The sequence below is a fragment of the Chiloscyllium punctatum genome, chromosome 18 (assembly GCF_047496795.1).
Source record: "Chiloscyllium punctatum isolate Juve2018m chromosome 18, sChiPun1.3, whole genome shotgun sequence".
Taxonomy (NCBI): Eukaryota; Metazoa; Chordata; class Chondrichthyes; order Orectolobiformes; family Hemiscylliidae; genus Chiloscyllium; species Chiloscyllium punctatum.
In genome coordinates this window covers 31,557,881-31,629,969 of record NC_092756.1, presented here as the reverse complement: position 1 = coordinate 31,629,969, position 72,089 = coordinate 31,557,881, and positions in this window count along the sequence as shown.

The following is a 72,089-nucleotide window of genomic DNA, read 5'->3' as shown; positions in this document are numbered from 1 at the left end:
CAGTGATATACACACACAGTGGGGTCAATCTGCTCTCCCCAGAAGCCATGATACTCGCACATTGGGATCACTCTGCTCTCCCCGGAGGCAATAATACACGAACAGTGGGGTCAGTCTGCGCATCCCGGGATTAGTGATACACACACAGTGTGTCAGTCTGCCATCCTCGGAGTCAGTGATACACACGGAGTGGGGTCAGGCTGCTCTTCCAGAGTTAGTGATGCAGACACAATTGTCAGTGTGCTCACCCCAGGGCCAGTGTCACAAGCACAGTGCAGTCAGTCTGCTCTCCCTGGGGACAGTGACACAAACAGTGTGTCAGTCTGCTCTCCCCGGGATTAGTGATACACACAGCGTGGTGTCAGTTTGCTCTCTTAAGAAGGGCTTATGTTCGAAACGTCGATTCTCCTTCTCCTTGGATGCTGCCTGACCTGCTGCGCTTTTCCAGCAACACATTTTTAAGCAGTCATCTGATCCTGCCATTATCTGTGATTCACACACAATGATGTCCCTTTGCTTTGCCCTGCGCCATTGATAGAAAAAGCAGCGTCAGTTGGACAGAGACAGTGGGTTCAGTCTGCTCTCCCAGGTTTCTGTGATTTACACACATTGTTCTCTGTCTGCTGTCCCCGTGCTGAGTCGTGCACACGCAGTGAGGTCAGTCTACTCACCCCGCGGTCTGTGACAGAGATGAGGTGGCCTTAGTCTGCTCTACCTGGCTACTTTGATACACACACAGTAGGGACAGTCTGCTCTTTCCGGGGAGAGTATAACACTTAGAGTGGATTCCTTCTGTTCTCACCAGGCTCTCTGATACACGCACAGATGGGTCAGTCTGCTCACCTAGAGTCAGTGATATAGACGCGGTGAGGTCAGTCTGCTCACCCCGACGTTCATTGATACAAAATGCGATCAGTCTGCTCTCCCCAGGGACAGTGCTACAAATACAGTGGGGTCAGTCTGATCTCCCAGCGGTCAGTGATGTACACACAATTAGGTCAGCCTGCTCTCCCCGGTGTCAGTAATACACACACAGTGAGGTCAGTTGCCTCTTCTCTGGGTCAGTGATACACAATCTGTGGACCAATCTGGTCTCCCCGGGGTTAGTTATGCAAACACATTGGCGTCAGTCTGTTCTCCCCGCGGTCAGTGATAGCTACAACGTATGGGTCAGTCTGTTCGCCCCGAGGTCAGTGAGACGGACGCAGTGGGGTCAGTCTGCTCTCCATAGATCAGTGATACACACAGCAGAAGTCAGTCTGCTCTCTTCTCAGTCATTGACAGTGACCAAGTGGGATCAGCCCAGTCTCTCTTCTGTTAGTAACCGAGACACAGTTGGCTCACTCTGCTCTCCCAAGGTCATTAACAGAAACACTGTGGTTTCAGTCTGCTCTCCCCGGTGTCATTGAGACACACACAGTGTAGACCGTCTACTCATTGCAGTGTCAGTGATGCACAAACCGTGGGGTTGGTCTGCTTTCCCCTCGGTGATTGATACGCAAACAGTGGGATCATTCTGCTATCTCCGAGGACAGTGTTATGAACACAGAGGGGACAGTCTGCTCTCCCCGGGGACAGTGGCACAGACGCACAGTCTGTTCTCCAGGATGTAGGTGACAGAGATATCAGTCAGTTCACCCGTGGTCAGTGATAGAGATGCAGTGGGGTCAGTCTGCTCGACCGGTTTCAATGATACACACACAATGAGGTCAGACTGCTCTCCCTCGTGTCAGTGATACACAAACAGTGGGGTCAGTCTGCTCTCCCAGGAGTCAGTCATACAACACCAGTGCCGTCAGTCTGAACTTCCCGATTTCTGTAATTCACACACAGTTCTCTAAGTCTGATGTTCTCTTGATCAGTGCCAGAAACACAGTGGGATCAGTCTGCTTTCCCCTTGGTCAGTAACAGAAACACAGTGGGGCAAGGTTGCTCTCCATTGGATCAGTGATACACACGCAGTGGGGACAATCTTTTCACTCCAGTGTCATTCTTACACAAACTCTTGCGTCAGTCTGTTCTCCCCAGGATTAGTGATACACACAGCGTAGGGTCAGTCTGCTGTACCCGAAGGCAATGATACACAAACAGTGGGGTCATTCTGCGCTCCCTTGAGTCAGTGATACACACACAGTGGGGTCAGTCGTCTCTCCCCGGGTGTGTGACAGAAACACAATGAGATCAGTTTACTCTCTGCTTGTTCAGTACAAAGACACAATGGAGTGTGTCTGCCCTGCCCAAATTCAGTGACAGAGACATAGTGGATTCAGTCTGCTCCATCCGGGGTCAGTGACAGAGACACACTGATTTCGGTCTGCACGATCGGTTTCAGTGATGCACATACAATGGTGTCTGTCTGCTCTCCCCAGAGTCACTTATCCAGGCACAGTGAGTCCATGTGATTCACCCAGTTTCAGTGATTCAGACACAATGGTTTCAGTCTTCTGGCACCTGGGTCAGTGAGAAAAATGCACTGGGTCAGTTTGCTCTCCCCTGGGTCAGTAACAGAGGCAGAGTTGTGTCAGTCTGCTCTTCCTCTGGTCAGTGATGCACACACTGTGGGTGCACTCTGTTCTCTCCATCTGTGATACACACACAGTTGGATCAGTCTGCGCCCCCTGGGTCAGTGACAGAGATACAGCGAGTTTCGTCAAATTTCTTCTGTGTCAGTTATGGTGATACAGTGCATTCAGCCTGCTCTCCAGGCCTGTTCGTGACAGAGACTCAGTGAGGTCAGTCTGCTCACCTGCAATTAGTGATAGAGACACAGTGGTGTCAGTCTGCTCCATCACGGTTGAACGTCACACACACAGTGGTGTCAGTCTGCTCTCCCCGGAATCAGTGATAAAATCGCAATGGGTCAGACTGCTCCTCCCGGATCAGTGACATATAAACAGCGTGGTCAGGCTGCTCTCTTGGTTTCTGTGATTCACACACAGTTGTGTCAGTCTGCTATCGCAGGGGTCAGTGATAGACAAACAGTAGGGTCAGTCCATTCTTCCCGTGGTCAGTGACAGAGTCTCATTGCTCTCCCCTGTTTCAATAATAGACATATGGTGCGTTCAATCTCCTCTCCGATGGTTCAGTGATACACTCACATTAGTGTAAGTCTGCTCTCGCCGAGATCACTGATAGACACACAGTGGGCAAATCTGTTCTCTCTGGAGACAGTGATACTCACACAGTGTGTTTTTCTTCTTTTACGGGGTAAATGATGCAGACACAGTGGGGTCAGTCTGCTCTCCCTGGGGTTAGTGACAGACACAATGTGCGGTCAGTCTGCTCTTCCAAGGGTCAGTGATACACACACAGTTTGTCAGTCTGCTCTCCCAAGGTTAGTGATGCAGACAAAGTGGGGTCAGTCTGCTCTCCCTGGGTTCAGCAATGGAGACACAGTGTTGTCAGTCTGCTCTCCCCAGTGTGAGTGATATACATACAGAGTGGTCACTCTACTGACACTGGGGTCATAGATGTACACGCAGGGGAGTCCGTCCATTCTCCCCGCAGTCTGTAACAGAGACACAATAGGCTTTGTCTACTATCGCCGGGTTCAGTAACGCACACACAGCGCGGTCATTCTGCTCTCCCCGGGATCAATGATGCACACACACAGATGTGATAGTCTGGTCTCCCGGGGGACAGTGTTAATAACACAGTGCAGTAAGTTCACTCTCACAAGAGTTCTGTGATGCATCCACAGTGGGGTCAGTCCGCACACCCGGGTTCAGTGATACACACAGAGCGTTCAATCGCTCTCCCGGCTCAGTGATGCACACATAGTGGGGTCAGTCTTTTCTCCCGGACTCAGTGATCGACAGAGGGTGAGGTCTGTCTGCTCTCTCCTGGGTCAGGGACTGAGACCAATTGGGATCAGTCCGGTCTCGCCTCTGTAAGTGACAAAAAGACAGTGGGGTCAGTCTGCTCTCTCTGGGGTCATTGGTAGACTCGTAGTAGGTTCAGTCGGCTCTCCCTGGTGTCATTGACACACAAGCAGTGTGGACAGTCTGCTATTCCCGGTGTCAGTGATACACAAACTGTGGGGTCATTTTGCGATCCCCTGGGTCAGTGATACACGCACACCGTCTAGTCAGTCTGCTCTCTGTAGGGTAAATGGGGTCGACACAGTGGGGTCAGTCTGCTCTCCCCGCTGTCAGTGATACACAGACAGGGCGTCATTCTGCTCTCCCCGTGGTCATTGATTCACACACAGTGGACTCAGTTTGCTGTTCCCGCGGTCAGTGATAAACAAACAATGGTATCAGTCTGCTCACCCCTGGGTCAGTGAGAGAGACCCAGTGAGATGAGTCTACTCTCTGCTGCGTCAGTGACAGAGATGCAGTGGGGTCAGTCTGCTCGACCTGTTTCAGTGATACAGACAACGTGGGATCAGTCTGCTCTCCCCGGTTTAAGTGATACACAAACAATGGAGTGAGTCTGCTCTCCCCCGAGTCAGTCATACGGACACAAAGGGGTCAGTCTGATCTTCTCTGTTTCTGTGATTGATACACGGCGGTGCCTGTCTGTGGTCCCCTGGGTAAGTGAGAGACTCACAGTGGAATCATTCTGCTCTCCCTGTAGTCAGTCATGCAGACATAGTGGGTTCAGTCTACATCCCCATTTTCTGTGATTCTCACACAGTGGGGTCAGTCTGTTGTCCCTATTCTTAGACATACGCACACAATGGGGTCAATCTGCTCTTCCTGGAGTCAGTTACACAGACAAAGTGGGGCCATTTGATCCTCCCGGTTTCTCTAATTCAGACACAATTGTGTCAGTCATCTGGCCCTTGGGTAAGTAACAGGAACACACTGGTTCATTTTGCTCTCCCCTGGGTCAGTGACAGAGACACAGTGGTGTGAATTTGCTCTCCCCCGGGTCCGTGGCACCAGCACAATGCGTCAGTCTGCTCTCCACAGGGTCAGTGATGCACACATAATGGGCGCACTTTGTTCTCTCCTGTGTCAGTGATACACACAAAGTGAGTCAGTCTGCTCTCCCAGGGGTCAGTGATACACACACAGATGTAACAGTCTTCTCTCCCCGGGGAAAGTGTAGAAAAAAAAGTGCAGTTAATCGACTCTCACCAGAGATTAGTGACAGATCCACAATAGGGTGAGTCGCTCAATTGGGGTCCGTGATACACGCAGAGTGAGGTCAATCCGCTCTCTCCGAGTCAGTGATGCACACACAGTGGGGATAGTCTGCACTCCCCGGGGTCAAAAATACAGACACAGTGGCGTCAGTCTGCTGTCTCTGGGTAAGGGATACACACAGCGTATGCCACTCTGTTCTCTTCTGGGTTAGTGAAAGAGACCAAGTGGGATCAGCCCGGTCTCTCTTGGGTCAGTTACAGAGACACAGTTGGCTCAGTCTGCTCTCCCCAGTGTCAGTGACCGAAACACAGTGGGTTCAGACTGCTCTGCCCGGGGTCAGTCACACACACACACACACACACACACACACACACACACACACACACACACACACACACACACACACACACACACACACACACAGAGTTGGTTCGTCTGCTCTCCCCGAGTTAGATATGCCGACACTGTCTGCTCTCCAGGATATCAGTGACATTGAGAGAGATGTCAATCTGTTCACCCGTGGTCAGTGATAGAGATGCAGTGGGGTCAGTCTGCCCGACCGTTTTCAGTGATACACAAACAATGGGGTCAGACTGCTCTCCCTCGGATCAGTGATACACCAACAGGTGGGTCAGTCGGATCTTCCCGGTTTCTGTAATTCACAGACAGTTCTGTAAGTCTGATGTTCCCTTGATCAGTGACAGAAACTCAGTGGGATCAGTCTACTCTCCCCTTGGTGAGTGACAGAGACACAGTGGGGCAAGTGACAAACGCACACATTGAGGTCAGTCTGCTCTCCCCGGGGTCAATGATCCATACTCAATGGGTGCAGTCTCTTCGCCCCTGTCAGTGATACACACCTTGTGGGGATGGTGTTCTCTCAAGAGAGTCAGGGATACACACAGATTGGGTTAGTCTGCTCTCCCCGGGGTCATGGTGCAGATGCAATTGGATCAGTGTGCTCTCGACGGAGTCAGTGCTACAGATAGATTGCAGTCAGTCTCTTCTCCCTGGAGTCAGTGACACACACACACAGTGTTGTCATTCTGCTCTGCCCAGTATCAGTGATAGACACACAGGGGATCAGTCTGCTCTCCACGGGGTTAGTGATGCAGATGCAGTGGGGACATTCTGCTCTTCTCGGGATTAGTGACACACACAGCGTGGGTCGCTTTGCACTCTCTCTGGGCAGCGACGGAGACCAAGTCCTGTCTCTACTGTGTCAGTGTCAAATAACACACTGGGGTCAGAGTACGCTCCCCGCGATCAGTGACAGATCTCAATGGGTTCAGAAGGCTCTCCAGGTGTCATTGATACATACATAGCGGGGACAGTCTGTTCATCCTGGTGTCATTCAGATGCAAAATGTGGCCTCAGTGTGCTGTCGACGGAGTCAGTGCTACAGATAGATAGCGGTCAGTCTCTTTTCCCCGGAGTCAGCGACACACACACAGTGTTGTCATTCTGCTCTGCCCAGGATCAGTGATACACACACAGGGGATCAGTCTGCTCTCCACGGAGTTAGTGATGGCAGATGCAGTGGGGTCATTCTGCTCTTCCCGGGATTAGTGATACACACAGAGTGGGTCGGTCTGCACGCTCTCCATGCAGTGACGGAGACCAAGTCCTGTCTCTACTGTCTCAGTGACAAAGACACAGTGGGGATATAGTACACTCCCCGGGATCAGTGACAGATCAAAATAGGTTCAGAAAGCTCTCCTGGTGTCATTGACACACATGTAGCAGGGACAGTCTGTTCATCCCGGTGTCATTCATATGCAAAATATGGCGTCAGTCTGCTGTCCCAGGATTCGTGATACACAGAGCGTAGGGTCAGTCCACTCTACCCGAAGACAGTGATACACAAACAGTGGGGTCATTCTGCTCTCTCCGGGTCAGTGATACACACAGAGTAGTGTCAGTCGGCTCTTTACTGCGTCAGTTACAGAAACGGGGCTGAAAGAAACAGTTCAGTTAGTCCACTCTCACCAGAGGTTAGTCATACATCCACAGTGGGGTCAGTCTGCTCAGCCGGGGTCAGTGACACACACAGTGATATCAATCGCTCTCCTGAGCTCAGCGTTGCATACACAGTGGGGATAGTCTGCTCTCCCCGGAGTCAGTGATAAAGGTACATTGGTGCCAGTCTGCTCTTCCATGACTCAGTGGTACCGACACAGTGGGGTCAGTCTGCTCTCCCTGGAGTCAGTGATGCATACATGTTGGGTCAGTCGGCTCACATTGAGATTAGTGATGCAGACACGATGTGGTCATTATGTTCTCCCGCAGTCAGTGATAGACACAGCGTGAGGTCAGTCCGGTCTCTCCTGGGTCAGTGACAAAAACAAAGTGGGGTCAGTCTGCTGTCCCCAGGGTCAATGACGTAGACAATGGGGCCACTCTGCTCTCCCCAATGCAATCTCACTGGGGTCAGTCTGTTCTTCTCGTGGATTGTACGACAAACAAAGTGCGGACTGGCCGCTCTCCCTTGGGTCAGTGATGGACACACAGTGACGTCAATTCGCTCTCTGTGTCAAAAACAGAGACAGAGAGAGATCAGTATACTCCCTGCGCAATGTCAGTGACAGAGACGTAGTGTGGTCGATCTGCTCTCCCCGGAGTCACTTCTACAGGCACATTTTGTCCATGTTATTCTCACAGTTTCTGAGATTCAGACACGATGGTGTCTGTCTGCTGGCCCCTGTGTCAGTGACAGAAACGTACTGGGTCAGCCTGCTCTCCCCTGGGTCAGTAACAGAGACACAGTGGTGTAAGTCTGCTCTCCCCGGTTAAGTGACAGACACACACACACTCGCACCACACACAAACAAACCCACACCCACACACACACATTGGCAGGTGTACAAACAGTGTGGTCAATCTGCTCTCCAATAGGTGAGTCATACACACACAGTGTGGATAGTCTGCTCTCCCCGAGGTCAGTAACAGAGACACGGTGAGATCAGGTTACTCTCTGCAAGGTCAGTATTGAGACACAATGGAGTCAGTCTGCTCTCCCCGGGTCAGTGATGCACACGCAGTGTGTGCATTTGTTCTCTCCTGTGTCAGTGATACTTGCACAGTGGGGTCGGTCTGCGTCCCCTGGATCAATGACAGAGATAGAGTGAGGTCAATCCATTCTCTGCTGTGTCAGTTACAGCGATTGTGTAGATTCAGCCTGCTCTCCAGGCCTGTCAGTGATAGAGAAACAGTGAGGACAGCCTTCTCTCTGTGATTTAGTCACAGTGGGGTCAGTCTGATGGACCACGGTTGAACGTCACACACACAGTGGTGTCAGTCTGCTCTCCCCGATAGCAGTGATACAATCTCAGTGGATCAGACTGCGATTCCCGGGTCAGTGATACATGAACAGCATGGTCAGTCTGCTCTCCTCGTTTCTGTGATTCACACACAGTCGTGTGAGTCTGCTGTCGCTGGGGTCAGTGATATACACACAGTGAGGTCAGTCCATTCTCCCCGGGATCAGTGACAGAGACGTACTGGGGATAGTTTCGTCTTCCTCGTGTCATGGATACTCACTCAGTGGGATAAGTCTACTCTCCTGGGGTCTTTGATAGACACACAGTCGGTTCAGTCTGCTCTCTCCAGTGTCATTAATACAATCACAGTCGGGACAGTCTTCTCATCCCGGTATCAGGAGTGTACAAACTGTGTGGTCAATCTGCTCTCCAATAGGTGAGTCATACACACACAGTGTGCTCAGTCTGTTCTCCTCGAGGTCTGTAACAGAGACACGGTGAGATCAGGTTACTCTCTACAAGGTCAGTATTGAGACACAATGGAGTCAGTCTGCTCTCCCCTGGTCAGTAATACACACACAGTGGGTTCGGTCTGTTCTCCCTGGGATCAGTGACAGACACAGACAGTGATGTCAATCCGCTCTCACCTGTGTCAGTGACGCATGCATAATTGATAAAGTCTGCTACCTCAGCGATCAGTGATACATACATATTTGTGACATTCTGCTCTGCCCGGCATTAGTGTCTGAGACACAGTGGGATCTGTCTGCTCTCACCGTGTCAGTGATCTAGGCACACTGGTGTCATCCTGTTTTCCCTGTGTCGGTGACACAGACGCAGTGGAATCAGTCTGCTCTCCCTTCGTTCAGTTATAGAGACAGTGTTTTCAGTTTTCTCTCCCCTGGTTCAGTGAAGCAAACGTATGGGGGTAAAACTGCATTCAGCGGAAGAAGTAATACAGAAACAGTGGTGTCAGACTGACACACAAACAATGGGTTCATTCTGCTCTCCCCGGATCAGTGAAACATACACTGTTGGTTCAATCTGCTGTTACTGGAATCAGTGATGCAGATACAGTGGCGTTAGTCTTTTTTCCCCTGGGTCAGGGATTCCGACACACTGGGGTCAGTCTGCTCTTCCTGGGGTGAGTGAGACAGAGACAGTGGGGTCAGTCTGCTCTCCCCGGAGTCAGTGATATACATACAGTGTGGTCAGACTACTCTCCTCAGTGTCGGTAATGATGACACATTGAGGGCGGTCTGCTCTCCCCTTGGTCAGTAATATACACAACGTGGTGCCAGTCCGCTCTTTACAGGGTCAGTGGGACAGACACATTGGTTCAGTGTGCTCCATCCGCTGTCAGTGAGACAGATACAGTGGGTTCAGTCTGCTCACCACGGAGTCAGTTATACAGACACAGTGAGGGCAGTCTGTTCTCCCTATATTCAGTGATAAAGACACAGTGGGGCCAGTCTGCTCTTCACGTTGTCAGTGATACACACATTTTAAGGTCAGTCTGCTCTGCTCGAGGCGAGAAATACGCAAACATTGATGTCAGTCTGCTCTCGCCGTGTCAGTGATAGAGACACTATGTGGTCAGTCTGCAATCTCTGTGATCAGTGAGGCAGACACATTTTGTCAGTTTACTCTCGCTGGGGTCAGTGATACAGTCACAGTGGGTTTAGTCTGCTCTCCCCTGTGCCATTGATATCGACACAGTAACGTCAGTCTTCTCTATCCACGTTCAGTGTCAGCGACACAGTGGTGTTACTCTGCTCTCTACGGTTTAGTCATACACATGCAGTGTGGACGGTCTGTTCTCCACAGGATACGTGAATACACACATACTGTTGGCTAGCGGTCTGCTGTTCCCTGCGTCAGATACACAAAATCAGTGGCGTCAGTCTGCTCTCTCCTGAGGACAGTGATACAATCAAAGTGAGGTCAGTCCGCTCTCCTGGGGACTGTTGTACAGATGCAGTGGGGTCTGTCTGCTCTCCTGGGGTCAGTGGTATAGAAACATTGGCTTCAGTTTGCTCTCCTGGGGTCAGTTACACAGATGCAGTGGGGACTATCTGCTCTCCCTAAGGTCTGTGTCAGAGAGACCCTGGGTTCAGTCTGTTCTCCCCGGAGTCAGTAAGACACACTGTGGGGACAGCCTGCTCTTCCCAAATTCAGTGACAGTCCGGACAGACTACTTTCCTTGGGGTCAGTGATACCGACAGAATGGGGTCAGTCTGCACTCACTGATGTCAGTGAGACAGATACTGTTGGGTCAGTCTGCTCTCCCCAGGGTAAGTGAATCCAAATACTGTGGTGGGTCTGCTGTGCTCGGAGTTAGAAATACTGAAACAGTGGTGTCAGTCTGCTCTCCCCGGAGTTAAAAATCACACAACACGAGGTTATAATCCAACAGGTTTAATTGGAAGCACACTAGCTTGCAGAGCGACGCTCCTTCATCAGGTAATGAAGAAGCGTCGCTCGAAAATCTAGTGTGCTTCCAATTAAACCTGTAGAACTATAAACCTGGTGTTGTGTGATTTTTAACTTTGTACACCCCGGTCCAACACCGGCATCTTCGAATCATGACTGGTCTCCCCGGAGTCAGTGATACAATCACTGTGAGGTCAGTCTGCTCTCCCCTTGGAAAGTGAATAGACACACTTGCGTCAGATTCATCTCCCGGACGCCAGTGAGACAGACACAATGGGTTCAGTCTGCTGTCCCCGTGGTCGGTAATGCAGACACAGCTGGTACAGCCTCCTCCCTCCTGGGTCAGTGACAGAGACAAAATTGGACCAGTCTGGTCTATCCTGGTTCATTGACGGAGATACAGTGTGGTCAGACTGCTGCCCCGGAGTCAATTATACAGAAACATTGTAGTGAGTCTGCTCTCCTGGGGTTCAGTTTTACAGCGCATTGATGTCAGTCTACTCAACCAAGGGTTCAGTGAAGCAGACACAGTGGGTTCAGTCTGCTCTCCAGGAGTTAGTGATACAGACGCAGTCCGGTCAGTCTGCTCCCCACGATATCAGTGCGCCCACAGGGTAGATACAGACTGCTACCTCTGTGATCACTGATACACACATTTTGGGATCTGTCTGTTCTCCACGGGCTTAGTGTCAGCGACACAGTACGGTCAGTCTGCTCTCCCCTTGTTCAGTGACAGAGACACAGTGCTTTCAGTTTTTTCTCCGCTGAGTCAGTAACAGAGACACAAATGCGTCAATCTGCTGTTCTCGGAGTCAATGATACAGACACATTGGGGTAAGTCTGCTTTCACTGGAGTCAGTGATACAGAAACGGGGGATCAGCCTGCTCTCTGCTGGGTGAGTACTGCACAAATAAGGGGTTCATTCTGCTCTCCCTGTTTCAGTGATTCTCACACAGTTGGGTCAGTCTGCTCTCCCTGGGGTCAGTGGTACAGACACACTGGTGTAGTCTGGCCCCACCCGGCGTCAGTTATACAGACACAGTGTGGTCAGTCTGCTCTCCCCGGAGTCAGTGCCAGAGGTACAACTGGGGTCAATCTGCTCTCCCCGGAGTCAGTGATACAGTCACAGTGGGTTCAGTCCGCTCTTCCTGTGGTCAGTGATAGAGGCAGAGTGTGGTAAGGAGAAGTCAGATAATTTTCGACCTGTGAGCCTTTTGTCTGCATCGAGGGCGCTGACCGATATGGAAAAGAGTAAAATCAGAGAAATCTTCCTGATCACAATCTCTGGTTTATTATCTACTTTTCTCTGACTCCTTACACACCTTAATTGTCCCCCAAATCTGTCTGACAGTCAGAATGTTGATACCGAGAATAAAAGTGAAGGGCAACATGGGTGCTAAAAAATCTCTCAAAATATTTAAAGCTTATTCACCGAGGTTTATATTAATAACCAGAGCTGACACAACAGTAGGATCGAACATTGTTGTTAATCCTTCCAGGTATATATTCAAAAATTTGGAAATGTTTGTTAAAGAAAAAAAAAATGAAGCACTTTGTTGCTGGAACCTTTATTGCAGATTTACCTGTGCAATATTTAGTTTTCATCTCAGGTAACAAATGGCGACAAATTGATCAAATGAAAAAGCAATGGTGAACCACAAAGAGCAATGAATTGTCAAGTGTCTCTGGCCCAGATAACACAACAAGCAGGATGCCCACGAGACAAGTGTACAATTAGATTAATATGGAAATCGGGAAAGAATTATATGATAAACAATGAACAGTCGACCGAACGGTTCTTGGCCATCAGGTAACGAGTGCGGTATGCAAAAATCTCCATATTTGCCCCGAGCTAAGATTGCCATCACCAATAGACTAACTTTAAATTAAAAGAAAAACGAGATATGAAGTTTAAACCATAATTTCTCTGTGCTGGAGTCGTGGCTGTAAATAATGACACAACAGTCATTATTGTAAATCTTATGTGAAGATGTACAAATCTGAACCACAACAACCAACTCTCCGTAAATAAATAATTTAGACAATTAAAGGACACAAGGAAGAATTTAAGCAGCACAGAAAGATGGTCATGCAAACAATATTTACTTTTGGACGGCAGCAGTCTATTACATCTGCTTGATATGGTACACCGACTGGCTTACATTTCCCATAAAAACACAGCATCCGCACAAATACACCTAGGATCAGTAAAACAAAGAATAGGAGACACCTAATATGGACATTGATCGCAAAACTTCTGTACTTCGGTTTGGGGTCTCCACAGTTCACTTTGCAATCGGAATTCTATGACCACGCTGTATGGAGTATAGAGCAGGGATCACTCCACAGCACCCAATAATGAATGGACTTCACGATATGGATGGACAAATGATAAAGCATTGAGTCCCTCCCTTCTGCACATAATTCAACATCCCGAAAAAAGGAACCATGAAGGTTTTCAGTAATGAATCCACACACCATGTCCACGGTTGACTCCACACCTCAATCAGAAAAACTTCAACATTTGATACGACTCCCCTTAGTTGGGTAAGATGGTACAACATAGCCCTTACGCAAATAAACTGTAAATCCATGCAACATTGGTCATTGTAACCGTTCTGAAGAAGTATCCAGAAGGACACTTCGATACCCTGGGTGCTCGAATGCTGTTGTGCCTTTTCCAGCTCCACATTTCATCAACTATGTTTTTTTCCAGCATCAACAGCACTCCATCGTCTCCTAATTCCTAATTTGTATTAGGTCCCCCAGTTGGAGGGAGTGGCCTGTGCAAGATCCACCAACAAAGTCCCTTTACTTCAAGGAATGGGAAACACGAGGTGTCACCAAGACGTGAGTTGTCACAAAACCCATCTGACTAATAGCAGTATTTAAACTACCACAGAGAGAGAGAGTAGTCTGGCTAAACACTTTCTAGACCACCCAGGGCGGGTACTTAGTCAAACGACATTAAAGTGGCCTCAGTGTAAACGCATTCTACCAAGTTTAGACAAACGGACATTGCAGCACGTTACTGAGGAACTCCAAAACTGTGAATAAAACTATTCACTTTAAACTCATTAAGTGAGATTACACTTGGCGAACATCAGGATATTCGAGAAGAAAGTGAGGACTGCAGATGCTGGAGATCAAAGCAGAAAATGTGTTGCTGGAAAAGCGCAGCAGGTCAGGCAGCATCCAAGGAACAGGAGAAACGACGTTTTGGTCATAAGCTCTTCTTCAGAAATCAGGAATCCTGAAGAAGGGCATATGCCCGAAACGTTGATTCTAGAACATAGAACATAGAAACATAGAACATAGAAAAATACAGCGCAGTACAGGCCCTTCGGCCCTCGATGCTGCGCCGACCGAAGCCTACCTAACCGACACTAGCCCAATAACCTCCATATGCTTGTCCAATGCCCGCTTAAATGACCATAAAGAGGGAGAGTCCACCACTGCTACGGGCAGGGCATTCCATGAACTCACAACCCGCTGAGTAAAAAATCTACCCCTACCATCTGTCCTATATCTACCACCCCTTAATTTAAAGCTGTGTCCCCTAGTAACAGATGACTCCATACACAGAAACAGGTTCGCACTGTCAACCCTATCTAAACCCCTAATCATCTTGTACACCTCTGTCAAATCTCCCCTAAACCTTCTTTTCTCCCATGAGAAAAGTCCCAAGTGCCTCAGCCTTTCCTCATACGATCTCCCTACCATGCCAGGCAACATCCTGGTAAACCTCCTCTGCACTCGTTCCAATGCCTCCACATCCTTTCCATAATATGGCGACCAAAACTGCACACAATACTCCAGATGAGGCCGCACTAGAGTCTTATACAACTGCAACATGACCTCAGGACTCCGGAACTCAATTCCTCTACCAATAAAGCCCAGTACACCATATGCCTTCTTCACAGCACTATTTACCTGGGTGGCAACATTCAAAGATCTATGTACATGGACACCAAGATCCCTCTGCTCATCCACACTACCAAGTAGTCTACCATTAGCCCAGTAATCCATCTTCTTGTTATTCCTACCAAAGTGAATGACTTCATACTTAGCTACATTGAATTCCAATTGCCACCTTACTGCCCAGCTCCGCAACTTATCTATATCGCGCTGTAACCTGCCACATCCTTCTTCGCTGTCCACAACTCCACCAACTTTCGTGTCATCCGCAAACTTGCTCACCCAGCCTTCAAGCCCCTCCTCCAGGTCATTTATTAAAATGACAAACAGCAATGGTCCCAAAACAGATTCTTGAGGAACACCGCTAGTACCTGCGCGCCAAGATGAACCTATACCATCAACTACGACCCTCTGTCTCCTTCCAGCCAGCCAATTCCTAATCCAAACCTCTAATGCACCCTCAATGCCATACCTCCGTAGTTTTTGCATTAGCCTGCTATGGGGTACATTATCGAACGCCTTGCTAAAATCCATATACACCACCTCTTCTGCTTTATTCTCGTCCACGTCCTTGGTCACCTTCTCAAAGAATTCAATAAGGTTTTTGAGGCACGACCTGCCCTTCACAAAACCATGCTGACTATCCTTGATCACATTATTCCTATCCAGATGTTCATAAATCCTATCGCTTACAATTCTCTAAGACTTTGCCCACAACAGAAGTGAGACTCACTGGCCTATAGTTACTCGGGCTATCCCTGCTCCCCTTCTTGAACAAGGGGACCACATTCGCTATCCTCCCGTCTTCTGGCACTATTCCCGTAGACATCGACGACATAAAAATCAAGGCCAATGGCTCCGCTCTCACCTCCCTAGCTTCCCAGAGGATCCTAGGATAAATGCCATCAGGCCCAGGGGACTTATCTATTTTCATCCTTTCCAGTATTCCCCAGACCTCTTCCCTACGTACCTCAAGGCCATCCATTCTAATCACTTGTGACTCAATATTCACATCAGCAACAGTGTCCTGTTCCTGAGTGAATACTGATAAAAATTATTGATTTAGTGTCTCACCAATCTCCTCCACCTCCACACACAACTTCCCACTACTATCCTTGACTGGACCGATACCTACCCTAGTCATCCTTTTATTCCTGACATACCTATAGAAAGCCTTTGGTTTTTCCTTAATCCTACCAACTAAGGACTTTTCATGTCCCCTTATCGCTGCTCTGAGCTCTCTCTTTAGATCGTTCCTGGCTACCTTAAAACTCTCAATCGCCCCAACTGAACCTTCACACCTCATCTTTACATAGTCCGCCCTCTTCCCTTTTACAATTCCTTATTAAACCACGGCTCCCTCACAAGACCCTTCACTCCCTGCCTGACTGGTACATACTTATCAAGGACACCCATTAGCTGTTCCTTGAACAATCTCCACATATCATTTGTGTTCTTCCCTTATCGCCTATTTTTCCAATCCACGCATCCTAAGTCATGCTTCACCGCATCATAATTTCCCTGCCCCCAGCTATAACTGTTGCCCTGCAGTGCACACTTATCCCTCTCCATCACTAGAGTAAAAGTCACCGAGTTGTGGTCACTGCCCCCGAAGTGCTCACCTACCTCCAAGTCTAACACCTGGCCTGGTTCATTACCTAGAACCAAATCCAGTATAGCCTCACCTCTTGTTGGCCTGTCTACATATTGTGTCAGGAAACCCTCCTGCACACATTGGACAAACACCGACCCATCTAACGAACTCGAGCTATAGCTTTCCCAGTCAATATCTGGGAAGTTAAAATCCCCCATAACAACCACCCTGCTACTTTCACTCTTCTCCTGAATCATCTTCTCAATACTTTCCTCTACTTGTCTCGGACTATTAGGAGGCCTGTAGAAAACTCCTAACAGGGTGACCTCACCTTTCCTACTTCTAACCTCCGCCCTAACTACCTCAGAAGGCAAGTCTTCCTCCATCACCCTTTCTACTGCTGTAATACTATCCTTGACAAGCAATGACACACCTCCCCTCTTTTACCCCCATCTCTGACCCTACTAAAACATTTAAACCCTGGAACCTGCAACAGCCATTCCTGTCCCTTCTCTACCCACGTCTCTGCAATGGCCACAACATCGATGTCCCAGGTCCCAACCCATACTGCAAGCCCACCTACCTTATTTCTTATACTTCTGGCATTGAAGTATACACACTTCAAGCCACCTTCCTGTTTAAAAGCACCCTCCTTCGAGATCGATGACATGTTCCTAATCTCCCGACACTCAAGGTCCTGTACCCTAAAGCTACAGTCCAGGATCCCATGCTCCTGCAGAGTTAGCTTAAACCCACCCAAAGAGCACTAGCAAACCTCCCCTCAAGGATACCGGTGCCCCTCAGGTTCAGGTGTAGACCATCCTGTTTGTAGAGGTCCCACCTTCCCCAGAAAGAACCCCAGTTGTCCAGAAACCGGCATCCCTCCCTCCTGCACCATCCCTGTAGCCACGCATTTAACTCTTCTCTCCCTATTCCTCGACTCTCTATCACGTGGCACAGGTAACAAACCAGACAACGACTCTTTTCGTTCTAGCTCTGAGCTTCCAACCTAGCTCCCTGAAAGCCTGTCGAACATCCTCACCCCTCTTCCTACTTATTACGTTGGTGCCAACGTGGACCACGATCTGGGGCTGCTCCCCCTCCCCCTTGAGGACCCGGAAAACACGATCAGAGACATCACGTACCCTTGCACCTGGGAGGCAACATACCAATTGTGAGTCTCTGTCGGCCCCGCAAAACCGCCTATCTGTGCACCTCACTATTGAGTCCCCAATAACTATCGCTCTACCTTTCTCCACCATTCCCTTCTGAGCAACAGGGACAGGCTCCGTGCCAGAGGTCTTTACCTCGTTGCTTACCCCTGGTAAGTCATCCCCCCACAAGTATCCAAAACGGTATACTTGTTCTTGAGGGGAATGGCCGCAGGGGGTCCCTGCACTGGCTGCTTCCTCCCACTCCCCCTCACTGTCACCAATCTCTCTATAACCTTTGGAGTAACTACTTCACTAAAGCTCTGATCTATGACCACCTCTGCCTCCCGAAAGATCCGCAGTTCATCCAACCTCAGCTCCAGTTCCCTAACACGGTCTTGGAGGAGCTGGAGATGGGTACACTTCTTACAAGTGTAATCAGGAGGGACGTTAATGGCTTCCTTCCCTCACCTCATACATGTTGCAAGAGGAACATTGCACTGCCTTCGCTGCCATCCCTCTAAAAGAGAAACTTTAAAAACTAGATCTCAAGAAACAAACAAGCAAAGTGCAGCACTTACCTGCTTGTCACAATGGGTCTTATTATTAGGTTAGAGGAGGAGGGCGGGTGGGAGGCTCTACCCCTGTAGTGCCTCGGGTTTCTCGCCTGCGCACTTTTATAAGAAAAAATCCTCCCCAGTTAAGCTAGCGCGACACCAGCTTCCGGGTCCGCTAGGCGTGTAAAAAAAGCTTTAAATTTTAGCTATTAAAAAAAACAATAACTGGACTATACCGTGACTTACAAAAAACACCATCAGACAGCCGTTACCTGCTCCGCTGAGAGAGTGACGCCTAAGGCTTGGAGCTGCGCGCTTTTATAAGAAAAAATCCTCCCCAGGGAAGCTCGCGCGACACCAGCTTCCCTGTCCGCTAGGCGCTTAAAAAAAAACTTTAAATTTTAGCCGTTAAAAAAACAATAACTCAACTATACCGTGACTTACAAAAAACACCATCAGACAGCCGTTACATGCTCCGCTGAGAGAGTTACCTGCTCCGCTGAGATTCTCCTGTTCCTTTGTGCTGCCTGACCTGCTGCGGTTTTCCAGCAACACACTTTCAGCTCAGAACGTCAGGATTTGCCTAGCTGAATGGAAACTTGATAAATATCACTTGTCATCAGTAATAGAGATGGTTCAACGCAGAAGTGCATGCATGTTAAATTGTTACAAGACTTACCATTAACACCAACGACAAGAATACTCTCGTAGACGTTATCGAACCTTTCCCTGAGAAGCTGCATTTTGCTGTTTGTGACACAATGTTTCCATTCATGCTTTTGTCAATATGTAGGAATTGGAGAATTCTCACGGAGTTAGAGCTGGCACAATTCCAGAGACTTCATTTTAATCACTGGGAAACAGTGATTCCATCTTCAGTTTTTTATACCATTTTAGAACATAGAACATAGGACATAGAAGAATACAGCGCAGTACAGGCCCTTCAGCCCTCGATGTTGTGCCGATCAAAGCCCACCTAACCTACACTAACCCACTATCCTCCATATACCTATCCAATGCCCGCTTAAATACCCATAAAGAGGGAGAGTCCACTACTGCTACTGGCAGGGCATTCCATGAACTTACGACTCGCTGAGTGAAGAACCTACCCCTAACATCAGTCCTATATCTACCCCCCCTTAATTTAAAGCTATGCCCCCTTGTAATAGCTGACTCCATACGTGGAAAAAGGTTCTCACTGTCAACCCTATCTAACCCCCTAATCATCTTGTACACCTCTATCAAATCACCCCTAAACCTTCTTTTCTCCAATGAAAACAACCCCAAGTGCCTCAGCCTTTCCTCATAGGATTTTCCTACCATACCAGGCAACATCCTGGTAAACTTCCTCTGCACCCGTTCCAGTGCCTCCACATCCTTCCTATAGTATGGCGACCAAAACTGCACACAATATTCCAGATGCGGCCGCACCAGAGTCTTATACAACTTCAGCATGACCTCAGGACTCCGGAACTCAAATCCTCTACCAATAAAAGCCAGTACACCATATGCCTTCTTCACTGCACTATTTACCTGGGTGGCAACTTTCAGAGATCTGTGTACATGGACACCAAGATCCCTCTGCTCTTCCACACTACCAAGTAGTCTACCATTAGCCCAGTAATCCATCTTTTTATTACTATTACCACAGTGAATCACTTCACACTTAGCTACATTGAACTCCATTTGCCACCTTTCTGCCCAGCTCTGCAGCTTCTCTATATCCCGCTGTAACCTGCCATATCCTTCCTCACTGTCTACAACTCCTCCGACTTTCGTATCATCCGCAAACTTGCTCACCCAACCTTCTAACCCTTCCTCCAGGTCATTTATAAAAATGACAAACAGCAATGGTCCCAAAACAGATCCTTGCAGAACACCGCTAGTGACGGCACTCCAAGATGAACCTTTGCCATCAACTACTACCCTCTGTCTTCTTCCAGAGAGCCAATTCCTAATCCAAACCTCCAACTCACCCTCTATGCCATATCTCTGTATTTTCTGCAGTAGCCTACCATGGGCGACCTTATCAAACGCCTTACTAAAATCCATATATACCACATCTACCGCTTTCCCCTCATCTACCTCCTTAGTCACCTTCTCAAAGAATTCAATAAGGTTTGTGAGGCACGACCTGCCCTTCACAAAACCATGCTGACTATCCTTGATCACATCATTCTTATCCAGATGTGCATAAATCCTATCCCTTACAATTCTCTCTAAGACTTTGCCCACAACAGAAGTGAGTCTCACTGGCCTATAGTTACTAGGATTATCCCTACTCCCCTTCTTGAACAAGGGAACCACGTTTGCTAGCCTCCAGTCCTCTGGCACTACTCCTGTCGACAAAGAGGACACAAAAATCAAGGCCAATGGCTCTGCAATCTCCTCCCTTGCTTCCCAGAGAAATATTGGATAAATGCCATCAGGCCCAGGGGACATATCTATTTTCACCCTTGCCAGAATTTCCAACACCTCTTCTCTACATATCTCAAAGCCATCCATTCTACTTATTCGTGCGTCAGTATTCATATCGACAACAATGTCCTGTTCCTGAGTGAATACTGACGGAAAGTATTCACTCAGTGCCTCCCCAATTTGAACACAGATTTTACGACATTGGTTCATTTTAATGATGTGAGATCATTGAGATAAATGGCACTGTTTATATGTACTAAATACTCGCAAGGTTTGTGAAGGTTTGTAGCTCAGGTTGAGGTTTAGGGTGTAGGTTTTCTGTCTGAGCTGTAGGTTCGATATCCAGATGGTTCATTACCTCGCTAGGTAACATCATCAGTGGCGACATCCAAGTGAAGCGAAGCTGTTGTCTCCAGCTTTCTGTTTATATCTTTCTCCTGGATGGGGTTCCTGGCGTTTGTGGGGATATCATTTCCTGTTCGTTTTCTGAGGGGTTGATAGATGGCATCTAGATCTATGTGCTTGTTTATGACGTTGTGGTTGGAGTGGCAGGCCTCTAGGAATTCTCTGGCATGTCTTTGCTTAGCCTATCCCAGGATAGATGTGTTGACCCAGGCGAAATTGGGTTTTTTTTTCCCATCCGTGTGTAGGGCTATGAGGGAGAGAGGGTCGTGTCTTTTTGAGGCTAGCTGGTGTTCATATATCCTGGTGGCTAACTTTCTTCCTGTTTGTCCTACGTAGTGTTTCTGGCAGTCCTTGCGTGGAATTTTATAGTTGACGTTGGTTTTGTCCATGCGTTGAACTGGGTGTTAGAAGTTTGTTAGTTTTTGTTTGAGAATGTTGTACGGTTTGTGTGCTCTTTGAATTCCGAGGGGTCTCAGTAGTCTGGCTGTCATGTCTGAAACTTCTTTGATATATGGTAAGGTGGTTAGGATTTCTGGCTGTGTTTTGTCTGTTTGTGGTGGTTTGTTCTTGAGTACATCTGGATATCAAACCTACAGCACAGCAAGCAAACCTACACCCTACACTAAATACTAAATTAATCTGATCCTATTAGGCCTCAACGTTAGTTCCAGTTTGCCTTCAAACAAAACGACTTATTATTTCACTCGCTACCAGTCCCATCAATATCTAAATACTTCTTGACATTCTAAACAGTAATGAGCTTCATTTCACTGAGGCTGTTCAGTATTTCAGTAACTAATATTGTAGAGCTTATCGAAACCCTTTCGATTGGATGCTATTATCCCACAGCTGTCCTTGTTATTTCAGTCATGCAACTGATTTGGGAAATTCCATCTGTGAAAGAGTACTCCAGTACTTCACATGTTTCGCCCAAAATCATAAAATGATGGCATCATACAGGACAGAGGTGGCCTTTCGTTGCTTCGAAATGGTATCTCTAAAGTTACACTGAAGCTACACGGGCCGAGAAAATATGTAACCTTTCCCTTCAACACTGAGATGACGTGAGACCAGACACAGAATTTCCCTGTTTGGGTGAATGGCAAGGCTGGTCTGTGTAGGTAATGCTGGATGACTGGAGAAATTAAGGTTTTGGTCAAGAAAAAGAAGGAAACGTATGTCAGGTATATACAGCAGAGATCAAGTGCATCCCTTGCCGAGTATAAAGGCAGAAGGAGTCTGCTTAAGAGGAAAATCAGCATGACGAAAAGGGGAAATGTAATAGCGTTGGCCAGGAGGGTTTAGAGGAATCCAAAATTATTTTATAAACACTTTCAGAACAGAAATAGTAACTGGGAGAGAATACGAACACTCAAAGATCAGTCCAGCAGCCCATGTGTGCATATATGGGAGATAGTAAACTTATATTTTCCATCAGTTTTTAAAATACATAAGAATATAGAAATATATGGCCAAGTCTTAAAAGAAGACAAGTCCATCTAACAGATGTGGAGGTGCTGGATATCTTAAAACGCAGAAACGTTGGTAAAACCCAAGGACCCAATCAGATGTCCACTAGAAGTCAGTGGGTATCCAACTAGTGATTTCTGGGTGCCTTGCTGAGATATTTGCATCATCTAAATCACAGGTGAGGTATCGGAAGGCTGGACGTTGGCTGACGTGCTGCCTATATTGAAGAAAGCTGGTAAGGACAAGCCAAGAAACTGTAGAGCTTGACATCAATTGCGAGCAAGTTGTTGGAAATAATACTGTGAAACAGGATTTACATGTATTTGGAAAGGCAATGACTCATTAGGGATACTTATCATGGCTTTGTGAGTGGGAAAGCGTGTCTTACTACCTTGGGGTAGTTTTTTGTAGAAGTAACGAAGAGGATTAATGACGGCAGAGCGGTGAACATGATCGTAAATGACAGCAGTACGAAGTTCGACAAGGTTGAAGGGATCCGGCCCGGAACGTGGATTCTCCTGCTCCTCGGATGTTGCCTGCCCTGCAGTGCTTTACCAGCAACACAGTATCGAGTGTGATCTCCTGCATCTGCAAGCTTCAATTCTTCCTAATCTTTTTGGTGTCCACTACACCTCCAATTTTTGTTTCACCTGCAAACTTACGAACAGTGCTTCCAATATTCACATCCAAATCATTTATATAAATTTCGATTAACAGTGGGCACAGCACCAATCCTTCTGGCACACCAGTGGTCACAATACACCAATCTGAAAACGAGTCTTCACCAACATCCCCTTTTTACGACCTTTGAGCCAGTTCGGCTTAAAATGGAAAGCTTGCCTTAGATTGCACGTAATTTAACGTTGTTTACAGTTCAACTTTGCAGAACCTTGTTAGCGTTGCTTAGAAATGAAACGCTAGAGTGCAAATTCAAAATTCCTTTCAAGCAAAGTCACAGGTAGACAGGTTAGACAAGAAGGCGTTAGTATAACTTCATTCATTGGTCAATGCATAGAGTTGAGGAGTTGGAAGTTCATGTAGCGTCAGTACAGGACATTGTCTGAGACACTTTTGGAATATTGGGTGCATGTCTGGTCTCTCTGCTACCGGAAGTATGTTTTGAAATTCTAAAGGTTTTAGAAAATATTTAGAGGAAGTTGCCAAGCATAGACGTTTTGAGCTATAGGGAGAGTCTGAATTGGCTGGGGCTGTGTTCCCTGGAGCATCGGATGTTGAGGTGTGTTATTATATAGGTTTATAAATCAGGATGGGCATGGATAGGAGAAATGGACAAGATCTTTCACAGAAATGGGGGAAATCCAGAATTGGAGGACATCCATTTCGAGTGAGAAGGGAAATATTTCAAAGGGAACTGAGGGGCAACCGTTTCAAACAGTCTATGGAATGAGCTGCCAGAGGAAGTGGTGCAGGCTTGTACAATTACAACATTTACAAGACACATGAATGTGTTTATGAATAGGAAAGGTTTAGAGGGATTTGTACCAATTGCTGGCAATTTGAAATTGATTAATTTCGGATATCTCATCGGCATTGATAAGTTGGAGGAAGGTGGTATTTCTGTTCTGTTTATCTCTATGACTCTGTGAGTCTAACTCCCCTACACACATTCGATATTCTTGAATGTTTTGACCTTTCAGTGCTCATCCAAATAGTTTGTCAAGGTCTGGAAGAGGTCTACCTCAATTACCCTCCAGGGCAGTGCAGTGCAGGCCATTCGCATCCTCTGGGTGGCATGTTCCTTCTGAAGCGCTAACCTTTCAGATTAATTTAGTTCCACCCTATTATTTGTCCTCCAACTCAGGAGAAAGAAAAGCCTTCTATTCAGCCTGTACATGCCGCTAGTTGTCTGATATATCCCAATCTCTGCTCCAATGAAAGCAGCCTGAGCACATCCAGCCCCTCTCTTCGCAATGAAATGGCTCCGGATCAAGCAACATTCTGATCAATCTCTGTTGCACTTCATCCAATGCAATCACATCCTTCCCATGGTGGAGTAATCAGAACTGAATGCATTATTCCAATTGCGTCCTATCCAAAACTCTGTAGATCTCCAACAGGACCAAACCTCTCCCCAGATCTGAAGTCCCCTGCTTAAATGGGATTGTGTGTGTCTTTTATGCGTTCTTAGCTGCCCAAAGAACCAGTCCCGCTGTCTTCAGAGATCTGTTCACATGCGTGTCAAGTGCTTTCTCTTCCTTTGAGCTTCCTCATGTTCTACCATTCACTGAGTACTACCTTGTCATGGAACTTCTGCCAGAGAACATTACATCTCGCTCATCAGTGCGAAATTTCATCCATCAACGATCTTCCCATATGCTCAAGCTGTCTATTTCTACTTTTACCAGAATGATTTTGTACTCTCTGTCAATGACCCAATCCATATCTATGTCATCTGAAAGCATCATTCCTAACCTAAGCCTTGTCTTGCCCCACCCCTCGTCACAACACACACAGGGACAGACACACAGACAGATGCACACACACACACACACACACACACACACACACACACACACAGACACACACTCACACAATGGCTCATTTGAAGATATAGATCCCAGCCTCGAGATCTGTCAAAGAATCAACGGATGGCGGTCTGTAAAAAGCAAGGTTATCATTTTAATAAAGTAAGGCAGCCTGACAGAACTCTGTCTAGCAACATAGACGTTAAAGCTTCTGTGGTCCATGTTGAAATTGCACAAGCAGACTTAAATAATAAGCGTTTTGTATGTGTTTTGTTTTGAAAGACAATACAGACTTATTTACACGTAAAGTCCAATCAACTCTAATAACGTGACATGATTGACGGCAGGTTAATCCAACAATATTTCCTGGCAAATGGTTCTTGTTTTATGGAGATCATCAAGTTTGAGAGGTCAATTAATGTTTACGGTTTATTTAATGAAAACTCCATTGTGTGCCTTATCTTCTTTTTCAACTAATTCAGCAAAGCAACAGTGCAGGTTCACAAAGTCAAATCATAATATGCAGCCATTTTATTGTATTATTTTAAATTGAGAAGCCATTTTGTTATGTAAATAAAAACCTACATATATTTGTTGCTTCTGACAACAGCAGCATTCAAAATTTGAATCCTCATCTCCCCCTTTTGGGCATTCTGTGACTGTGCCATAAATGAGAAGGCATGGAACAAACTAATCCAACTCTCTGGCAGCCAAAGACTTCTCGACCTCCTCTTCGTCCGAAGAGGGAATAGGGCAGTCGATGGTGTTTCCTCCTCTTCATCTAAGTAGAGAAGTAGTATTTTCTGGCTGGAATCAATGCTGTCATTCGTAGCTAATGTCTGAGTAATAATATAAAAACAATAGCAAGACCAACAAAATTACCAAGTAAAATAGAAGCAGCAAACATAGCCATATTGCTTATCCAGTTGTACCGTGAGCCAAAACCGCAGTATCCCCATCCTGCATTTTCATTCATTTGACCGGCAAAGGTCAAATGTTATCTATATGCCTAGTAATGTTTTGGATGAGGTCAGTGACGCCCAAGATACATTTAACTTTGACTACTTCTCAAATCCATCTTCGTTTGCAAGCATGTAATGGCGGGCATATGGGTTTTGTTGGGTAAATAGGCGCAATTCTGATAGCATGTCCTGAATTTCTAATAAGGTAGCAGTTGTCTTATTACCCAAAAAGCTGAGGCCACACAAGAGTTATTACGATTTTGATAATTAAATGGAAGATCCTCCTCCAGAAAAAAAAACACGAAGAGTTGCATATCCCAAAGAGTGAGTTTAATGTTTTTAAAATAAGGGTGTAACAGACCACTTCATCCCAAATAAATATTCCGCTGTGACTATGAAAAAAATCACAAATTATTTGCAAAAGATATTGTTACCCTCTCTTCTCTTTTGAGACATGACGTGTTTGAATGGGGAAAAGGCTTACAAGTGTTACACACAGCACAACTGGAATCAAATTGGTACAAAACATATTGACAGTGTAAAGACCATTTAGCCTTGTTCTGTAAATAAACTGTCAACTCTTTTCAATGTAGTTGGCCACTACAATGTTCATTCTTGTTAGCATTCTGTCTCTCGGCACACAAGGACATCTTCCTGGCATATTGGTAAACAGTCTATGTTTGCTCGGGATCGCACAGGTCAACTTCCCCTTCTTGTGCACCAGTGTTGGCAATGGCACTTCCGCACAGCAGCGCAAGTTCGATCTTTATCATCTCCCCACTTGCACAAGTGTATACAAAATAATCATAATCTATTAAAACAGACAGCAGCAAAGATGGAGCACAAACTTGTCCACTATGTGTCATTCACATTCTGGATTGAGCATCGAGGGAGTACCTATTAGAGGCCACAGATTGTGCTATTCAGCAGGGACATCGCCTATGATTTGTGTACCTTACCTCGATCTGATACACTGTCCTTATACTGGAGCTAACCCGGTTTTGCTGGGAATCCAATGGGACCAGAAGTGTGGGGTGCAAGGCTGCCTGCTTGGCTGCTGCATCTATTGGCCCACTACTTAAGAAGCAGTATCGGTTTCCTCGGCATGAACGGTGCATCATGATAATTGCCAGATTGATCGGACAAAACAGCATTACTGTAACGCTGCCCCCTTGGGGGTTAAAAATCTTCAATGTTCCCACAAGGCTCCAAAATCGTGAGTCCTCCTAAAGCACAATGAATTGTCAGTGTATATTTGTAGATTTTCCTTTGCCAGGAAGAAAGCATATAGTTTCCCCTCGTCTGCTCCAAGGTAACATTAAAGACACATCACTCCACAGTGGACTTATTTCAACAGTTAAAGCAAGGAACAAGCATTTATACCTGGGGGTTATGCTGTCTTGTTGCCAGGCCCATTGGTAAAATGCTAGGCCCTGCCTATCCGCATTATTAGGATCATCTCGGGAAAGGGTTATCCAGCAGTGATTGTCGGGTTGGGCCCATGAGAAATATTCCGCCCCCAGTGGATACCCTGGTTCCATTCAACCCTATCAGGGCTGGAATACGGTATTTGGGATCGCGAGGGCTCTGGTAACTTGCATCGTGGTTCAGTCGGTTCAGGCCAATACCAAACCACCGTTCACCTCAGTTGCAACTGCAAATTCCAGGACTCGTTCGCAATGTTCATCTGGATCATGCAAGTGACTCCAGACAGCAGATATTGCAAAAACATCGGGTTAAACAAAGGTAATTGAGCGTCATGATTTTTGTTCCGTTGTATGTCATTTCCGTCAGACAGATAGGCACATCTTTCAGTATTGTCATTCATATTCAGGTTTCCCTCAGAATCTCAATGCATTTACATTCGTATCACTCTTGGATATATTTAGCAAACTGGACCGGTATGCTCTTGTTGTCAGAGGCATGCTTCATTAACATATCACTAATTTCCAGATGGGACCAAAAATAAAAATGTGCAGGCCACTCATCCCCATGATATTAGCTATGAGGTTTGCATGCTTCAATTTCAAAAGAAGGAAAGGTTTGTAACAAGTGGATAGTTTAAATTAAGGATTTGGACAATCAGGAGATTTTGCGGGCTCAGTCGGTATCTAGGAGCAAAATCCCCATCGTCTAAAAGTGTCGGTGTGCCAGACATAGGCTCGGGATACCTAGTAGAACTTTAGTTATTTTACAGTATTGTTGCTTTAACTCTTGATATTTCCCTCAACCTTAGTGTCATTACACGTTTTGACATGTCCCTTTAATTATTCATGTGCCCATTCACAGTCCCCTCTCAGGTTTTGGGAGTTCCATCCGCTATACTTATGTTTATCCCCCAATCACATGCAGAATTTCTTCAACTGGCCAGTAGGGTAGCTTTCCATTATTTAATTCGCAAAATTTAATGCAGCCATGCTTCAAATTAGGCAATGAGACAGGTCACTGACAATATATAAAGGAGTAAAACTAAGTGATCCTGACAATTAATATTGATTTTGTGATTCGGGCTATTACAATTGACTATTAAAAATAATAAAATAAATAATCATTATCTGCAAGTCAAGTGACAAAGAAATTTTAAAAATTATCAAAATAAATTGGAAATTCATTTATTCAGTAAAATGTGTACAGTTTCCAACTCTGAAATACAGTATAATTACCCGGTTCTAGTCCCTTAATTTAAGTTTAAAATTTGGTTCAGTAAGTGGTCCTGATCAGTCATTGAGCATTCCCAATGTCGTTAAATGACTACAACTGCCTGAAAAGGTGTCGTTTACTCAGATGATAAAAAAAACTTGCAATGCATGAATAATAGCCGAATCCAAAGACACGATTTCAACCATAAGATATTAATTTTGTTACATGATTAATCAAAACCTAATGTTCAACTTGAAGCTTCAATTGTTATTGAGGGATTTGACTCCCTCGATAAGGCTTTGACTGGCAGAACATAATCACCAACGAAACACAGCAGTCTTAAAATTAAGTGGAAAAAACGAGTCTGAAACATTAAAAAAGGTTATAATGTTGTCTTCCTTCGTATCAAACTGATTTGAAATTGAATAAGGTTGGCTTTTATGAAATGTAAAATAAATTAGTTAGAAACTGACAGTAGGACAGTCATGAACTGTAAAACGAACGGAAGTTAATATTTCATTTCATGATCACTGATTGATCCTTAATCTTAAAGAAGATCATGTTAAACTTTCAAAAAGGAAATCAGATTCAAAACAGTCCTGGCTCTCGAGCTACAGGCAACAAAGCACAAGCGTTCAATCACAACAAACAAATGTGCATTCAAACCGAATCACAAAAGGTTAAACTTTCCACAAGCTGTGTCGCTCTCTCACTCATTCCCCCCCCACCTCCCCTCCCCATTCATTCGCTGTCTCACACACACCATGTCTCAGGTTTTTTTAAGCTTGGGAGTTTAGCCTCAAAAATCCTGGCTGTGGCACATCGTTGCTTAACCAAGTCTGCAAAATTGTACCACTGGCCAGCGTATTTCTTTACACAACAGTGTCTACCCTCCATAATTCATAAACAAAGAACAAACCCGAAAACAAATAGAAAAAATAGGAAAAGCAGCAAAGCAAGACAGTTCAAGATTAACAGATACGATAAGTACCAATGTGTAGCCAGGTAACGAACCACTGACTCGGGATAATGGATTAATTTCTGAAAAAAAAAAATTCCTCTGCCTCTTGCTTGTTGTGTAGGATGACTGTTATCAAAAGGATTACCGCAAGTGTCATTGGAGTTCTGAGGGTAATTCTCAGGAATACGTCTTTGGTTCCACTTTGTGTCCCACTTGGAAAATTAGATGTCCAATGGAGGGGACTGCCGCAAGTAAGGCAGTTTTAAGTAGGGCAGTCACGAGCCCAGTGATATATACTTTTACAACTAAAACAGGCCGGGCCCGGATCCCTCGGGGTGTCCCTCTGTCATACCCAGGACTGCAGCCGAAATGGGTGCAGGGCCAATGCTCTGATGCACGGGTAGTTTTTGAGGTGCGTCTGCTTGGACGACAAATTCTGACTTGATACGGATTGGTGGTTTGTCTGCTTTCTGCTGATTCCACAAGGCCTTAAAGAACAATGGAGTTTATTAAGGTTGGCTTCACATCAGTCGCAATTGTTTTGACTGCTGTGACCGCAGATGACGGCAGGGAGTCTAATAGCATAGAGTTGTACTGAGAATTAATAGGATTTAAATTCCAAGCCCGATGGTCGGAATAGGGCTCATAACAGTCTCAAAAAAGTTCATAGAAGTCTTCAGCAGTCTCCTTATTTTGGGGTGAAGTTCAAGGACACGAGTAAAGTCAATGGGATTTGCTGGTATGGCAGATGTAGCAGCAAGGATATCGTCTTGTTGTTTTTTGATCCTGTGCAACCTCATTAGAGAGGGACATACAATTATTGTGATCAATACTTTCAGTGAAACGGTCATATTCAGTGACAGTGAGGACATGTTGAAGAAGAGCCCAAAGATCCTGAGTATGGCCATCATAAACGTTAATTGTGGTCTTTCAAAAAATCACCGAACAGCTCAGGAATCTTCTAGCGGTGTGGTGCATTACTGAGGATGGATAAAATTTCATGTGGTTTCCAGAGACAGTAAAGTGGCGTTTTGACCAGGAGTGTCAGTCTGTGGGTTCGGTAGTTCTCTCATGCAGAAGATTTCGAATGTATGCGCTTCGTCTATGGAGTTCTCGGATGAGGAATTTGCAGAGGTTTCGAATTGCTGCACGAGTTATTTATGAGAGGATCTATGCTGTTTCAATTTTCGCTGACATGGTTAGTGAACTGGAGAGGGAATGGGGGAACAGGAGTTTGCTTACCAGCCAATAGTGACTACTCCTTTAGTTTATGTTGGCGTTTTGCTCGAGCACCTTCATTTCTGAGAACCTCAATAGATTTGACGGCACTATCAGCAGTCAGTTCAATTCCCAATTTAGTGGCATAATCCTGCCATGAGCGCAAAACAGCATCATCATGAGTTTTATAACAGCATTGTCTCCACAGCTTAATTAGTTCTTTCGTTCTCGAGCACATGTTCTTTTGACAAATCATTTGCTCGGGTGATTTGATCAATTGAACATTTTAGGGTTATTTAGTGGCCACTGCTCATCAACCAAAGCTTTATTTTTCATGGCAGAAATTTTCCGAAAGGCTTTGGAGTTTTCTGGAAACTTCTCACCTATTTTTACTAACGGAGAAGACGGATTTTGCATCTTATTTATGTGATTATCCATCTCAAACAAACTTCCTTATCTAATTTAACAATTTAAGTGCCAATTTAAACAATGCGAATCCAACTGAATCGGATTTTCTCAGCTCTGAGTTTCACGACACTGTCTCTCTTTGTTTCGAAATCCGTCTCTCAAGTCTGTCCTTAGATGCCACTCTCTGCCACGTTCCGTCCGTGCGGAACAACGAGTCACCGCACCACATTCAGATATGGATCCCACGTGGGACTCCTCGGCTTCAAGATCGTCAGGAATCAACAGAGTGAGGTCTGTACAAAGTAAGTTTATCAGTTTAATGAAGTAATAAACCCTGACCAATTTTGTCCAGCATCATAGACGTTATAACTTCTGTGCTCCGTGGCGAAATTGCGCAATCACAATAAAATCATACGTATTTCATTATGTTTTCTTTTGAAAGACAGTGCAGCCTTAGTTACAAGAAAAGACCAATAAACTGTAATAAGGTGACACGATTGAAAGCAGGTTAATTCAACAATATTTCCTGGAAATTAGTTCTTATTTTATGTAGATCATCATGTCATGCTAGCAGTTCAAGGTTAGTTTGAGTTGTCAATTAATGTTCATGATTTGTTTTGTAAAACTCCATTGTTTGCCTTATCTTCTATTTCAGCCAAGTCAGCAAAGCAGCAGTACAGGTTCAGAAAGTCAAATCATAACTTGCAGCCATTTTGTTGTGTTAATAAAAACAACTAAATATATTTGTTTCTTCTGGCAACAGCCAGGATTCAAACTTTGATTCTTCACCCTGACTTCTCAGTTCCCCTCCGTGAAATTTCTGTTCGTATTTCTTGAGTTAGATTGGCCACGAGTATGCATTATAAATTCAACGTCTCTCATTTATCTGGACTATATATCCTAGGATCGTGCTTCCTGCAAATACTCTGTTCCATTCTCCAAAATCGTCCTTCTGCATCGCTTTTGTTCAAAGGACACCAGCTTCGATAAGGGAGAATACAGAATGTCCACCTTCCTCCTCACCTGAGCATTCGAAAACTCCGCAGGGCTTTCAGCCTGGTACAACCTATCTCCTGTACTTCGCTTTTCTCCCGTTGTCTTCACTCCCGCAAAAGTGATAGGTAGCAGTTGTCCTTACCTACCATCCCACCAGCAACCACATTCAGAGGATCATAGCTACCATCTCCAGCGAGATGCCAACACCAGGCAACTATTCTGCTCCATTTCCTTGTCAACTTTCCGCAGGGAACGTTCCCTCTACGAAACCCTCATCCATTCTTCTTTTATTCCCAAACCCCATTCCCCAACAGCCTCAAAGCACTCACTGAAAGTGTACCACCTGCCCATTTACCTCCTTACTCCTCAGTATCCAAAAGTCCAAAAGTGTCTTAAAGTTAAAATTAACAGGACTTCACATAATCTAGTCTACTGCATTTTCTGCTCACAATGCATTCTCTTCGCCAGTGGGGAAACGAAGCATATACTGGGTGACCCCTTCGCTGAACATCTACATTCTGTTCGCAAAAAAAGACCTTGTGCTTCCAGCTGCCTACCACTGCAACATTCTTCGGTGTTCCCAGGTCAACATCGCTGTCTCAGGTTGGCAAGATTGTGTCTGCACAGGCTGAAAGAATATTGCCACATTTTCCAGTTGTCGACCCTGCAGCCTTCCAGACTCAATATCGGATTCAATAACGTTTGGGCCTGAGCTCTACCATATCCTTATCCCAATCCCCAGACACCAGGCTTCGTTGTCGCATAGTCCGCTATTACACAATAACCCTACAATCTCCATTGACGGTTACACACCATCCCAGCCAGATTGCTATCCACGCTTTTGTCTCCCACTGTTCTCCTCTGTACTTTGCTTCTATTCCTACCTTTGATTTCCTCATAACACCCAACTCTTCGCCTTCCCTTCTAGAATTAGAATTAGAATATAATTTATTGTCACATGTACTCGAGACCAAAAGTGCAGGAGTACAGTGAAACGTTTTACAATATCGACTCTTATGGTTATGAGTTGGAGTTTCCAGTGTTGAACTGGAGTAGACCAAGGTAACACTCATGCAACACCAGGTTATAGTGCAACAGGTTAATTTGGAAGCAATAGCTTAAGGAGCGCCGCTCCTTCATCAGCTGATTTTGGAGGATAAGATCATGCTCACACTGTCACAGAGATCTGAAACATTAAACCATTTTTCGATTCAATGTTTCAACGTTTCAAATTGTGTATGCTGGTTGCTGGTTTTGATATGCAAATTCCAGAACTTTTGTTCACTTACATTCTCAAGATAGTTGAGTTTTTCTTACAACAGGTGAGAAGACTGTTGGTGTCTCAATTATTAGACAGATTGGCAAGTTCTCCGCGTCGTTTTACAAGGATTCAGGCAGTTTCTCAGCAAAATAAAATGCAGTTCTGGAAAAAAAACTCATTACCTTATACGTATGTGCGTCCAGAAACGACTGAGTGATTGCAATGCGAGCATGAACGTATGGGTGTGAGTGAACATGATAATATGCGTCTGTGTATGTATGTGCAAGCTCAGTTAAGTGTGTGCGTGAGTGTGACGGGGTATATGTCTCTTAGTGTGCGTGCGTGAGTGTGAGTGCGCGAATATCTGTGTGCGCGTTTGAGAAACCTGTTTATGAGATAAAGTCTGCATAGGTGCATGAATATGTAGAAGTATGGGTGCACATATGTATGTGTATGAGAGAGAGAGAGAGTTCATCGTGCAGTGGTCGTGTGATATGAACCCAAGGTCTCGGTTGAGGCCATTGCCATGTGCGTGGAACATTGCTATCAGGTTCTACTCAGCTACTCTGTGTTATTTCATGTACTGAAGTCTGCCTTGGAGATGATCACCCGAAGGTTCAAGGTTGAATGTCCTGGACTGTTGAAGTATTTCCTGACTGGAAGGTACACTCTTGCCTGCTGATTATTACACAGTGTCCATTCATCCATTCCTGTTGCAAGTACACGACCTTGCCAACGCACCGTGTATATCAATCTCTGAAATTTGCCACCCAAATTTATAGCACAGTAAAGAAGGAACATGGTGTGTTCGTTTCAACTGGGAGACGGATTGAGTTTCAGAGTCATGACGTTATGCTTTAGCTGTACAAAACTCCGGTGTGGCCACACTTGAAGTATTGCATACAGTTCGAGTCATCACATTATAGGAAGGATGTGGAAGCTTTGGAGAGGGTTCAGATGAGATTTACGAAGACGTTGCATGGTTTGGCGGAAAAGTCTTACGAGAAAAGTCTGACAGACTTGAGGCTGTTTTCGTTGGACAGCAGAAGGTTGATAGCTCACTTAATGGGGACATATAAGACACTCAGAGGGTTTGATAGGGTGGACAGTGAGAACCTTCTCCCTTGGATTGTAATGGCCAGCACGAGGTGATATAGCTTTGAGTGTAATAGACACAGGACAGATGTGTGAGGTTTTTACTTCGTAAGTAATAGGGGCATAGTTCCCACTGCCTGCAACAATTGTAGACACGACAAATTTAATGGCTTTTAAATGGTCATTGGATAAACATGGAGGAAAATAGAACAGTGAAGGTTTTATGGACTTCAGATTTGTTCCACAAAACATTGAGAGCCAAAAGGCCCATCTGCGCTATGATGTTCTTTGTTCCATGCTGTATGATCTCATACTCCACAATCACTGTGGAGCCGTGCTCTGGAAAGCTCGTGCTTCTAAACCAACCTGCTGGACTATATCTGGTGTTGTGTGCCTCTTATGACGCCATTTTAGGAGAAATACAAGTGCAACACTTTGGTGCAAAGAGAGGAATAAAAATTCGTTGAATTACATTCAGAAATAAAACAAAGGTAAAAGGGTAGCCATTGCTGTGATGTAACCAAATTACAAATAAACAAGACATTCCAGGAGCTGAGCACTGGGGTGGCCGCACGTGATATGACTGCCTGCACCAGACCCCCGTCACACTACGATACCTACTCCGCTCCAAGCCTCCACTCTGCTCCATATCGGCTTTCACCTCGTTCAAGATAATTTATCTCCAGGACTGCTTCCCCTCACTGGCCTCAGCCCTGGGAGTTTCACCTCCATGGCCTCTGCACTGAGACTGTTTCCACTCACTGGCCTCCATACTGGGATTGCTTCCACTCACTTGTTTCCACACTGGGACTTTCTCACCACAGTGGACTCCACACTGGGACTGCTTCACTTCTCTAGTTTCCACACTGGGACTGTTTAACCTCACTAGCCTCCACATTGGGAGTGAATCCCGTCACTGCCTCCGTTCTGGGACGCTTCCAATCACTTTTCTCCGCACTCAGACTATTTCACCTCACTGGTCTCCACACTGGGATGTTTCGCTCATGGACCTCTGCAGCGGGACTGCCTACCCACACTGGTTTCTGCACTCGGACTATTTCAGCAGTAGCCTCCGCACTGGGACTGCTTTCCCTCACTTGTTTCTGCACTGGCACAGTTTCGTCTCATTGGCCTCCATACTGGCACTGCTTCCCTTCACTGGCCTCTGCATTTTCACTTTTTTCACCTCAGTGGTCTGTGCTCTGGGACTCGATTCACAAAACTAGCTTTCAAGCTGGAATTACTTCCCCTCACTTGAGTCCACGCACAGGCCTTTGATTCCCCTCGCTGGCCTCTGCACTCGAACGCGATTCTCCTCACTGGCCGCTGCACTGGCAATCTGTTCTCCTCACTGTCCTTTGCATTGCGAGTCGATTCTTCTCGCTGCTCTACACATTGGGAATTTATTTTCCTCATTGGCCTCTGCACAGCATATCGATTGTGCGCAAAATGGGATTTGATTCTCCCGATACTTATTAAAGGGTTGGACACTCTGGAGGAAGGAAATATGTTTCCGCTGATGGGTGAGTCCCGAACCAGAGAACACAGCTTAAAAATAAGGGGTTGGCCATTTAGGACAGAGATGAGGAGAAACTTCTTCATCCAGAGAGTGGTGGGTGTTTGGAATGCTCTGCCCCAGAAGGCAGTGGAGGCCCAGTCTCTGGATTCATTAAAGAAATTATTAGATAAAGCTCTCAAGGATAGTGGAATCAAGGGTTGCGGAGATAAGGCAGGAAAAGGATACTGATTAAGGATGATCAGCCATGAACATAATGAATGGTGGTGCAGGCTCCAAGGGCAGAATTGCCTACTCTTGCACCTATTGTGTATTGTCTATTGCCTGACCTTCTCACTAAGATTGCTTCCCCTCACTGGTCTCCACATTGGTATTTTTCTTCCTCAGTGGCCTTTTCACTGGGACTACTTCCTCTCACTAGTTTCCACACTGGGACTGTTTCAGCTCAGTAGACTCCGCAATGGGACTGCATCGTCTCATGGGCCTTCACTCCCGGACTGCTTAGCCTCACTGGTCTCCACACTGGGATAAATTTTCCTCACTGGCCTTCGCACTGAGATTGCTTTTCATCACTGTCTTCCGCACTGGGACTGTTACCCCTCAGTGGCCTGCGGTCTTGGACTTTTTCCCTCAATGGTCTGTGGACTGGGACTCGATTGCCCTCGCTGGCCTATAAACTTCGATTCTATTCTCCTCACGGGCCTCCGCACTGAGCCTCGACTCGCCTCACTGATCTTCACACTGGGAGTCAATTCTCCTCACTGGCCTCCACACTGAGACTCGTCTACCTTCACTGACCTCTGCACTCGGATTCGATTCTCCTCACTGGTTTCTAAACTGTAAATCGATTTCCTTCACTGACCTCATCCCTGGAACACGATTCTCCTCACTGGGCTCTGCAAGGAAAATCGATTCCCCTCACTGACATCCGCATCGGGACTCGATTCACTTCACTGGTCTTCACACTGGGTCTCCATTCCCATCATTAAGCTCTGCACTGCGAATTGATTCCCCTCACTGGCCTTTGCACTTGTACACGATTCCCCTCACTGAGCTCTGCAATGGGACTCGATTAAACATCACTGGCCACTCTACACTTAATTTCGATTCTCCTCACTGGTCTCTGCACTAGAACGCGATTCTACACACTGAGCTCTGATATGGGATTCGATTCCCTCACTGGTCGATGCAGTGCGACTCGATACCCCTCATTGACCTCCTCACAAGGCTTTGATATCCATCAACTGTCCTCTGCACTGTGACTGTTTAGTCGCACTGGTACTCGATGGCCGCACTGGCCTCCAAACTGGAACTGCTTTCCCTCACTGGCTTACTCACTGGGACTGCTTCCCCGAAATAACGTCCAAACTGGGAGTGTTGCCCTTCACTGGCCCCTGCACTGGAGCAGTTGCTCTCAGTGGCATCCACACTGAGACAGCGTCCGCTCACTTGCCTCTGCACTGGTACTACTTACCCTTACTGGCCTCTGCACTGTATCTTGATACCCCTTGCTGTTCTCTGCACTGGTCATCGATTCTCCTCACTGGCCTCGGCACTGTGTATGGCTTACCCTCACTGGCCTCTGCACTGGGACTCGATTCGTCTCACTGGCCAATACTTTGTGATTCGCTTCTCCTCACTGGCCTGTGCACTGGTCCTCAGTTCCTCTCACTGGCCTCCATAATGGGACTCCATTTTCCTCAGTGGCCAACACACAGTGAGTCGGTTCCCGCATTGGGTAACAATTCCCCTCATTGGCCTCAGCATTGGTACTCGATCCCTCTGACAGGCCTTCATACTGGGTATCGATTTGACTCCCTGAAATCTGCACTGGCAATGGATTCCTCTGACTGCATCCATACAGTGATTTCATTCCCCATAATGGCCTCTGAGATCGGACTCGATCCCTCTCACTCTCCTTCACACTGGGTATTGATTCTCCTCACTGGCCTCCGTACTGTTACTCCATTCCCCTCACTGGTCTATGCACTGGGACTCCGATCTTCTCAATTGTTTTCAGACTGAGTATCTATTCCCCTCACTGGCCTCTGCACTGGGATTCAATTCCTCTGACTGTCCATCATACAGATTATTGATTCACTTCTTTAGCCTCTGAACTGGGATTTGAAGCCCCCTCAGTGGTCTTCACACTGGGTATCGATTCACCTCATTGGTTTCTGCTCTCGACTCACTTTGTCTCCCTGGCTCTGCACTGGGATGCCATTCCCATCACTAGCTTCCGGGCAAGAACTCGTTTCCACTCACTGGCTTTTGCACTGGGTCTCAATTATCCTCGCTGGCCTCAGCTCCCATTTGCCTACGTCTCAGCTCATCTATTTACACCGAGCTACATCAACCTGGGACGCACATCTCCCAGGGATGGAACACATAAAGAGTCGTTTATGTATTTTTAGAAGTGCTGGATGGAGGTATTTGCAATTGAAAACCGCAGGCAAATCGTGTTGTCCTGACGGCCTTTGTCTGCTCCTACTTTGCATTTTACTGTCTCTGAATGAGAGGCACTTCTATTTTCAAACTGATAAATTTTCTGCAGTTGTGATTTTTCCTATTGCTCAGTGTTTTTCAGGGAATCAAACCCAGGTCACCGGTTTGGATTGCAGCTGTAGTCACAATGACTGCACCACCTCTCTACATGGGAACACATCATAATCACCAAACACACTTTATAAAGACTTTGATACTGGCAAACTAAACAGTGTTGGTGTTGATGAACCGAAGGTGATATAATGAAGCAATAATCTATTGGAAGAGTTGGGTTTTAAGGAGCACCTTAAATAGATCGTCTTTCAACATGGGAAAAGAGAGAGTGTGGGCAGCACGCTGGCACAATGGTTAGCACTGCTGCCTCACAGCGCCAGAGACCTGGGTTCAATTCCCACCTCAGGCGACTCTCTGTGTGGAGATTGACATTATCCGCGTGTCTGCGTGAGTTTCCACCGGGTTCCACCCACAATCCAAAGAAAAAGTGCAGATTTGGTGATTTGGCTGTGCTAAATTGCCCGTAGTGTTAGGTGAAAAGGTAAATGGAGGGGAATGGGTCTGGTTGGGTTACGCTTCAGCGGCTCGGTGTGGATTGTTGGTCAGAAGGGCCTATTTCCACACTGTACATAATCTAATCTAATCTAGTCCAGAGGTACCCATGGTTGTGCATGAATTCCCGCGCCAACACATCAGCTAGTCCAGGGAAAGGAACAAATAAAGAAAAGGAATGATATCAGCGAATGGAAAGGAGAAGAAGTAAACTATTGACGAAAATAAATTTCCAATCAGACGACACAGAATGTTTAGAGGATATTATTTACTCTTTATAAGAATGTTTTTGTAAAACATTGTCAAATGTGTGCATCAAGGAATTAAGTGAGCAAAATTAGCTAGCATCCTGTAGTTGCGCTTCACACTCTGGCTTGCAGGGAACGATGATCCTTTACTGCAAGTCAGTTACTCTGCATCTGCTCCACTCTCTGAGAACTTATTGCTTGTGCATAACGTAATTTTTGTGCTTAACCTTATACCTTTAGATTTGTACTGCTGCTGCTCATTGCTATCAGCACGTTACTCTCACTTGCTTCTCCAGTCTTTTTAATTTTGCTTCTCAGGTAGAGTCATTAGAAAAGGAGTTTTGTCGTGTTGCTACTCCACCTTCTCCTTTCGTTCCATTCCTCATCTGGAATCCTCATTCCATTATCAGTATACGAAAAGTTGTCTCTGACTTACTTGGATGTATTCATCAATTGTATTAGTTTTATAAATATATATGAAACGGTATGTTTTAACTGGTCTCTGAATTTTTTCTGCGTCACCACATAAATAACTGCATTTGTGCAGCAACTTAGGCTCCGCAGCATAAGTGCGACTTGTCGAAAGAGAAGAAAAGCATCCTTATCCAAGGAATATCCAGCATTAAAGGAACACAAAAGAGGCAACAACCATAGAAGTAAGAAGCTGGCAGACATGGTCAAGAGTAAAGTAACAGAATACCTCCTGTTTTCTATCTCTTGGTCATTGTCTATGTTCCTCAGTTTTGTACGCTCCTTAATGGTCTCGAAGATAAGTCTGGCAGTCAGAATGTTAATAAAAAGAATAAAAGTGAATGGAAACATTGGCGTTAAAAAAGCTTCAAAATATTGAAAACTTGCCCACCTAGGGTCAGAATAATAACTGGCCCTCAGATCGCAGTGCCACGCCACATTGTTGATAATCATCCCGGGCTTAAATCGAAAATAGTTGGGGATGTTCTTTAAAGCAAAGAAAATGCAGATTATTGCTAGAACTCTCATTGCAGTTTTTTTTGTGCAATAATTAGTTTTCAGCTGATGAAAACAAATGGCGACAAATCGATCAAAAGAACAAGCAACGGTGAACCAAACAGAACAATCTACTGTCCATTGGCTCAGGGCCCTGAAAGCACTACAAGCAGGAGTGAGGTTCAGGAAACATGGCGGATAGTAATAACTTCGAAATATACCAAGTACAACATCAAAAAGAATGTACAGGAGATCGGACGCTGCCATAGCCACGAGATAGAGAGTGCTGCATGTCGAAAGACCACATTTTCCATGAGCTAGAATTAGAATCACCATGAGAACAACTGCCAGGGTGAGAATGGAAAACAAAAAGAGACTTTAAGTTACGGATAAAACATTGCCCGTGACTGAATATGGCTATCAGTAATTGTAGGAGGATAATTGTTTCATGGTCTCCAAGTTTTCTTTCTGCAATGAATGATTTCATTCACTTTGAAGTTTACTCTGACAGGCTGGAGTTTCCAACAAGACCACAGCATCCACATAAAGACACTCCTCACAGACTGTCTTCTGGTAAATGGAGATTCTTCTCTCAGATTCAGAGCCATTTGAAACTACATAACCCCAAACAGTTTTCCAGCAACATTCATGGAGAATTGAACGACAGCTGAGCATCAGACGCTTATACATGCAATCTTTGTTGATAGCCAAAGACAAGATAACAATCTCAAACGAATGCCAATGGGAGGATTTTCACAAAGACAATGAATAATGGTCTTTTGTTACTGTTGCCATTTGTTACTGTTTCAAAGGATAACCATAACAAAATGCAAAGTGAGAAACATACTGTTGGACAAAGCAATGTGATCCTCTGTGGGAGAACTGCTGCCATAACACTTTGTACCCGAGTATTGTGCATTTTTCCACAAATGACACAACTCACACTTTTTTTTAGGGAAACGAAAAATTCAACAATACTAATCATAGTTGGAACGCTGTGCTCAACACTCCACTGCGTAATCTGTCTTCATAAATATCTTGTCCTCACACGTTCGGAATCTCAGAAAAAAACACACTGGAATGTCAAAGCTATCGTGCTCCCCTCACTTATCACTCCATAACTACTTGCTCAACTCAAACATTGCCCACGTTATATTTCGGTTCCCATTTGTAGCAAGCTGCCTGTGTTATATCCACGAACAAAATGCCTTCTTATTAAACAAAGGGAAACACCGGGTGTCACAAAGATGTGACTTCGGAAAACCCATCTGCACCATAGCACGCTTCACACGACCACAGAGCAAGCACGAGAGAGCGTGCACCAGAGTTAGAGAGAGAGAGATTTTTTTTGACCGGCCAAGGCCAGAGCTAAGCTCAACTTCATTGCGTGCTCATCAAAATGGATCAAAGTTAACACATTTTCGAGAAAAATAATCCTATACAGTGAATCAGACATTGCTGCAAATTATTTGATTTTAATCAGAAAAAGTGAACACTGTCTCATGCCATCGGTATTTTCCTTGCAATTTTGAAACAAATATATCATTTGTAGGTAGAAATAAGAATAATTTACTGCGTAAGCTCAATCAAGTTAAATTGTTACAACTCTTACCAGGAACACCAATAGCAACAACGGCGGTCACATACACTTTGTGGACCATTACCAGTGGAATATACATTTTGTTGTCTGTTGAACAAACTATCCGTTTCTGTGTCTGTCAATCACATGGAAATGGAGCTGACACAGTTCGGGAGAGGTAATTTTATATTGTGCGGTGTCTCCACTGGGAAACAGCGATTGCAACTTCAATTTATTTTTATCATTTTGTGCAAACAGATTAAGACAACAGATGTATTTTAATTATGTATGTCATTGACATTTAAGTCTTCATTTGAATACCCCAAGGACTGGAATAATGTGATCATATTGAATCTCCATTGTTAATTGCAACTTGTCCTCAAACAACGATATTACTATTCTTTCACAGACATGGTCAGTCCCGTCAATGTCTAAATATTTTTTCGATATTCTTTTCAATGATGCCGTTCATGGTGCTGAGGTTATTTAGTCATTCAATACCCGAATGTTACAGAGCTCATTGACACCTGTTCTCGTTCGCCCCGTTATACCACTGCGTTCCTTTATACAATTCATTTATTTAGTTCTATGAATGAGCACTCTTATACAGATCCTGAAGTTGATAGTAAATGCAACAACACCTGGAACTTCCAGTGGGCATTATTTTATCAAAGCAAATACAAAGCAAATCCAAACCTTAAATTTGACGTCCTAAAATGAAGACATCACAGAGGATAGAAGAGACCTTTCTCTCCTTCCAGTTTGTAACGACAAAATTACACAAAAGCTACACGAGTCTGTTTCCACAGCCGTTAGTCCATCGTCTTGAAGGTGAGGACAGTTCAAGAGCTCATGCAACTACTTTTAAAAGGTTTTTGATATTTCCAACTTAATTAGCCTCCCAGACAACTCAGAGCAGTCGTCAACTTCCGGCCATTCATATGAAAATTAAGCCTCCATTTTTTCGCTCATTGACTAAGGGAAACTACGGCTTTTTTGCAAGTTTTGTGAAGGTATGTAGCACAGGTTGAGGTTTAGGTTTTGTCGGTTTGCTCGCTGAACTGTAGCATTAATCTGCAGACGTTTCCTTACCTGGCTAGGTAACATCATCACTGGCGACCTCCAAGTGAAGCGAAGCTGTTGTCTCCTGCTTTCTATTTATATCTTTCTACTGGATGGGGTTCTTGGGGTTTATGGTGATGTCATTTCCTGCTCGTTTGCTGAGGGGTTGATAGATGGTATCTAGATCTATGCGTTTGTTTATGGCGTTGTGGTTGGCGTGCCAGGCCTCTAGGAATTCTCTGGCATGTCTTTGCCTAGCCTGTCCCTGTGCAGTTATGTTGTCCAAGTCGAAATAGTGAATCGAGACGCCTGCAAACTTGCTCACCAGACCACACAGCACTCTTCCAGATCATTTATCTGTACCGTAAACAATAGTGGTCCCAGCACCAATCCCTGTGGAACACCACAGGTCGCTATTCTCCATTTTGAGAATCTCCATTCAACTCCTACTCTCTATCTCCAGTTGCTTAAACAGTTCCATATCCACCTAATTAGAACTCCTTGCACACCATTTGACTTCACGTGTTTCCATTAGTTTACCGTGGGGAACCTGACCAAACGTCTTTCTAAAGTCCCTGCAGCGCTTCCAGCATCGATCAATTTGTTCACTTTCTCAAAGAACTCTGTTAAGTTTGTAAGGCACGATCTCACCCGCAAAGAAACATGTTTCCTACTACTGATAAACCTATTGTTTTCCAAATATAACGAGATTTTATCCGTCAGCACTTTATCCAGTCGCTTTCTCACCACTGACGTCAGGCTCACTGATCTGTCGTCACCTGGAATCCCACAATTAATCTTGTTGTACACGGGAACAATATCACCAACATTCCAGTCCCCCAGTACTTGACCTGTGTTTAATGATGCTACAAAAATATGACAGTGCCCCAGGTGTTTCCCTTCTCACCTTCCTCAGACACCCAGGACAGATCCCACCGGGTCCTGGGGCTTTCTCCACCTTAATATCATTTAGATTTCCAATACATCTTCCTTATTATGTCAACATGATCCTGAGTTAACAAACTTCAATCTCTAATCTCAACATTCATCATACCTCCCCTCAGTGAATGCTGATACAAAGTAATCATTGATGACATCAATTATTTTCTCAGGTTCAAAACACAATCGTCCTTCATATCTTTTAGTGGACCATCCTTTTCTCTAGTTAACCTCCTGCTTCTTATGTAAGAATAAAGGGTCATGGCATTCTCCTTAATTCTGTTCGCTAAAGGTATTTTATTACCACTTTTAGTCCACTTGATTCACGTTAAAGACTAGTCCGACTCTCCCGCTATTCCCCAAAGTCCGATTCTGTTCTGAGATGCCTGGGCCTTATGCACGCTTCATTTTTCCTCTTGGCTATTCGCACGCATTGTCCTGTAATCCACGGTTCACGAATATTGCCTTTCCTATCCACTGTTTTCGAAAGGACAAGCCTATTCTGCACTATCTTCAATCTATCTTTGAAAGACTCCCACAAATCAAATGCGCAATTCCCACCAAGTGGGTGTGTCCAATCGATATTTCACAGCTCTTGGCTAATGTTGATATAATTGGCCTTGCCTAGTTTAGTACTCTTACCTTGGGACCACTCTCATCTTTGCCTACGAATATTCTAAAACTTAGAGAATTGTGGTCACTATTCCCAAAGAAATACCCCATGTCTCATTCCACAACACCAGATCCAATATGGGCCCTTCCCTCTCCGGAGCATTTACATACTGTTGTAGAAAAAAATCTTCTTACATATGCCTTACAAATTCTGCCTCATCCAGACCTCTGACAATACGTTTATCGCAGTTAATAGTGGGAAAATGAAAATCTGCCATCACTAACACACTGTTGCATCAGTGTCTTTCAATAATCCGTTTACCTATGTGTTCTTCTACCTCACGCTCACTGTCGGGAGGCCTGTAATACAAATGCAAGAACGTAACTGCATCCTCCCTGTTTCTCAGCTCCACCCATTATGCCTCACTGTCCAAGCCCTCCAAAGTGTCCTCCTTTAGCAGAGTCGTGGTTTCATCCCTGACCAGAAATACACTTCCTCGTCCCTTTTACTTCCAGTCGATGTGAAGACCATTTGAGCTGGGAAATCCTGTTAAAGCTGGACATGAATTTGTTTATTTTACACCTGGAGCATTGTGTGCAGTTCTGGTCACTGCAGCTCAGGGAGGATGTTATTGTCCTGGAAGGATTCAAAAGTAGATTGGACAACATGTTGCTGGCCTGGTGCAATGTAGCTGTAAAGAGTATGCTGTAAAACTTCGAGTTGCTTTCCTTAGAGCAGAGATCGGGGTACATAACACTTTGAGGGTCGTGGACGGGGTAAATTGAAAGTAGTAGTTCAAAGTTTGGGAGAAGATTTGTAGCTCGGGTGCTCGTTGTTGTGGTTTTGTTCGCCGAGCTAAGAATTTGTCTTGCAGACGTTTCGTCCCCTGTCTCGGGAACAGCCTCAGTGCTTGGGAGCCTCCTGTGAAGCGCTTCTGTGATGTTTCCTCTGCATTTATAGTGGCCTCTCTCTGCTGCTTCCGGTTGTCAGTTCCAGCTGTCCGCTGTACTGGCTTGTATATTGGGTCCAGTTCGATGTGTTTGTTGATAGAGTCTGTGGATGAGTGCCATGCCTCTAGAAATTCATTGGCTGTTCTCTGTTTCGCTTGTCCTATAATGGTAGTATTGTCCCAGTCGAATTCATGTTACTTGTCATCTGCGTGTGTGGCTACTCAGCTTAGCTGGTCGTGTCGTTTCGTGGCTAGTTGGTGTTCATGGATACGGATTGTTAGCTGTCTTCCTGTTAGTCCTATGTAGTGTTTTGTGCAGTCCTTGCATGGGATTTTGTACACTAAATTGGTTTTGCTCATGCTGGGTATCGGGTCCTTCGTTCTGGTGAGTTGTTGTCTGAGAGTGGCTGTTGGTTTGTGTGCTGTTATGAATCCTAGTGATCGCAGGAGTCTGGCTGTCAGTTCGGAAATGTTCTTGATGTATTGTAGTGTGGCTAGTCCTTTGGGTTGCGGCATGTCCTCGTTCCGTTGTCTTTCCGTTCGGCATCTGTTCATGAAATTGCTCATGTTTCCATTTTTGCGAATACCTTGTATAGGTGTTCCTCTTCCTCTTTTTGCAGTTCTGGTGTGCTGCAGTGTGTTGTGGCACTTTTGAATAGTGTCCTGATGCAACTTCGTTTGTGTTTGTTGGGGTGGTTGCTTTCATAGTTCAGGACTTGGTCTGTGTGTGTGGCTTTCCTGTATAGATTTGTAGTGAATTGTCCGTTCGGTTTTCTCTGTACCATCACGTCTAGGAATGGGAGTTGGTTATCCTTTTCTTCCTCTCTCGTGAATCGGATTCCTGTGAATGTGGCATTGATGAGCCGGTGTGTTTTCTCTATTTCTGTGGTTTTAATGATTACAAAGGTGTCATCAACAGATCTGACCCAGAGTTTGGGCTAAATTTGCGGTAAGGCTGTTTGTTCTAACCTTTACATTACTGCTTCTGCTATGAGTCCAGAGATGGGTGAGCCCGTGGGTGTGCCGTTGATTTGTTCGTATATATGTTTGTTGAATGTGAAGTGTGTTGTGAGGCACAAGTCCAGTAGTTTAAGTATGTCGTCTTTGTTGATAGGTTCAACGTCCTGTTGTCTGTTCTGTGTGTCCAGCAGGTTGGCTATTGTTTCTCTGGCGAGGGCTTTGTCGATAGAGGTGAACAGAAACTTTACATCGAATGAGACCATTGTTTCTTCTTTGTCTATGTGCATATTTCTGAGGATGTCCAAGAATTCCTGTGTTGATTGTATAGATTGTCTGGATCCGCTGATCAGGTGTTTCAGTTTCTGCTTTAGTTCTTCAGCCAGTTTGTGTGATGGTGTCCCTGGTAGTGATACTATGGGTCTGATTGGGATGTCTGGTTTGTGCACTGTAGGTAGTCCATAGAATCTGGGGGTGCTGTTGCTTTCAGGTTTTATTCTTTGTAGGTCAGACCTGGTTATCTGTCCGATATTTTCTAGATTCCTCAGTGTGCTGTTTATCCTATTGGTGAGCTGTGGGATGGGGTCAAAATCCCTCTTTTGGTAGGTGTTGTTATCTGCAAGTAGTTGTGCTTTTTGGATGTTCTCTGCTTTGTCCAGGATGACCGTCATTCTGCCTTTGTCTGCTGGTAATATGATTATATTCTTATCGTTTCTTAGTGATTTTAGTGTTTCTCCCTCCTTGTTGTTGAGGTTATGTGTTTGTATTTTTCTTGTTATCAGAGGTACGATACTTTGTCTCACTGTTTGTTGTGACTCTTCTGTCAGTCCATTGTTCCTGAGTGTGCATTCTAGTGCTGCTAGGAATACTGCTTTCTTGGCGTCCCTGTGGTTGTAGTTGAGTCCCTTGGCCAGTATAGTTCTTTCCTTCTTTCCGTGTCTGTGAGCTGTCTGTGGGAGAGGTGTTTAACCCAGGTGTGTGTTGTGGTGTCCTCTTTGTTGTGTGTTAGTTCAGACATTTTTTCAGGGCGTTGAACTTATCAACAAAGACGGCATACTTAAACTACTGGACTTGTGCCTCACAACACACTTCACATTTAACAACAAGATGTACGAACAAATCAACGGAACACCCACGGGCTCACCCATCTCCGGACTCATAGCAGAAGCGGTAATGCAAAGGTTAGAACAAACAGCCTTACCGCAAATTCTACCCAAACTCTGGGTCAGATCTGTTCATGACACCTTTGTAATCATTAAAACCACAGAAATAGAGAAAACACACCGGCTCATCAATTCCACACTCACAGGAATCCGATTCACGAGAGAGGAAGGAAAGGATAACCAACTCCCATTCCTGGACGTGATGGTACAGAGAACCCCGAATGGAGAATTCACCACAAATCTATACAGGAAAGCCACACCCACAGACCAAGTCCTGAACTATGAAAGCAACCACCCCAACACACACAAACGAAGTTGCATCAAGACAATATTCAAAAGTGCCACAACACACTGCAGCCCACCAGAACAGCAAAAAGAGGAAGAGGAACACCTATACAAGGTATTCACCAAAAATGGAAACCCGCGCAAATTCATCAACAGATGCCTAGGGGAAAGACAACGGAACGAGGACATGCCGCAACCCAAAGGACTAGTCACACGACCATACATCAGGAACATTTCCGAACTGACAGCCAGACTACTGCGACCACTAGGACTCATAACAGCACACAAACCAACAGCAACTCTCAGACAACAACTCACCAGAACGAAGGACCCGATACCCAGCATGAGCAAAACCAATTTAGTGTACAAAATCCCATACAAGGACTGCACAAAACACGACAAAGGACAAATAGGAAGGCAGCTGACGATCCGTATCCATGAACACCAACTCGACACGAAACGACAGGACCAGCTATCCTTGGTAGCCACACGCAGATTACAAGTAACATGAATTCGACTGGGACAACGCTACCAATATAGCGCAAGACAAACAGAGAACAGCCAGGGAATTCCTAGCGGCATGGCACCCATCCATAGACTCTATCAACAAACACTTCGACCTGGAACAATTTAACGGCCTCTACAGCCGACAGCTGGAACTGACAACTGGAAGCAGCAGAGACAGGCCACTAAAAATGCTGGAGGAAACATCACAGAAGCGCTTCACAGGAGGCTCCCAATCACTGAGGATGTCATCTCGACAGGGGTCGAAATGTTTGCAACACAGATTCCCAGCTGAAATCAGTAGTTCCCAGGGTATCGGTTTGGTATTTGCACTGTAGGTTTGATATCCAGACGTTTCATTACCTCGCTAGGGAACATCATCAGTGGCGACCTCCAAGTGAAGTGAAGCTGTAGTCTCTGCTTTCTATTTATATCTTTCTCCTGGATGGTTTTCTTGGGGTTTGTCATGATGTCATTTCCTGTTCGTTTTCTTAGGGGTTGATAGACGGCATCTAGATCTACGTGTTTGTTTATGGCGTTGTGGATGGAGTGCCAGGCCTCTAGGAATTCGCTGGCATCTCTTTGCTTAGTCTGAACCAGGATAGATGTGTTGTCCCAGTCGAAATGATGTTTTTTTTTCATCCGTGTGTGGGGCTACGAGGGAGAGAGGCTTCACACACTGCAGCACCGACGAACTTCGGAAAACAGAGGAGAACCACCGGCACAACATTTTCAAGAAGAACGGATACACAAATAATTCAGTGTGCAGATTCCTCAAGAACCACCCACGGCAAGCAGACCAAACACAGCCAGAAACCCTAACCACCTTGCCATACTTCAACGAAGTGTCAGAAATGACAGCCAGACTACTAAGACCTCTTGGAATCCTAGTAGCACACAAACCGTACAACACTCTCAAACAAAAACTAACAAACTTAAAAGACCCAGTACAACCCATGGACAAAACCAACGTCATCTACAAAATTCCTCGCAAAGACTGCCACAAACACTGCGTAGGACAAACAGGAAGAAAGTTAGCCACCAGGATACAGGAACATCAGCTAACCACGAAAAGACACGATTCTCTCTCGTAGCCCTCTACACGGATGAAAAAAGTACCATTTCTTCTGGGACGACACATCTATCCTTGGACAGGCTAAGCAAAGACATGCCAGAGAATTCCTAGAGGCCTGGCACTCCAACCACTGCGCCATAAACAAACGCATAGATCGAGATGCCATCTATAAACCCCTCAGAAAACGAACAGGAAATGACTTCACCACATACCCCAGGGAACCCCATCCAGGAGAAAGGTATAAATAGAAAGCAGAGATAACAGCTTCGCTTCACTTGGAGTTCGCTACTGATGATGTTACCTAGCGAGGTAATGAAAACTCTGCATATCAAACCTACAAAGCTCAGCGAGCAAACCTACAACCTGGGAACTACTGAATTCACTTTACCCTGTTCACGTCCCTCAAAGTCTTATGTACACCGATCTCTGCTCTAAGGAAAGCAACTCGAAATTGTCCAGCATACTCTTTACAGCTACATTGCACCAGGCGAGCAACATGTTGCCCAATCTACTTTTGACTCCTTCCAGGACAATAGCACACTCCCTGAACTGCAGTGACCAGAACTGCACACAATGCTCCAGGTGTAGCCTAAACAAATTCCTGTCCAGCTTTAACAGGATTTCCCAGCTCAAATGGTCTTCACCACGACTGGAAGTAAAAGCGGGCAAGGAGGTGTATTTCTGCTCAGGGATGAAACCACGGCTGTGCTAAAGGAGGACACTATTGTTGGCTGAGACTGTGAGGCATTATGGGTGGAGCTGAGAAACAAGGAGGATGCAGTTACGTTCTTTCATTTGTATTACAGGCCTCCCGACAGTGAGCGTGAGGTAGAAGAACACATAGGTAAACGGATAATTGAAAGACATTGACGCAACAGTGTGCTAGTGATGGCAGATTTTGATTTTCCCATTATTCACTGGGATACACTTATTGACAATTCGTGCGAATAGCCAAGAGGAAAAATGAAGTGTGCATAAGGCCCAGGCATCTCAGAACAGAATCGGACTTTTGGGAATATCGGGAGAGTCGGAATAGTCTTAAATGTGAATCAAGTGGGCGAAACGTGGTAACGAAGTAACTTTAGCGAAAAGAATTAAGGAGAACGCCATGACGCTTAATTCTTACATAAGAGGCAAGAGGGTAACTAGAGAAAAGGTTTGTCCACTAAAGGATATGAAGGACGATTGTGTGCCGAAGCTGAGAAAATGATTGATGTCATCAATGATTACTTTGTATCAGCATACACTGAGTGGAAGTACGTGATGAATGTTGAGATTAGAGATAGAAGTTTGTTAACTCCAGATCATGTTGATATAAGAAGGAAGGGGTGTTGTGTAGCTAAATGATATTAAGGTGGAGAAATCACGAGGACCTTGTGGGACCTATCCCGGGTTTCTGAGGAAGGCGTGAAGCGAAACATTTGGGGCCCTGTCAGATATTTTTGTAGCATCCTTAAACACAGGTCAAGTACTTGGGGGACTGGACGGTTGCTGATATTGTTCCCGTGTACAAGGATTATAATTGTGGTATTCCAGGTGATGACATATCAGCGAGCCTGCCGTCAGTGGTGAGAAAGCTGCTGGAGGAAGTGCAGACGGATAAAATCTCGTTATATTTGGAAAACAATAGGTTTATCAGTTATAGGAAACATATTTCTTTGCGAGTGAGATCGTGCCTTACAAACTTAACAGAGTTCTTTGAGGAAGTGAACAAGTTGATCGATGCAGGAAGCGCTGTACATATCTTAAGCATGGACTTTAGAAAGATGTTTGATCAGGTTCCCCATGGTAAACTAATGGAAACACGTGAAGTCAAATGGTGTGCAAGGAGTTCTAATTAGGTGGATATGAAACTGTTTAAGCAACAGGAGACAGAGAGTAGGAGTTGAATGGAGATTCTCGAAATGGAGAATAGCGCCCTTTGGTGTTACACAGGGATCGGTGCCGGGGCCACTGTTGTTTATGGTCCAGTCAAATGATCTGGAAGAGGGCTTTGTGGTCTGATGAGTAAGTTTGCAGTGTCACGAAAATTGGTGGAGTAGCAGATAGCATAGGGGAGTGTCAAAGACACAGGAGAATACAGATAGACTGCAGAGTTGGCAGAGTAGTGGCAGATGGATTTTAATCCAGACAAATGTGAGGTAATGCATTTTCGGAAGTCTATTTCGAGCGCGAACTATACTGTAAACCGAAGAGCGTTGGGAAAAAAAATGATGAGTTGGGAGATCTGAATGTTCATGTATATTGTACCCTGAAGGTTGCTGCATAGTTGGTAAGAGTGGTCAAGAAGACATATGGTATGCTTGCCTTCATCGGACGGGGTATTGAGGATACGAGATGGTAGGCTATCTTATAATTGCGCAAAAAATGTCGGATAATGTCTCCTGATCCGGTCGCCATATTCACAAAAAGACATGAATGCTTTGGAGACGGTGCAGAGAAGTGTTACAAGGTTGTTGCCTGGTATGGACATTGCGAGCCATGAAGAAAGGTTGAGTTGGTTAGGATTATTTCCATTATAAAACAGGAGATTAAGGGGGGCGGGGGGGCGGGTGTTTCCTGATTGAGGTCTACAATGTCATGACGAGTATCGACAGGGTAGATAGAGATAAGCTATTTTTCCCAACGGTGAGGGATTCAATAATGGCAGATCATGCGTTCAAGTTGAGAGGAGAAAGTTTAAGGGATATACACGTAGAAATTACTTTACCACAGAGGGTACTATGTGCCTGGAGTGTGTTGCCAGCAGAAGTAGTAGAGGCGGACATGGTAGATTATTTTCAGCTGCGTCTGGACAGATGCATGAGTAGGTGGGGAGCAGAGAGATGCAGGTGCTAAGGAATTCAGCGACAGATTTCGACAGTGGATTTGGATTGGCTCATTGCCAAACAACAAGTCAATATTTATTTCATCCGGAAACTTACATATTATTGACAACATACCACCTGCTAAGATGTGCACTCTTCCAATTCATTTACGAATTTCACAAACAAGATTAGATTAGATTAGATTACTTACAGTGTGGAAACAGGCCCTTCGGCCCAACAAGTCCACACCGCCCCGCCGAAGCGTAACCCACCCATACCCCTACCCCTACATCTACATCTACATCTACCCCTTACCTAACACTACGGGCAATTTTAGCAATGGCCAATTCACCTGACCTGCACATCTTTTGGACTGTGGGAGGAAACCGGAGCACCTGGAGGAAACCCACGCAGACACGGGGAGAACGTGCAAACTCCACACAGTCAGTCGCCTGAGGCGGGATTTGAACCCGGGTCTCTGGCGCTGTGAGGCAGCAGTGCTAACCACTGTGCCACCGTGGTTGACTTACCACTAAAGGATGACTTACCACTAATATGTATGGTCAACCACTGGACACCAGCACTCAATAATGGAAACAGCATTCTGTCAACATTTTTCTCTTTGGCAAACTGAACCAAGTTGCGACATTACTCTGGATGCCAAGTGCTTTTACCTTAGTTATCAATCTGCTGTATATGGGTCGCGTCTAAGGCTTTGCTCAAATCCATACACCAACATAAATCTATTACACACAATGGCAGCCCTTGTCACCACCTCGTAAACCTCACCAGATTTGTGAGAAAACTCCTCCCTCTGACAAAACCGCGTTGATTATCCATGATCACACCCCAGCTCTCAAATGAAGATTAATTGTCTTCTTTCAAATATTCGGCAATAGTTTCCCATCACTGATGTCAAACTCAGTGGTCGGCAATTTGTAATCCGTCTTGACCACATTACTTGGAAAGTGAAAACGCATTAGCTGTCCTCCAGTCCGCTGACATCTCCCCCGTATCGAGAAAGGAATTGAAGGTTTTGGTTAGAATCCCTGAACATGTTTCCTTCCTGTCCTTGGCTACAACTCCTCTCGACCTCAGGATTGGTCATAGTAAACTCACCAATCCTGTATTACCTGCTCATATCAAATATAAGTTAATTAACACGAGAGTGAGAGTAAGGGTTTTGTTTTGTTCTCTCCATATTTCCCTCCCAACATATTTTGCATTTTTGCTGAGGTATGGTAAAATGTGTTCCCTGGACATTATTGTCAAATTTCAGTTTTCTGAATAAACGTTCAGACGAATTGAAAGATAGCGTTCTTAATAGATCCCTTGTAATAACTAAGAATGGCTCATTTATCTCTCTCTTTCCCCTCTCTCACTTCATCCCCCCCACCCACCCAAAACCACCACCCCCCACCCCCAGCACTCTCACACACGCACACAATCATATGTAATTTATCATTCTGCCTTTCCAAATAATACTTTCCTTCGCGCGAGAAAGCAATTTCATCAGCTAATACTTGGTTCCTTCAAGCATCTGACTGTGAATACACACAAATCCATCACAATCAGAATTAATCTGGAAGGCCTGTCAATTGTTCATCTTCCATTCACTTTAATGTAGTTCATTACGTCCACTATGTTTGTCTGCATTCGCATTTTATTGTGCTCAAATATAGACAAACTAATATTTACCTAAATGATAATACGAAGACGAAAGCCTTTGTCGGTAATGAAACAAAAAATGTCAAGTTGGCTCCAAAATCAGCCGGGAAGCTGACGAACATCTCTCATATTCAGATTCTCCTTAAGCACTCTCATGGACCTGGGTCAAATCCGGTAATGACAGAACTTGTCAATTACATAAATATTTGGAATTATAACTCCAATGTTGACCACCAAACCATTGTCAATTGTTGTCATGGAACAAACACCAAATTCAAATTTGGCTAATCAGTTTAACTTATGTCCCAGATACTAAAATAAAATCAAACTTGAAATGTACTGTTTGGAATGACATTAAACCAATGAACTGATGCAATCTTTGGAGTAGAAAACCAGCAATTTTGAACAGTTAGCGGGAGAACAGCAAACAGCAGCCAAGCACACTTCAACAACATGTCAGCTGGATAACTGTCGGAAAGATACCTGTCGACAACACGTTTGTGCAGCAGAACATCGAAGACGACCGATAGGAATCTGCAGAGAAAGCACAACATCCGTAGACAAGAAATGATTTTGAAATTGTTGTGCCATTAATTTTTGAGGGTAATTATCAGACCACTTTTAAAGTTGGAGGGGAAAGATGGATTGAAGATAAATGAGTTGTTTATAGATGTGGTGTTAATAGTGTCTGTTGCACTTAAAGAATAAAATTGTGAATTGTTACTTTAAATACTGACCTCTGGGATAGTTCTTTGCCTCGGAAAATTTAACAGATTCCGACGAGTGGTGAGCTTCTCTGTGTGTCGAGTTTAAATTAGCAAGGGCTTTACACTGTGGCACAACAATTTGGGGTCTCTGGACCGTGATTGGAACAGGTTTCGACAGATACAATCTGAGATTTGAGCAGATATGAATAAATTCATGGAATGAAAAATGCTCAGTAGAGTAAGACGCTCAGCGGTTAGTGTCGTATATCTATAAATACAACGTTGGCGAGATAATATGATAATTTTCGGTTAGTTGTATTTGGTCAAATTAGAAGTGAGAGAAATGGCACATTCAAATCGCTAAAGAGGTTTTGGGGTTTGAAGATGATTCCGAAATTTCCCAAGACCTTTGAGAAAGAAGAAAACTCTGTTCTTAGAATGAGCAAAGATGCAAGAATTGGGGTTAACCAAGAACAAAGGTGGAGCTGAAATTTAAAGGGAATTATTCAAACACTTAGGTGTGTGAGAAACCGGCTCGAGCAGCAGAGTGATAATAAACTCAAATTGCAGTTCAGTAAAATGCAGTTAGAAGACAAACAAAGAGAGAGAGGTAAACGAGAGAGGGAGAATGTTCTTATATGAGCAAGTAGAAAGAGAAAAAAAGAGACAGGGAAAGGCAGAGAGAAGAAACGAAGAGAAAGGAGTAAGAAACCACTTCGATGAGCAAACAGAGAGAATTTGAACTGGAGAAGTTGCCACTTAGTCAGCAAAGTCAAGTTAACGGGATGGAGATGGAAAGAGAAGGTAGTTATGTATACAAATATTTCAAAACTATGCAATATTTTGATGAGAAAAATATTGAAAACTTTTTTTATTTGATTTGAAAAAATGGCAACGCTGATATTGTGGTCGGTGGGTAATGCTGCTTCAGACAAATTCGGTGGGCAAAACTCGTGAGGTATTTGTCGAACCGTCAAATTAGAGGTCGATAGATTATAAAGAGGTCAAACAAGCTATTTTAAGTGCGTATGAATTAGTACCAGAAACATATACATAGCGGTTGAGAAACATAAAGAAGGAAGCAGGTCCGCCATATGTTGAGATCAAAAGAATTAAACAAAGTCATTTTGACAGACTCGTGTGGGCCATAAACTTAGATAAGTCCTATGAGGCTCTAAGAAAGATTATTCTGCTGGTGGAAGTTAAAAACTCAATTCCAGAGACATTAAGAATTCAAGGGAATGAACAGAAAGGTCAGGAAGTGAAAAGGGCAGCTAAATGAGCAGAAGAATACATGTTGGTGCAGAATACAAACCCCCGGTCAGAATTTGGTGCACTGAGGGGTAGATTTTGGGAATATGGACGACTGTACACTTCGATACAAAGAGTAGATAATTATTTACCACTAGTTTAAAAAAGTAAACTCCAGAGGGTGAAAAGGAGGTGAAAGCCTCAGGTGTTTTCATTCTAGTGGACTGTTACACAGAAAATGACAGTGCTGGTAGTTTCAGAAGGACATTATGAAGAGGTGTTTGTAATGTGGGCATCTGGAACACGTACAATTACAGTGCTGGTCGTTAAGGAAAGACACTGTTGAAAACGATATTGTAGAAGAAAGTTAACCAGTGGAATTAGAGAAAGTAATAAAGCAAACCACATGAAAATCTGATGCGCTGCAAGGGAGTGCACAGCAAAGACAGAGGCTGAGTATGGAGTTATTCCGTGATCTCTAAAAAGAATTCTCCTCTGTGGGTAAAGTTAACACTGAAATGTGGCTAACTTTTGGCATATATGTCATACATGTCAAATGGTAAATACGCCAAGCCGTCATTAATCCAGCACCTTTGTTGCCAATTCCTGCATTTGAAGAAACTTTCACGTGGTTATGTAGGTCCCCTCCTGCGAACGAAAAAAGATAAATAACTGGAGAAACGGGTATAAGTTATTTTCCCGCAAAGTGAGGAATCAAATGTAGATGTTGCGATTTTGATGTCCTTAAAATATAGAAGAACATGAACAAGTCATTGAGGAGTGGGATAGGTTAGCATACGCTCTGTGTCAGGAGCAAAGAACAACGTTGAAATGCTTGTTACTGCAGTATGAGGACATATGGAAGAATCAGATGGGGAGATCTAATAGTCTTGCATATGATGTAGAAGCAGGAAATACAGTTTCGATAAAGCCGCACCCCTATTGGCTTAATAATTTCAAAGCCAGACAGGTCGAGAAAATTTGACAAGCCAGTTACACAACAAAGTGCTGCTTACGGTGTGGTTTTTGCCAGGTGCCTTTTCAGGAATGGCGAAAGAAAACTCTACGTTTTTCAACGCCAAATGGGCCATATCAATTGAAAATGATGCCGTATGGAATTAAGAATGCCCCTGGCACATTCCGAAGACTCATGAACAGAATTGTGGCTGGATTAACAAACTGCAGTCTATTTGAACAACTCAGTCATCTTTCTTGAGTTCTAGAAAGATCCCATAGTACAGTTCGCAGAGGTCCTTGAACGACTATGAGAGGCAAAACTGATAATAAACTTATACAAAACTGAATTGCGAAGGTAGATCTGATGTTCTTGGGACAATAGATTTGTCATGGAATGTTGGCCCCGAAGAAGGCAATGACACACCAGTTTTAGTTACGACCAACTTTTCAAAATCTTTTAAAGTTGCCATTGATGCTAATGACATAGTGTTGGAGCTGCACTGCTACCGGATGGTGATGATAGGATTGACCTGGCACTTGCTTACTTTGCGAAAAAAAGCTCAACATCCACCAGAGAACATACCCCACGATCGAATAAGATTTATTGGGGTTTTGTTTTTACATAACAATATTTTAATACATATGTCATTAAACCACGTACCAGAGACGATTGTGCACATGGATCACAGAGAAAATGCCCCACGATTGAATAAGTTCTATTGGGGTTTTTTACAGACCTTACAATATTTTAATACATATGTCATTACGATGTGCCAGAGACGATTGTGTACACGGATCACAATCCTCTTACATTCTTGGAACGGTTATAATAAAAGAATGTGTGAATATTTCATTGGAGCCTTATAGAACACAGAACACAGAACGATACAGCACAGAAAAGGCCCTTCAGCCCACGATGTTGTGCCGAACATTTGTCCTAGCTTCAGCACCCATCCATGAACCTATCCAATTGCCGCTTTAAGGTCGCCAATGATTCTGACTCTGCCACTCCCACAGGCACCACATTCCATGCACCCACCACTCTCTGGGTAAAGATCCTACCCCTTACACCCGCCTATACCTTCCACCCTTCACCTTAAATTTATGTCCCCTCGCAACACTATGTTGTAACCAGGGAAAACGTTTCTGACTGTCTACTCTATCTATTCCTCTGATCATCTTATACATCACTATCAAGTCACCCCTCATCCTTCGTCGTTCCAGTGTGACAAGGCCTAGCACTCTCAAACTATCCTCGTACGACCTATTCTCCATTCCAGACACCATCCTAGTAAATCTTCTCTCTACCCTCTCCAAAGCTTCCACATCTTTCCTAAAGTGAGGCGACCAGAACTGCACACAGTACTCCAAATGTGGCCTAACCAAGGTCCTGTACAGCTGCAACATCACATCACGACTCTTGAATTCAATCTCTCTGCTAAAGAACGCCATTACACCATAGACCTTCTTACAAGCTCTATCCACCTGAGTGGCAACTTTCAAAGTTCTATGAACATAGACCCCAAGATCCTTCTGTTCCTCCACCTTACTAAGAACCCTTCCGTTACCCCTGTATTCCGCATTCTTATTTGTCCTTCCAAATTGTACAACCTCACACATGACAGGGTTGAACTCCATCTGCCACTCCTCAACCCAACTCTGCATCATATCTAAGTCTCTTTGCAGCCGACAACAGCCCTCCTCACAATCCACAACTCCACCAATCTTCATATCATCTGCAGATTTACTGACCACCCTTCGACTCCCTCTTCCAAGTCATTAATAAAAATTACAAACAGCAGAGGAACCAGAACTGATCCCTGCAGAACTCCACTTGCAACTCGGCTCCACGCTGAATATTTACCATCTACCACCACTCTCTGACTCCGACCGGTTAGACAGTTTTCTATCCAACTTGCCAAATTTCCCTCTGACTTTCCGCATAAGCTTACCTTGGGGAACCTTATCAAATGCCTTACTAAAATCCATGTACACTACATCCACTGCTCTAGCCTCATGCACATGCTTGGTCACCTCCGCAAAGTGTTCAATAATACTTGTAAGGCAAGACCTACCCATCGCAAAATCTGTGCTGGCTGTCCTTAATCAAGCAGTGGCTTTCCAGATACTCATAAATGCTTTCCCTCAGTACCATTTCCATAAATCCTATCCCTCAGTACCCTTTTCATTACTTTGCCTACCACCGAAATAAGACTAACTGGCCTGTAATTCCCGGGGATATTACTATTCCCTTTTTCGAGTTTGGGAAGGAAGAAGTCACAGGTGGACCAGCTGGAAATGAGGAAGGGGGGCAAGTTGGAAGCGAAATCAATAAACTTTTCGAATTGGGCACAAGAGAGAGAAGCAGGGGCGATAATATCATCTATGTATTGGAGAAAGCATTGTGGATGGGGGCTGGCATAGAAGTTGAACAAGGAATGTCCTACGTACCCAATGAAAAGACAGGTGCTCACGTGCTTATACATACTCCCCCACCCCCAGCCAGAGGAAAGCGAGAGTAATTCATAACAGAAGTTATAGAGGGTGAGCTCGGGTTCACCAGGTGGAAGAGTGTGATGGTTATTGGGCGCAGTTCAGGCCTTTACTCCAGGAAGAAGAGGAGAGTCCTGAGACCATCCTGGTGGGGGATGGATGTGTGAAGGGATAGTACGTCCACGGGAAAAAGAAGGCTGCTGGATATTGCGTGTCAGCGGCATCACGGATGTACGTGGACAGGGACTGGACAAGGGATAAAAGACAGAGTCATTACAAGAAACGCTGAGTTATCTGTGGCAGGCTCAGGTTGAAGCAATTGATCTTTTTTTGTAGTTCTCTTTGCGGATTTTCGGACGTAGAAGCGAGTTGTGCGATCGGAGGACCATCACCTTGGAAGCTGTTGGGTGGGATCACTAGACAAAGGAGGACAGTTATCGTAGTAGATGCTGTGGCCTGATGGTCCATGGGTTGGCCATGGTCTGGGGAATATCAGAAATGGTATTTTAGAGCTAAAACTCAACCTCTGCAATGTGGAGGTCAATATACCAGCCTACAGCAGCACCACCCTGACCAGCAACTTCATAAGACAGCCAGGTTTGTGTCTATCCGCATGGTGTGCATTAAGTTTGCAAGGAATTGGGTTGGAATAGGTGAAGGGGTTGCAGAGAAATTGAGGCACGCAATGTTCTCAATTAACAATTCGAGTGCTTTAAAAGGGCAGGAGGAGGGCCTCAGATGACGGGAAAGTGCTGGAGCTGGGCGAAGGTGGCTGTGTGATGGGAAAGGGACTCTTGCCCAAACAATTGGGCATGGAGGCTAAGACAGTGCAAGAAAAGTTCAATGCCATGTCGCAGCCTGAATTCATTAATGTGGGATCGCATAGATAAGCAAAGCTGAGACGTTTGCTGAGTACAGATATGTTTCCTCCTCAATCTCGCTTCTCCAAAACCAAGCTTTTCCCTGTCACTAAAATCTCCTCTGCCATTCTTCTTCCTCCTTAGTACTGTTTTTTTTTAAATCCTACGTCTCTTGCACTACTCCTTCTGCTTCTACATATTCTTCCGCTGACGATCTCCCTTCACGTTATTCTGCTACCACCCTCACTTAGAGTTCCACAAATTCCTCAGTTACTCCCACTTGCTGTGGCCACCCCTTTCGTTTTTGCGTTCCAACTGGAATGATGGGAGCTGCTGGTTTCTCCGTTGTTATTGATTATCAATGAATGAGAGACTGAGATGGTCAATATCTAATAAGAACAGAAAATAGCGTGTGTCTGTCACTGCCTGATTCACCAGCTACGGGATGTTTATTTTTCCCCATGGTACCGTGTGGAACTTCTTTCTGTATCTGTGTCATAGTAATTAACCAAACCACCTCACCACCAATCGGACAAATATCTCCTGAGAATCAGAAGTCCATGTTGCAGTTTCTTGTGACAACGTTGTGAAGGTAGTGAGCACATTCTTCAAACAAGCCGTGTTCTGTCCTTTTGTACTTTATTATTTCAACTGATGTTCTAATGTCATTTGAGGTGAGTTCAGATTGACCTCTATTACCATCAAGACAGCATTTGACTCTTGTGGTAACAAGGACCATTGCGAAATTGTGATCAATGGGAATCAGAGGAAATTCTGTGTTGTTAATTTCCTCACTGAACAATGGGAAAGCCAATCCTTGCAAGACGTCTTCCATGTAAATGCTATTCTCACTGGGGCCTAATATATTATTCTTTCACAATAATTTGCTGCAAATCATTTGCTGTGACATTTCTGCCTACCTCTCCAGATAACCTGTCACACCCCTCAACCACGTTCTGACCCTGCTATATGAATGATGTTGTGAAACTTGAAAGGGCTCAGAAGAGACATAAAGAGATGATGCCAGGAAAGCAGCAGTTTGATATGCATCGGGAAACCGAGTAGACTGGCATTTGCTCCTTGTTGCACCGGAGGCTGAGGGGAGTCGTTATAAAAGTTGATAAAAATCATGATTTGGAGATGCTCGTGTTGGACTGGGGCGTAAAAAATTAAAAATCGCACAACACCAGGTTATATACCAACAGATTTAATTGGAACCTCTAGTTTTTGGAGCGGCACACCTTAATCAGGTGGTTGAAGGAGCGGCACTCCGAAAGCTGGTGCCTCCAATTAAATGCATTCGACTATAACCTGGTGTTGCGTAATTTATCACTTCATAAAATCATGAGAGGCAGCAAAGTTGGAGAATATCAATAAGCACGCAGAATTGGAGTCTCGTAATGCCAGTAGTAACACATACAATCACATTGTGAGGGAGCAGAGTGGAGTGGGAGCTGGAGGATTACGTGTCCCTTGGAGTAACAGCAACAACTTTCTGATGCTGGGAACTGACTGCAGTGAGTTTGTTGGAATCGCAGAAAAAGCTGCCAGTTTATTGGCTTATACTACAGCGCTATGAGCGACCGTCTGTAAATTGCTATCAGTTAGCAAATCTTCTTTTTTTGCAATTCTGAAAGTAGTGTTGAACTCAGAAATAAAAGGAAAAAGTGCAAGTGTAAGGCAATTTAGCAATCTCAGTAAGCCACAGTTTCATAAGGGACTAAACTCTCATGTTATTTACTTGATGTTAACTTAATACTACATAAATAATGAAGTAAGACGACGTACGTTGCAGGTCAAGACATGGATGCATATGTTTGTCAAGTGCAAAATGTGTTCTATTACATTGGTTAGACATAGCCTGCTGGTGGACAAACAACGGGCCTTTGAAGTGAGATAGCGACTGGAGATTCAGTGGGTCATATATGGTTCTGAGAGATAGGTGAACAGCGCACAGATGAAGAGGATCTCCTACAGGCGCGACGGCCTGGAAGAATGAAAGGAATGGGTGCCTCTTCAATCGAAAGGAAACAGTCAGGGAATACGGCGATAGATTGATGTATCTCGAACAATTCAGTTGTCCAGTTTCGAAGCTGATGGAAGTGTTGGTTGCTTAGGGAAGTACAGTCAGAACCATGTTTACAGCACCATGCACAGTCCGACTGTTCAGGAGGGGAAGGAGAAGAAGGAGGAGCAATAATCAGAGGGGTTTCAGTCAGTTGAAGAATCTGTCAGCGTTTCCGTGACAGTAAATGTCATTTCAGTATGGTTGAGTCAAGAATGTCATAAGGTCTGCAGGAGGTTCGTCTGGCGGCCAGTGAGCAATCAAGGTTCATGTCTTATAGATGTTTACGAAATTGTGAGGGGCATGGATACGATAAATGGAAAAAGTCTTTTCCGTGAGATCAGGGAGTCCAGAACTAGAGGGCATAGGTTTAGTTTGAGAGGGGAAAGATATAAAAGAGACCTAAGGGACAACGTTTTCACACAGAGGGTGGTACGTGTATGGAATAAGCTGCCAGAGGATGTGGTGGAGACTGGCACAACAGCAAAATTTAAGAGGCATTTGGATGGGAATACGAAGAGGATGGGTATGGAGTGATATGGGCCGGGTGCTGGCAGGCGGGACTAGATTGTGTTTGGGATATCTGGTCGGCGTGGGCAGGTTGGACTGAAGGGTCTGTTTCAATGCTGTACATCTCTATGACCACATTTCAAGGTGGATGACAACAATACCAATTTTGTTTTGAAATTGAGATCTATTTCATCATTTTACACAGCGAATAAGTTCAACTTAAGTAATACAAACCACGTTCACTCACACGGAATAAAACTGTGATTTCATTACAAACATTGTCTTTTTTAAGGAGCAGTAACTCAACATGAAAAATAAGTTGCAATTTTTATTGAACATGCGTCAATTAACACCATTATCTTACTTCGCATTGACTGCAATATGCACATGCTAAATAAGGTTTAAGAAAGGAAGAATTTTCGAAATAATGATTCGGTGGTGACGAAAAATAAGATTCGATTCTCATGATGCTGATATTCCACCAATGGCTCCAGTGGTGGAAATGGTCAGTGAGCAGTATTTCTATGATGGTATAGAGGTGTGTGAGCTGCCAGTGTTGGGAGCTCGCACCTCATCTGGAGCAGGGTCTGTTGACATGGACCAGGGAGCATTGTGAAATCAGACTTGGAAATCCAACCACACCTGGAGCAGCTTTTATTAACATTGAGCGGCAGGGAGCATTGGGACATCAGACTGCGAGATCCAACCTGATTTGGAGCAGGGTCTGTTGACATGGACCAGGGAGCATTGCGAGAGCATTCTGAGAGCTCCATCCTCATCTGGAGCCACTTTTCATGACGTGGAGCAGCAGGGAGCATTGGGACATCAGAGTGGGAGCTTCAATCTGACTTGCAGCAGCTTCCATTGACATGGAGCAGCAAGGAGCAATGGAACGTCAGGTTGGGAGCTAAAACCTCACTTGGAGCAGCTTTTATTTACATGGATGGGGAGGGAGGATTGGGACATTAGGCAGGGGGAAACGATATTCAACTAATTTAATCTGAAGTAAAATACGTTTTAACACCTCCGATGTTAATTGATTTATGAAGAATCTGACACGGGAAAAAAATTCTTTAGATATTGAAGACAAGTCCTGCAAATATTCAACTCAGGTAAACGCATTACTACAGAGAGAAGTGCAAGTGATGTTTCAGGTCTTTGACTTTTCTTTTCTGGCCAACTCTACACTGGATTACCTCACCGAAAGGACTTTTTCACTCATTTCATGATATTTAGTTTCCTGCAAATACGGACAGGTCATTGACGTAATCTAAAGCTGAAAACTATGGGAAATGCGATGTTGTGATTAGGCTGGAGTTTACCTCGAATTATGGTGGAAACACAGCAAAGTAAGTTGTCATTTCCTCGATCAGCAGTGACCTCATTAATTGGCTGATCAGATTGTGAATGGTAGTTTTATTTGAGGGCAATTTGAAATGAAGCAATGATAGTGATTATCTTTGTTTTTGTTCACCTTGGGAATGTTACTGTTATTGCTCGTGTCCTCGTTAACACCACAGATCTGCAGAGTGTAAAATCTCAGCTGTGCATCTGGCCAGTTTAAGAACCATTCGTATCGCTGGCGACAGATCAAATGGTTGTAGGTTGGAAATTTACTTGGCGCAAGCGCATTGTGAAGATTCACAACACATCCAAGCTAATTTTTTTGGTTACACTGAGGTGGATAATATTTGGAATATTCATCTCTACGAACGAAAATACTTTCACTGTCTTCGATCAGTTAAACATTACCAAGAACAATCAGAGTTACAAATCACACAGCACCAGGTTGCATCGAACAGTCATATTTGGAAGCAACAGCTTCTCCATCAGGTGTTTGACAACAGTTGGACTCTTATCTGGCTTTGCATGATTTTCAGATTTGTCCACCCCAGTCCAACACCAACACTTCCAAGTCATGGGTACCATCGACACCACTAACGATCGGTTAAAGTCCAGATGATCTTCCAAAAGATCGCACATATTGACACACACACCAAGTTTCTGCAGAAGGACCCACATCTGATGAATGAGCGGCTCTCTGGAAGCTAGTGCTTCCAAATCAACCTGCTGGACTATGCCCAGAAATTGTGTAATTTTTAACTTTGTCTACCCAACTCAAACACTGCCACTTCCGCATCATAGAGAACATCAGTCATGTCCCAGCGCTGTCAGAGAAGGCAATCCTGAAATAACAGCACACGTTGTTCATAGGTACGTTTCATTTTCAGAAACCAACCCACTCAATCGCTGCAGCTCCTGTGTATGAAAAGCACAGAAAATAAATAGCTGAGACTCTGTTTATACAATATTTTGAAACTCTTTGGGAAGTAGAATCAGAGGAGAATGAGGGATGAATTGTCCGAATGTGCAAAGAGAAGGGCGCACTTTTCACTTCTTTCAAGGGCTAGGCTATTGACTGATCTAAGGCATTAAACAGATTCCTGGTAGACCTGCTCTCTCTGAGTCAGAAACAAGAAGTCCTGATTTCCTGAACGGTAATGAAACCCAGGCCTCTCAGTGAAAGCGCCGAATACTAACCACTAGACCATCAGGGATGAGGGCAGAAACAGTTGCACAGTTTCTTCATAACACATGTTTTGGAATTATGTCACTGCAGATATGTTTTCCCTCAAAAATGAATGGATTATCGAGTGTTTACAGCACAGAAATGAGTCCCATCATCTCCCGCTTCCCAGCACCTGGTCTGTACTCTTGTAAACTCTGACGTTTCACGTGTTCATCTCAATGCTAATTACCCTGGAACGTTTGAATCTTGTAAGGCATAATAAATGGGATTGAGGTTTGAGATGGGAAAAATGTGTTCACACCCAGTCGGGGAACTGGACCCCATTTTTACGCACAGACTGAAGCACGCAGACACATTTCCCCAAGAGTGTAACAGGCCTCGGGAGAAAGCAAGCACAAAGTAAGATGTCACCCTCTTGACTGATATTATCCCATTTCAGACTTTAAAACCAGTGTCTGGTTACAGCAAAGAAAGGAAGCATTCAGCCCGTCACGTCCCAGTGTTCCTTGCCCATTGTTTCCCCATTCCTCTGTAGTTTATACTGCCTCACCTCTTTCTTGCTGCAAAACAGGATCGTTTCTCACGCCCGCTATTTCCTGACCTGCTGAACGGTTTTCCTCGATTTCTTGGACTGAAAAACAGTAATGGGCTATTTCAAACACTTTTCTAGTTTACAAGGCCAGTTTTAACATCACTGAGCCATCACACTGCCAGCTCAGAGGTAAGGTCTCATACATTAAAAACTTCAATGCAACAGATGATTGTTTAGCCTCAGTGTTGTAAGCCAAACAACAAGACTGGAATAGAGCCGAGGGCATAATGCACAGAAGGATGGGAGAATAGAATGATGAATCTCATGGTGTCCATGGTGGTGTTAACAGAAATCTTCCCTGGTAGTATATTGATGAGGATTCAATGCTTTCACTGTCATGGCTTGTTAAATGTTAACGTTTACAGTTACTGCCTGTACAGTTACTTACAGTTACAATCAATACTGCCTGATCTTTCGAACCGGAATGATGTTGTGCAGAAGTCAGAATCCCTCCCCTGCATGTTACAGTTCTGTATCAGCAATGTCAGTTGCAATTGCCTGACGTTCAATCAATTTCAATCAAGAATGGAGCGGGCGTCAGGAAAATGGAAGGGGCCTGGTAGTTTGTGAGAGTTAACTACATGCCTCGTGGAGCCAGGTTCAATGTCGATACTGAATATCGGTTTTCTTGTTTCCCTTGGTATACTGATCACTCCGGATCAATTACCCATATTATCTGCCATTTGTGTTGTTCTTTGTTCACTTCACTTCGGTTCAGTGTTCCGGGGGGACACGCATTTTTAATTTGGCACATGTTACTCAGATCTGTTTTGCAGCTTCATATTAAGGCCAACAATTTTAGGAACAGATATACGCCATTCAGACCATCAAGTCTGTTCCGCTATTGAATGATTTCATGTCTGATCTGATAACCTTGAACTGCACTTTCTTTCCTTTCCCCATAACGCTTGATATTTTTGCTGTCTGAAGATCTGCCAATCTCAGCCTGATTACACCCAATGATCCTTCCTCAACAGAACCAGAACTTTCTGAGAGCATAACTGCTTCCTCATCTCTGTGTTAATTGTGAGATCCGCATTCTAATACGAAGTTAAAAATCATACAACACTTGGTCATAGTCCAACAGGTTTAATTGGAATCATTAGCTTTTGGAGAGCTACTCCTTCATCAGGTGTTTGTGGAGTACACAGTTGTAAGATACAGAACATATAGTAAAAGTTTACAGTGTGATGTAACTGAAATTATACATTGAAAAACATCTTGATTGTTTGTTAAGTCTTCTATCTGTTAGAATGACCATGCTAGCTTTACTTCGTTCTTATGTAAATGGCAAAACTTTCTTTGAAAGTTACATTCTCAGGTGAACTTTAACAAATAGTGTCAGACCCGATAATATTTTGAAGGTGTTAGTCCCTGTGTGATGTGTCCGTGCCATTACATTTAGGCTGATGTTAATCTCGGCACAATGGTTAGCACTGCTGGCTCACAGCGCCAAAGACGCAGGTTCAATTCTCGCCTCAGGCGACTGACTGTTTGGAGTTTGAGCATTCTTCCAGTGTCTGCTTGGGGTTCCTCCGGGTGCTCCGGTTTCCTCCCACAGTCCAAAAATGTGCAGGTTAGGTGAAGTGGCCATGTTAAATTGCCCTTGGTGTTCGGTGTAGGGGAATGGGTCTGGGTGGGTTGGTGTGGACCTGTTGGGCCGAAGGCCCTGTTTCCACTCTGTAAGTAATCTAATCGAAGAAAAAATAACACTCTGCAGGGAAGGATGCTTTGACGCAGGGTATGTTTGTGAAACCGAGCAGAGGCTACAGAAACAGATGAATGGAACTGCACATCCATCACAGACATGTGTGTCCCTTGTCAGCTGGAGAGCACTTTAGTGGTCCAGGACAATCGACCTCGGACTTTCGGGTGACAATCCTCCAAGGCGGACTTCGGAACAGGCAGCACCTAAACGTGCCCGAGCAGAAGTCGGTAGTTAAGTTCGGTCCAAATGGGGATGGCCTCAACTGGGACCTTGGGTTCATGTCACAGTACAAGTGATCCGATTGCCCTAGCTACACACAGAGAAGCTCCTACACACACACACACACACACACACACACACACACACACACGCATATATACATTTGTGGGATGAATTTGTACTTGCAGAGTTGCATTGTACTTTGCTCAAAAACTGCATGAATCCATGTTATTCTCCGTTAACTCATTTTTTAAAAAATTAGAATCATTCTAAACATTATGGAAAAGACAGCAGCACAAGGGGGCTGACGCCAATTGTTTAGTGTTCACCTGAGAATATGACTATAAAATAAAAGGTTTTGCACTTTATATATGAAAGAAGTGAAGCTAACATGGTCATTCTAACAGATCGGAGACTTAGCAAACAATCAAGGTATTTTTCAATGTACAATTTTAGTTACATCACCCTGTAAAATTGTGAAATAAATTCCGTGTCTTACAACTGTGTACTCCACAAGCACCTGATGAATGAGCAGCTGTCCAAAAGCTAGTACTTCCAATTAAACCTGTTGGACTATAACCTGGTGTGTAATTTTCAAATTTGCATACCCCAGTTCAAATTCGTCATCTCCAAGTCATTCGATACGAGGCGCATTGGTCACAGAACCAAAATCTCTGCATCCAACTTATTAAGTCCTTGAAAAAACCTATATGTTTCAATAATGATCATTTTTGTTGTACTGAGTCTGAGCAGGCAAACGCAAATGATTTCAGCGATTCTTCCCATTTGATTGAATCTCCAATATGAAATTCGCACTGACTCTGACAGAACTGCTATTTTTGCTGTATTGTAATGTCAGGAATTTAGATTCAATTTAAGATTTTCGTAAGGAACACCAAATCTTTTTTTTCCTGACTGGAAATCAACATTGGGAAATAGCGGTGATAGAGCTGAATTTGAACACTTTCTTCTTCAGCTTCCTTCTTCTTTCTATTAAATGGTTTAGATTCCATACAGACACAAGGTGCAGGTTGCAGAAATCACGTGTTTGTACTTTCACTGACACTCTGTCTCCCCGGGAGCTGCAGACCTTCCCCACACTGATTCAGATAGAAGTGTCCTTCCTGTGACATGTCCCATGGGGAATAGAAGGACAGGCATTAATAACCCACAGTTGGGAACGGAGTGACAAGTTTAAAACATTTACACTGTCCCAGCGAGGAATTCGAGCTCCTATCGCCCGCATAACATGCGACGACACTGACCACTATACTACCAAGGACAACAGTTTCAAAGGAGACCCTTCAGCCCGTTGTGGATCCATTTCTCAAAAACAACTGCTTAAGGATCAGAATCGATTAGCCCATAGCCTTATAGCTATTGGCAGAACATATTCACATCTGAATATTTCTTCAGGTTACAATGGTTCCTATCTCTCTGACCCTTACAGATAGTGTGTTTCAAATTCCAACACCCGCCGGCCTGTAACACTTTTGCACGCATCTAATTAAACCTTTCTTTCTTTCTCGTTAAATTTCTGGCCCCATGTGATCGATCTCTCCATCGATGGGAAATGCTTCTTTCAGTCTACCTTATCCCCTTTTTTGTACATCTGAACCATGCCTTCTCACACACTCTTCTGCATGGTGACAAACAACCCTGTCTCTCTTCATGACGGAAACTCTTCAACCCAGATACTATCCGAGTGAATCTCTCCTGCACCTTTCCCAGTGCGATCACATCTCTGGAGACATGTGAATTGCAGACAATAGTTTAGGTAGAGCCGAATGACCCTTCTTACATTCTGCAGCATTTATTGCCTTGCGGTCAGGAGTCACATGGAGGCCAGACCAGATAAGGACTGCAGTTTTCTTCACTCAAGGACTTCAGTAAAACAGGTGGGTTTTCTAGACAACGGATTTAGCATGTTTTAATTATAAGCATTTCTTGCATTCATATTCTATCACCGTGGTGGTGGGGTTAGGATCGACCCCGTCGCAACAGAATATCACCTGGTTTGCTGTATCCACAATCCAGTAATAAGACCGCTAGGCCATCGCAGAAAGCCGGCGAAGCTGGACGTTTCTAATAGTCTCTTTTCCTCTGTGCCCTTTTATTGAGCCTCACGCTCCAATAATCTCCGGTCCATGTCAGTAAAAGTTGCTAAAATATCTCACAGCCATGATATCGAAACGGATCAAATGAATTGGAGGTGCCAATGAAGAGATTGGGACAAGTTCACCCAGCAACAGTGAATGCAATGGCGCAGACTAGACAGTATCAAAGCGTATGTTAGATTGTGCTGTGCCTCAGTCAAATGGAACAAGGGACAGAAAAGAGAGTGAGGGAGAGTGGGAGGGAGAGCCATCTTCGAGAACTTTTGGGTTTAAATCCTGATACATGAAACGCAGAAATGGCAGAGAACCAAATTTGATGGAAAACAAATCATCCCTTCGGAGAATATTATCATGGAAAAAACAATTAATTTCTTACCATTTTTCACCAAAAGTGAAACGTTGAGAGAACTGACCGCCATGATGTGGATTTGAGCCGAGTTCGATGCAATCACAACGCTGAACACGAACTGAAATGTTTGCCGCACTCCACAGAGGACGCTTGTAAACTGCAACCAGTAAGGGAGCAGAGGAAATGTCAGGGAGATTGTACAATATCGGGACTTAGCGACAGGTATGTGGGAACTCAGAATGAACCGAATCTTTAACTTTAGCGTCCGCAGAGACTGTGAAGATTCCATGAATGAGAGTATTGGAGAATGGGATTAATGAAACTCTCCAAACTCATGGGGCAGTGCAGGGTATTGTTCAAATGTTTGCTTCAATAGCATTATAGTTTAACATCGACTACTTCATCACTTTGCCCACACAAGGCAGTACCAACTGCTGCAGGCAATCATACATAATTCCAGTTACAGACCTGGAATCAGAGAAACTGCGTGAAGCAGCCACGAAGATCCAATTGGAAATTGGGATGGAATAACAGGAGAGAGACGCGTATATTTCCGAGGTTGAGACGGCTCCTGGTCAAAAGCAGGGCGGAAGGGAATACTTGCCAACATTCATTATGTAATAGCCATAAGCAGTACATGTTGCTGAGACAGCCGATTGGCGCATCCAAAACGTGTTGAGCCTTTACCTTTGGGGTGTCAATGTTCGAAATTTCATTTTCCTATTTGGATCAGTTTTTTTGACATTAGCAGTAGCAGCTGCTTTTGCTCGCATCAGCTCCGAATCAGTTTCTTGTTCCCAGTAAATGCTGGAACCTAGAGAAGGTGGTGTTGTGGTTAAAAAATAAACGAGTCATCCTTAGGGACTCAGACACGGGACTGGTAATGTTAAAGTTTGACAAATAAAACCTGGAATGAAAGCCTGACCTCACGAACAGAGAACATGCCTTTAATTTCCTGCAATCCCATTCATGCATGACCCTTATACAGGGGATGTTACCATCTTTACCTAATCCTGCCTACATCTGACTCCAGGAAAGGAACAACATAGCTGACCCTTAATCCAAGAATGGCGACCGTGTGGGAACTCAGGCCATTCGGCCCTTCTCGTCGACACTATCCCTCTGAAGCACATCCTATCAGACCCATATTACATATCTATTCTATTCCCCTTCATTTCCCAAGGCTGATCCCAATAACCTGCACACCTTCAGTCTGTGGGAGGAAACTCACACAAGCAAAGAGAGAATGTGCAAACTGCAAACAGCCATACAAGACTGGGATCGAATCCATGTCTCTCGTACAGTGAGGCAGCAGCGAATCAGAATGAACAACAAATGCTGTCCTGACCAGCGACATCAACACCCTGTGGGTATATCAGGAAGAATAAAAACGCATTCACAACATGGACAACGGGATTAGCATCTGCGTGGACATGATTTCAACCTATCCTTCACCCTGGGTAGATACAAGGACACAGATATCACAGAGAGACCAGGGCAATGCGGGATTCAATTACCTGCTGAAATGGAAACTCATTTACTCAGTCAATTTGGGACAGACTGTTGAACAGTCCCGTGTGTGGGAAGGGCTCAATGAGCAAATGAACCTTCAAAGTAACCAACAAGATTATATATCCTAGAAGGAGATCAATTAAACTGTCGATGCTGCTGTTAATCGCAACCAGCTGCCCGTTCCATAACGTTAAAGTTAAACAGCATGAAAACAGGCCTTTCATTCCAACCAGCTCATGTTGAACATAATGCCAAACTAAACGAGTCGCATCTGACGTTTCCTGTAACAGTTGAGGGTTAATAATGCCATTGTGATATTATTTCTGCATTATTAATATGAATGTCTAGATATAACTCTGTGGACTTGGGTTCAAAACCTGCCATGGCAGATGCTGGAATTTTATTTCAAGAAATACCGAGACTTGAAGAGTCTAATGATGATGTTGAATCAGTTGTTGTACATCTGATTCACTAATGCCTGATAGGGAAGGAAACTGCCATACTTATCTG